Here is a 72089-nt window from a genome sequence, read left to right on the forward strand (position 1 = left end):
ATTCCAAGTCCAGGAAGATGTTAAAATTTCTATCAAGTGCTGGTACCTAGTCATTAAACTCTACTTTGAAAATAAGCAGCATGTTGCATAATTTGTTGGAACAATTCCTTATTCTATTTAACTTGTCATAAATTAGCAGAATAAAAATAGTTCTGCAGCACCATGGGGTATCTGGTATGCAACAAAGATAAAAAGATTCCACCGGTTAGCCCTGAAGTGGTTTAGCATCTCTTTTCCTGCTCAAGCTAAGTACGTTATTACAGAATTCATACCATACTGAAACTAACAAGGGCAAAATGCTACTTCAGACTATTTTTTATAACCCTTTAAAAAACCATTTTTCCTAAATAATTATATTTTAATGATAAAATGCAGCTAGAATTGGATGAATCAAAAGCAGGGAAACATTTAGTTTGGTCAGAGGCTGAGGCAGTATCCAAACAAGAATATAGCACGTTTATTTAGGAGAGTTCAGTTAATCTATTTTAGGCAGGAACTGTGCAGAATGGCAGTAGAGAATTAAAAACAAAAACCAGATGAATGCTGAACACGTCTTTATTATAGCAATATATAAAACAAATACAACTTTAAATGTTCACAACCACATCAGCTACACATTATCATTATGGCTGATGTTATTCAGCTTATTCAAATTTGCGGAATAGCTTCCATACGTCTTGAAATTCACTTATCTTCATAAAAACATGGGATTGAAGTACCGTGTACATGTTTTTGTTAAGAGTATATAAATTCTTAATCTCCTGACTTTATAGTCTCAGCATTTTCATACATTTTCAGTGTGTTAACAAAACTTGAGGCCTTTTATTACTAAGAGAACCAACAGTTATACTTGCCAATGGTAACAATAGCGTTAAGAGTTAATAACTGATAAGTCACCAAGAGTTTTGACCTAGTTCCTTCTTCATTTAGAGCAAAGAACTTTTACCTGAGCATCCAGTCCAATCCCCTCAGGACTGACAGTATCCTTCAAACAACTCCTTTAAAAGCACTCTAAATGGCCATTTCCATTTTAATAGTCGGGTGAGGATTGTACCCTTCAATCTGGAAGTCTTCAGCCTTGAAGTCATCGATTGTCTCAACTTTGCGAAGGATTTTGAGCTTTGGAAAAGGCTTTGGTTTTCGCTGAAGCTAAAAACAATGTAAGACCATTATATTGCCCTATCTGTACAACCTACTTTAATTCTGCTCCCCGTGTCCCTTCATGAAACAAGTACACAGTATTTTATCAACAAAGTATTTTACAGGGGTGTAATACTGTAGATACCTTGTTGCTGGTTATACAATACTGTTGGAGCATAACTGACTGATTCTGTCACACATGTGGAGAAGGAAGGATATTTTGTGGAATCACAGTGTCAGGAGCCCGGTGGCTCACCAAGCTGTTAAGTTTTTATAACTGATTGCTCTTGGTAAATTTGTTAAGGACATGACACAGTCTTTTTCCTTTTGTATCTGTAACTCATAGTAGGCACTCAGAATGGTTACATGAGCCCCATGATCCTTATCCCAACTGTTCCTGACAGAAAGTGCAATTAACACAAAGGGATGCAAGACAGGATTCCTGGGATGAACGGCCAGTAGCAATGAGGACGGCCTCAAATTCTTCTGTCCAGCATGACTGTAGCAGATAGCCAGAGAGAAGCATCTGGATAAGCCCTGACATCACTCTAGTAAAGCAGACAAACTCCATCAAAAGAGAAACTTTCCAAACCTGGGTCTAATCTTGAAGTATTGGTTCAAAATTTTTATGCTTGTGACACAGACACTCTTATATTCTGGGAAGTTCCCATAAGCCCTGTTCTGAATGTGGCTGTCCCTCTGTGGTACTGCTACTTAGTACCCCACAGCACCTGTCATACTGGGTGCCTATGGTTGTTGAAGCACGTGACTCCTTGCCCCTACCCATCAGCGGTCCCTAAAGTGAAGCCCTGCAGTTGGAACAGTTCATCTTCTGTCAAGAATGCTATTATAGGAGGGACGTCCTATAAATCAACCTTTTATCAAGAGAAGGGACCACACTTCAAGTGTAACAGAATTCTCACCTGCATCTTCAGCGGCTCAATGTGGTTCAGGTAAATGTGTGCATCTCCCAAAGTGTGTACAAAGTCACCTGGCTAAATCACAAGAGAGGAAGCAAACCAGTTTTAGTTTCAATCTCTTTAAAAAAAACACATAATTTAAAAACATTATATAAAGTATGTAGACATCTCAGAGCTTTTCAGAAAATAAATTTAAACCAGCATTGGTTTTAAGAAAAGTTAACTCATAAAAGTTAGCTTGTATTGTAAACAAGCTATATAAACCTGTTTATGTAGACCACAAGACCACAAGGATCAGAATTCTCTGCAATTAGCTTTTTCATGTTAAAGAGTCTAAGAGTTCAGAGCTTTCAGGTGGCAACAACCGTCCCTTCCCGAGAGCAGCCCACCTTCAGGCCAGTGATGTGCGCGATCATGTAGGTGAGCAGGGAGTAGCTGGCGATGTTGAAAGGCACCCCCAGGCCCATGTCTGCTGACCTCTGATACAGCTGGCAGGACAGCTCGCCGTTCACCACGTAGAACTGGCAAAGGGCATGGCACGGAGGTAGGGCCATGAGAGGCAGATCTGAGGAGCCAGCACAGAAGAAAATGAGGAGTGGTGGTTTTAAAGAACACAGCTATATAGGCAAAGTACAACGGAGAGACACAGAAGCCAAGTCATCGGGTGGAGATCCTGAGAACGAGCCACGGGCCGCAGTTACCTCCATGACCCACACCTTCCCCTCACAGCAAAGGCAGACCATTCCAGTCCCAGCGGTGGCACAAAGCCGACGGAGAGCTGTCCCCAACAGCAGGCTTCTGTGATGCACGTTTACAACTGAAGCAGCGCTCTCCAACCTGAGCTGAAATTAGTTACCGGTGCTACCTTCATGGCACCAAACTACAAGTACAGGAAGAATTCATTTGCAGGGGCCACAGGAAACTCACGTCTCAGGCACACCTTCCTGGATTCAAAGTCTCTCTTACAGATGCACATGTTCCTCTCTGGGTGTTTACTACACCTTGGTAAGTTTAATTTTTACAATACTTGTTATAAACTATTGTAACAGTGATCTGAAACTTTATCGGCCCCAATTTAAAATGTTAAAATCTTGTATGTATTTTTACAAGCAACGTAAAGCCCTTTTTGGAGTAAGAATAAGTATAAACATACAAAGTAAGATCATCTGGGTCCAATCCCATCCTCTGAAGGTGAAAATGTGGCCAAGTGTGACCTGCCCAGGGTCACCCAACCAGCCACGAGGCTGGGGACAGTTCCCGGGCCCTGCCCCACACTGGAGGCCCCTCCACAAAGGGACGATGCTTCCCTTTGTGCTACAGTTAGGACACGAGAGGATGAGTGGGATGCTTTCAACCTTTTGGATTCCACGCGCACAGGATAATTCTTCTGTCATCAGCGTTAGTTTTGATGGTGTCAATCACCTTTTGCAGTTGGTCTACTCCTTGACCTGAATAATCTGTGGAATTATCAAAAAGAGAGGACACATGTACACATTAATTCCAGAGGCCTTAGAGCTTATCTATCACACTGTTTTCCACGACCCCCTCTGGCCCATGGTTACAAGATATCCAAGGCGCTTCTCAGATCTTGTTGAGTTATGTTGAGATCAACGCCTGGTCTAGGCTCCTAGGTCTGTCCTCTGGAGCCACAACAAAGTCTACTTTCTTTTCTACGTAAGAGTCCTTTAAATAGTCCGTCAATCATGGTGCCACCTCCTCCCCCGCCCCTATCTCAACAACCTGTTTCTTTCAGTGGTCCCCAAAGGACTTAGTCTCTATACCCACCCACCATTCTTGTCATACTTCACTGACATGATCTAGTTTACCCATGTCCCACAGAAAGTACTAGGTCTTACATAGAATATACCATTCCATACATGTTCACGACTAACAGGATTGTGGATTCCTTTCTAGGACCTTGACACGATCTTTCCAACACTCCCACCTAAAATGTCAATTTAGCAGGTAAACGCCTATTGATTTGTAAATATCAGGCAACTTCTATAATTATTACACCACTTGAACTTTTCTCCCGTTCCTGGTCTCTGGACTTTCATTCTTTGCTTTCCTTCTGAAATGGAACTGGAAGCTGAGAAGTGTGGAGCTTCATCTTCTCCTCTGGTTAAACTTTCCACTTATTGGTGTCAGACTGCGTCCTAGTCCAGTACTTCTTAATTTTTTTGGAGGAAAGCCTTATCATAATCAGTTCCCAAAAAAGGTAATATTAAAATTTTTTTTAAAAATTAACTGTGGTGGAACTGTTCTGTATCCTGATTGTGGTGGTTCTATAGCTCTTATACACATGCTCTGAAATTGTGTACACACGCATGCTAATGAATACATGCATAACGGGAGAAATCTGAGTAAGCTCTGTGGATTTTGCCGATGTCAATTTATACAAGTTGTTATCTTTGGGGAAAACAGAGTGAAGGGTAGTGGACCGCTCTACTTTTTTTTTTTTTTTTTTTTGCATTTTCCTGTAAACCTATAATTATCTAAAGATTAAAATTTAAAAACGAACAAAAAACCCTCTCCTATTGAAGTCCAACAGCTGAGCAGTCATACATTAAATTAAGGCCATGACTTAATTAGGCACCTTAGGGAGAACAAATAATTGAACTCTAGGCAGGGTTTAAGGCACAGTCAAGGCAGGGAGTAACCTCACATTCTGGGGATGTCCTAGCACAGGCTGAATACTGACAACCGACAGAACATTTACGTGCAGAAATAGTTTGGACTACCCAGTATTGCTTTAAAGATTACAGTAAAGTTTACATAACATAAAATTTACCATTTTAACCATTTTTAAATGTGCGTGCAGTCAGTGGCGTTAAGTATAGTCCCAGTGTTGTGCAACCATCACCACCATTCATCTCTGGATCTTTTCCATCTTCCTAAACTGGAACTCTGTACCCATTAAACAGCTCCCCAGTGCCCCCCCCCCAGTGCCTGATCCACCGTTCTGCTTTCTGTCCCAAGAATTTGTGCCGATTCCAGGTCTGCACAGCATTTTAAAGCTTAATGAAGTTACCAACATTCCAAAGATCTCAAGATTACACATAACATGCAGACTTTTAGGCGTTTATTGAAGAATTCTGACATTAGGCCCACATCCATCTAGCTGGCTGGAGGTAAAATGTGACTGTGTCCCCTTTAGATGAGACTCATGCTCTCCTGGTCACTAGTCTCTGCCCAGCCATCAAACTGTTACTTCCTGTGTGTGTGCGCTCACGCACACACACAGACACACAAAACCAAGGTACAAATTTGCTTTTATAATCCTTGACCTACAGACAGATGGGACAGGAAGGGTCAAAGGACCAGGGCGGGGCTCTGTGACATTCAGCAAGTGGTGCCACCAAGTGACAGAGGAGGGTGGATATCCAGGAAGGAGATGTTTCATCTTCCTCCATCCAGCCGGGTCAGGGAGGGGAGGACGTGCCATCACAGCAGCAGCACCTACAGTGTGCTGGGTGGCTCGGTCTTAAGAAGGAAAGGGAGAGCAAAACCTTTGCAGGGCAATCCCTGGGCGTCTCATCTCCTAGATGACGTTCCCACCTTATTGCCCAACATAACGCCAGCTGTGTCAGTATGTGCTGATAAAACAAGGCATGGAAAGCGCCAAGCGCCCAATAATGCCAATCACCAAGAGTGTGATCTGACCTCCATGAGGTGTAGTTGTGGCTCCTGAATCTGAAATAGCCTCTCCCAAGGTCAAAGTTATACATCAGCTCCTCAGACACTGCCTTTTTATCCTCCACACTTCTCTTGAAACCATGGAGCAAACTCACTAAGACAGGTGCTAAGGAACATGAGGCAACACTGTTTCCTCACCTGAATCCATATTTTTGTATTCTGCCCCAAAATGCCTCCACTGAAAGCCATAAACTGGGCCTAAATCCCCTTCTTCTCTGTTGGAGAATCCCAGGCTGTCCAGGAAGTCACGGGACCCGTTGGCATCCCAGATTCTCACTCCCTTGGATGACAGTTCTTTAGCATTTGTGGATCCCTAGAAGACATGGGAGAGCAGAGCCGGTGAATTCACTCATCCAGGAGACTTCTGAGTCATTGGGGCTCTACCCCCCACAGCCTCCCCCCACACCAGCCTCTGGAATGTGCTGACACACTGGCGACAGGCACTTAACACGTCCTATCTTTAAGCAGGCTTGTCCCAGCCCAAACTTTGGAGGTCCTCCAGGACAATCTGATCCCTTCTGTGGAACTACCCTCTCAAATCTTTTTTCCTGTTCCCCTCAACTAAATTTTCTGGACTAAACACCTCCAAGCCCTTTAACTATTCCCACACAATCTAGTTTTGTGATTCTTAACCAAACGTGTTCTGTGTCCAAGTGTGATACGCAGAGTGAATATGCCTCACGTGTGATGTTTGGTGTTACTTAGATCTGGTATATAGGATGTTTCTGATTGGCCAAATCAGCACTAGCTCTCTGGCAAATGGATCAGTCACATTATCTCTTATGTGCCACTATTAAGTGATGTTTACCCCAACCTATACTTGCACAGTTAAGGTGTTGTTGGTTTGTTTTTGTTTTGCCACATACAAGCCTTACGTTTACTTCTCATATTTCAACTTATTAGATTTGGCCGTTGTCATTGTAACCTGTATCCTGACTGTGCATCGAGGTCAAGGACAGACCCCCATCGGCCTCTAGAGCCTTCAGGTCTGATGTGACGTAATGGTAACAAGCCAGGCGATGGTGCCACACAACCTGGGCTTTGTGCCTGTCCTCTAACCTCCCTTTTTTACCTTGATAAACCACAGCAACTCCTCCAAAACACCCTTCCAGAATACACGTTTGGTTGTCAACAGAGGAAATTCATCTGAAAAATAGTTTGCCATATAATTTCAAGATGGGAAAACAGAACATGCCGTCCAACTTTCTCTGTGGAAGAAAACTTCCCAGGTTATTAGGTCCTGGAGTGACCACAGGGACAACCGGAAACTCCTGCCACATGGGCAACCTGGATGAGGGAGGAACCCACAAGCCACAGGATAAGTCAGCAACACAATTCAGACTGAAACTACCCTCTCGAGCCCCTCACCCAACGGACACAGGAATTCCACACAGTGGAGGGGGCAGGGGCCAGGCAGGGACACCCACGGGGTCAGGGAAAGAGAGCCCATCAACTACCCTGTTAGTGAACTACACCTCCTTTGCAGAGGTGTGAGGATAACACACAAAGTGCACCCTGCGACAAAGCCTGAAAGCTCCCAGGGCTATTCCACGATTATCCTGCCAGGTAAAACTTGCTCAGGACCTGGGGGTAGATACCACATTAACAAAACTGAAGAATAGTTTTTAAAGATTTGCAAAGCAAATTAACCTCTGTGTTTTAACTGTACCAAAAATAGTAACTGTTTCAACAATTTATATGCATGATCCTATTTAATCCCTGAAACAACCCTCGTTGAGGCTCCTTTACAATCTCCTTTATAGACACCATGAGGGAATACAGAAGTTTGCTTCAAGCAATAGAGAAATATAAATGAAAAAACTTATCTCTAAATCTGGTACCTATTCAGTTGAATAGTTGATATTCATGTCACAAGGATAGATTTTTCAAGCACCTACTTGTATCAGTATTGCCTGAACATTATTTCCTCCATTTTGAGCACATGGGGAGGCTGAAGACTAAAGGGATTAAGTAACGGTCTAAGCAGAAGGGCTGGAGTAAAAACTAGGTCTGTGGCTCACTGGAGGCCTCAGCACTTGGAGCTGCAGGAAGGTGGATCCCTCTCCTCTGCTCAACAAAATTCGCCAGGCTGTCCCAGGCAGTTTACCTGCTGCAGGCGGGTAGTTTCCAGTCTCCAGAAAGGGTGGAGGGTGGAGGCTTTCTCCCCTGAGCACATTTCATCTCCTTCACCAATAGTGGTTCTGACCACTCAAAACCACCCTCCAAACCTGTGTCAAGGATATATGGGATGGGGGACCAAAAAAATGTGTACAAGTGCACACTTTGGCCAATGTTGCTCAAGCAATAGTTTGCCATAATCAGAAGTGTCTGGATGCTGATGGTAACCACTTTGAGCACCTCTTGTAATTGCAGAAGTCAAATGTGACTTGTGTTCACCTTTTGTTATCAGTATATTTTGAGTATTACAATTTTAATAGTTTTTTCTTTTCTTAAAATGTGCATACATTTTCTTGGCACCCTCTGTATGTCTTGTGTCCACCCCTACTCTGCCCCTTTGTCTTCTGAAAGCCTGACGGGAACAACCCCTATGAGACACTTCTTTCCGGGAGCCATCTATCTTAAAAGTAAAAGACGAGAACTTCTACTCGGACTCTCCAGCTCCAGTTTCAAGGTTTAAGAGGAAAGCTTGTTCATGACAGCAGATGTCATGAACCACAAGTTCCCGCCGCTCCCTCTCAGTTCTTTCTCTTCCCGCCGGCATTGCCCCGCCCACATAATATTGCCTCCAATTTTGAAAATAACTGCGAACGAGACCGCGCCAACACGGGCAGGGGAGGGGCGACAACCCGACCTCCGACCAAATGCTCGGTCCAGCCCAGGCAGATCCTCTCCCATTCTCCCTCTCTAATCCCACTCTAGCACGAGGCAAACACTATTGGGTCTTGCCCGCTTTGGGGAAGACAGCATAATGGGGTGATTAAGAGCAGTCCTCAGAGCCAGAAGGACCTGAGTGATTTTACCTCCCAGTTCTGTCACTCTTGTCCGTGTGACCCGAGGCAGATCAGCTCTCTAATCCGAGTCTCAACTTCGGCGTCAGTTAAGTGAGACCAAAGACGCTTCCTCCATCTCTGGGGATTACTGAGGTTAGGGCTAAACGCTAACCGCAGGTCCGCCCTCTCTCCAGCGGCAGCTCGGAGCCCACCTGGGCGCGCGCCCTCCCCTGCCCCTGGCACCGCCGCGGTCACCTCTCAGGCTGTAGCGCGCCTGCATGCCGAACACCGACAGGGTGCCGGTGCCGGTGCGGTCATCCTTCCTGAACCCGCAACGGAGGATGTGCTCGATCTGCCCCAGGTACTGCAGCTCCCCGTGGGGCCGCGGCTCAGCGCCCCACTCCTGCGCTGCGGGCGGCGACGGCAAGCTCGATAACTCGGAGCCGGCGGCAGGCATGGTGCCACCGCGGCAGCAGGAACCAGGACAACGGCGGGAAGACGGTTAAGGACCGTCTCAGTTTGTCTTTCCCGCCACCCCGTGGGCGACTCCGCCTCTTCCTGCTCCGAGACGGCGGGTACGCCGGGAGCCCGCGGGCTCTCGCGCCCCCTCGCGTCCTGGAAACGCACAGAGCCGCGGGGGTAGCGCTCTCTGCTCTGGAAAGAGCGCGCTAGCCTCCTGAGTCCGGCCCCATTTACTCCATTTAAAAAGTTAAGAACCTTTGTTATAGAAAGCAGTCCTAAAGCCTGTATCTTGGTGCATTGGTTAAGAAAGGCCGCTCTAGTTGGAAAGTTTTGGGATCGACTGCGCCATTCACTGATGAAGCAAGCAGAGCCTGGAGCAGTCGCCACATGTTCGTAAAATCTAAAACCAAACAAAACCCTGTTATTTGAGCTACGTTTTCCTGCAGCTGTGGGATGCTTACTAACTAGTAATTTGCCTTTCCATTTTTTCTCCATCCTCACTGAAGGCCGGCAGCTGGAGCAGGTGGAATAAGGCAGCATTTTTAAATGACTGACAAAGACATTTTCAAGTTTTTAAAAGCAAAAATTTCAATTTTAATGAAATGTTTATAATATAAACACTGGTGGGTGGAACTATTTGATAATGAATTTAAAATGTATTAACGTATAGACAAGCAGTCTTTTGAATCAACAACTGTTTATTGAGCACATAGTAGATGCTCAATAAATATTTTGTTGCTACGTCTGGGGTTATGAAGAATAAGATGTGGGCTCTGTCTGAAACATATTAAACATTATTTCTTGCCATTCAATAAAATCAGTTTATTTTCCTTGTTATCTCATGTGTATTCTCTGTTCGAGTTTCTGGATTCATTCTGCTAAAGTGTACCTCTCAAACTCAAGGTTAACATTTTTGTAACAAAAACTGATTCTGGGAGGAGGTAATATCTTTCATCTGCAGCTCTGCCTAATCTGCTCAGCAAAAACAATGTTGCATGCCTTTATATGGCACAAAGCCTATACAAGATAAATGGAATCAAAGACAATTTACAAAATAACTGGCCATTTGGGTTAATTGAAGGGGGGAAAACCCTAAGAACAGACTAAGGAAGTGTTTCAGGGAACATGTCACAAACCTCATAGTTGGAAAGTCCATGTTCTTGCTGTTTGGTTGTATGAGTGCTCACAAATGTACACTGAAGTACATTGGGCTACAGGATAGCAGATATTTTAGATTTAACCCATAACAATATTAGGCTGGTCTTTCCCAGATCAATGTAGATTCACTCTTCCCCACTCCCATGCTAGTGTAATAATAGATTTTAAAAGTCACCTGTATCTCCTTTGGGAATGATGGCCCTCCTGTATTGTGTTGTACTGTTTGGATAAGGTGGGCTGTCTCCAGACACTGAGTCAGAAAACCTGAACTCAAAAAGCAGGCTTTAGACAGGAATGGGGACTTGTGTTTGCAGTAGTTTGAGAGTGCCCCTGGGTGTAAGAAACAAAAATGTCACCTGGAGGGGCAGCTCTGAGTGGGCCAGGAACTGCATAGTTCTTTACTGGGGCGGGGGACAGGAATGGGAAGGGGAGGGAATTGTCCTGCATACTATTTCAATGTTTTAGCATGCCTGCAGGAAAACCAACTAAATGTAGGTATTCCCCCAACTCCACACCTACCAAAAAGTGTCTCCACACATTTCCAACCATGGGAGGATCCCAGGCTGAAAATATCCCATATTATCCATTTACAAGTTACCTTCTGTGTTTATTCTCCTTTTGTTATTTTGAGCTCAATTAAACTGAAGAAGGGTGCTGGAGTCCCAGGTGCTCCTCTTAAAGGAACTACACAGACTTACTCACTGACAGACTCACTCGCTCTCAGTTCCAGCACTGAAGCAGCAGCTGGAAAGGCACCAGGGACATGTGGGGAGGAACAAATTGTCTTCAGGGCGTGGGACAGAGGGGCAGCTTTCTGGCAGATGGAGTAGCTGGTGGAAGCCATTGTTTCTTGGTTGAGCCCCCCTGCTCCCAGTGTCCAAACACAGGTGGTCTCCATGAACCTGACTAACATCGTTTGTTCATGCCACCCTGGTGATTCCCTGAGACACCGCCCCCTCAACTTTTGGGCACACCCAAGCTGCTTCCAATGGCTTTTCCATTCAAACAGCCAGCCTTGGTTCATGCTGCAGACTTTCCTAAAATCTCTCAAAGGTTCACAAAATGAAAACAAGCAGCATCTGGCTTTGGCATGTCCTGTACTTCTGGTTGAGCAGCCCTAAGCCCAGCACTAGCAGGCGCCACCCTTGGTTACCAGCTTAGCCTCTTGAGGCACCTCCAAGCCCAGTGTGAGTGGCAGCCATCTGCAGATTGTATTGTGACTCATGCCAGGTGGTAGTAGGCAGAGCACAGGCTGCAGTTGAACTTGGCCTGTCACAGGACCCCTAACAGGTGTCATCAGTGCTGGTACACCCAGTGGCCAGCTTCAGACTGAGCTGGAGCATCACCAAGCCACCTCCAAGGATGACACACCCAAAGGGCAGAGTGGGCAGGCACCAGAACCTTGCTAAAGTGAATTCTGCTCCGTAGCGTCAGCCTCTGCACCGCAACTCCTTTACTACAGTCACAACGTCTTCACAACCAATCAGCCTGACAGTGAATCCCTCCCATTGACTTGCAAACAGCAACCAAGGCCTAACTACAACAAGAGGGCACACACAACTCACAGAATGAACACACCCAGAGCACCAGCTAAAATGACCAGGGAGACTGTGCCACTGGGCCCCACAGGACACATGCTACATAAGGCCACTCTAAGACTGGGAACTATAGCAGCCCTATTTGATACATAGAAACAAACATAAAGGAGGCGCCAACATGTGGAGACAAGGAAACATTTCCCAAATAAAAGAACAGAACAAAGCTCCAGAAAAAGAACTATACAATATAGAGGCAAGCAATCTACCAGATACAGAGTCCAAAACACTGGTTATAAGGATGCTCCGTGATCTCAGGGAGAACTTCAACAAAGAGATAGGAACCATAATAATGGAGACAGAAAACATAAAGAACCAGTCAGAAATAAAGAGTACAATAACTGAAATGAAGAATACATTAGAGGGAATCAACAGTAGCTTAGATGAAGCAGAGGATCAAAATCAGCAATTCAGAAGATAAGGTACCAAAAAACACCCAATCAGAACAGAAAAAAAAAATTCCATAAAATATGGGGAGAGTTTACAGGGCTTCTGGGACAACATCTAGCATAGCAACATTGCACCACAGGGGGGAGAGAAAGAGAGAGAGAGAGAGAGAGACAGAGAGAGAGAGAGAGAGAGGAATTGAAAACCTATTTGAAGAAATAATGATGGAAAACTTCCCTAACCTAGAGAAGAAAATACATGCACAAGCCCTGGAAGCATAGAGAGCTGCAAAAAGATGAACCCAAATAGGCCTACACCAAGATACATCATAATTAAAATGCCAAAGATTAAAAACAAAGAAAGAATTCTTAGAAGCAGCAAGAGAAAAGCAGTTAGTTACCTACAAGAGAGCTCCCATAAGATTGTCAGCTGATTTCTCAACAGAAACTTTGCAGGCCAGAAGGAGTTGGTAGGAAATATTCCAAGTGATCAAAAGCAAGGACCTACAACTAAGATTACTCTACCCAGCAAAGCTATCATTTAGAATTGAAAGACAGATAAAGAGCTTCCTAGATGAAAAAAAAGCTAAAGGAATTCCTCACCACCAAACCAGTATTACAAGGATTCTTAGAGGGACTTTAAGACAAAAAAATTAAAAAAAAAAAAAAACAAGGTAAAAAATATGAATAACAAAATGGCAATAACTACATATCTATTAATAATTACTTTAAATGTGAATGGATTAAATGCTCCATTTAAAAGATAGGATTGCTGAATAGCTGAGAAAACAAGACCCATACACATGCTGCCAACAAGAGACTCACTTCAGATTAAAAGACACACACATACTGAAAGTAAAGGGGATGGAAAAAGATATTTCATGAAAATGGTAACAAACAATAAAAAAAGCTACAGTAGCAATACATACATCAGACAAAATACACTTTAAAACAAAGGCTATAAAAAGAGACAAAGAAGGACCCAGTAATCTCACTTCTGGGTATTTATCCAAAGAAACCCAAAATGCTACTTCGGGGGGATGTGTGCATCCACTGTAGCATTGTTTACAATGGCCAAGATGTGGAGGCAGCCTGGGTGCCCGTCAGTGGATGAATGGATAGAGTATGTAGTGCACATAAGAAGGTAGGGCAATTAAGTTCGTGAACTTGTTGCAACGATGTTGCTAACCTTTTTTTGATATCAGAGGGATTATTTATTATGAATTTGTACCAACTGGACAAACAGTTAACCAAGTTTAATATTTGGAAATGCTGAAAAGGTTGCGTGAAAAAGTTAAACAACCTGAATTTTTCACCAACAATTCATGGCTTGTGCATCACGGCAATGCAGCAGCTCACACGGCACTGTCTGTGAGGGAGTTTTTAGCCAGTAAACAAATAACTGTATTGGAACACCCTCCCTACTCACCTGATCTGGCCCCCAATGACTTCTAGTTTTTACCCGAAGATAAAGGAAATATTGAAAGGAAGTCATTTGTATGACATTCAGGACATCGAGGGTAATATAATGACATCTCTGATGGCCATTCCAGAAAAAGAGTTCCAAAATTGCTTTGAGGGGTGGACTAGGTGCTGGTGTCGGTACATAGCTTCCCAAGGGAAGTTCTTCAAAGGTGACTGTAGTGATATTTAGCAATGAGGTATGTAGCATTTTTTCTAGGATGAGTTTGTGAACTTAATTGTCTGACCTCGTATGCCATGAAGTATTGCTCAGCCATGGAAGGGAATGGGTTCTTGCCATCTGCAGAGGCATGGATGGATCTGGAGTGTATTGTACGGAGTGGAGAATGTCAGCCAGATGAAGACAGATGCAGTGTGGTTTCACTTATATGTGGAACCTAAAGAACAAAATAAACAGAGCAGAGACAGACTCGTGGATACCAGGAATATTTTGATGGTTGCTGGATAAGAGGGGGTTAAAAGGGTGGGTAAAGGGGGGAAAGGGATTAAGAAGTACAAATTGGTTGTTACAAAGTAGTCTTGGGGATGTGGGGTATAGTACGGGTTATATAGTCAATAGTATTGTAATAACTATGTATGGTGTCAGATGGGTGCTAGATTTATCAGGGTGATAGTTGGGGGGCAGGGTGAAAAACTGAAGAGTTAAGAAGACGAATTGGTAGTTACAAATAATCCTGGGGATGTAAAGTAAAGCATAGGGAATATAGTCAGTAATATGCACTATTTATAGTGCCAGGTGGGTACTAAACTAGCTGGGGGATCACTTCTTAAATTATATAGATGTCTAACCACTATGTTGTACACCTGAAATTAACATAAAATAATGTTGAATGTCAACTGTAATTGAAAAATTTTAAAAGAGGGGGTCAAAAAGGTGAACGGAAATAAGAGATTCAAATTTCCAGGTATAAAACAAATAAGTCATGGAGATGTAATGTACAGCATAGGGAATATAGTCAATAATATTATGATAGTGAGGTACGGTGTTAGATGAGTGCTGGCCTTGTCGTAGTGATCACTCTTTAGGTATATAAATGTTGAGTAACTATGGTGTACACCTGAAACTAATATAATATTCTATGTTAGCTATACTTCAATAAAAATTTTTTTTTAAAAAATGTTCATACAAGTAAGTAAAGGAAAGCAGAAAACTAACATTTTTTGAGAGCCAACTATGAGTCACGAGCTTGATTATAATATTCTTTATATAGTCAAAGCTATCGTTTATTGATGCTTGTTATGAGTTATTAACTGTAGTTCTCAAAACTACTCTAGAAAACAAAAACCACGACTCTTATCACTTTACAGATAAAGACTCTGAGGTTTAGAGAGATTAAGGATCTTGTCTAAAGTCACACACATAGAAACCATAGCAGGTGGGATTAAAACCCAGGTCAGCCTGTATGTAAAGGTTTTTCACTGCACAGCTGCTTTAAGTCTGGTCTCTCCCTTTCCTCTCTTCAGTCTACAAGTTTCTGATAGTTCATTGACTATAAAATAGTCAGTTTCCTTTCACAACTTATTTTCTGGCATCTCCTCTGAAAAATATATCAAGTGTATGTTTGACTAGGCTCTATTCATTTGAGATTTACTGTACATTAAATCCAGGATTCTATCAATAGTATCCTAGTTTTTTATAGCCTTCAGTTATGATAGTAAAGGCCTTATCTTCATTTGGACTTGATTATATTCAATGGGTTGACTCTGAACTCTAACTTTTTCTGACAAGCCTTTCTATCAAACACCTCAAGACTGGGTGACAAATGTTTTGAGTCCACTCTTTAATTATATTCCTTTTTATAATGTAAAAGACTAACCATAAATATCTCCCCAATGTAATCCTTAGTGACAAATATTGGCAAATGACTCTCCTATTGTTGTATTGCACCAAGGTCCAAATTATGAGGTTACATAAGTGTCAGCCAAAAACATCTGTGTTTTCCATAAAATACGTATGGCCTTGTAAAAAGAGAGTGCTATTCTATTAATGTTAAAAAGAAACTATTCAGTATACTCATGTTCAAAGCAGCATTTTTCACAATGGCCAAAATGTGGAAGCACCCGAAGTATCCATTGACAGGTGAATGAATAAACAAAAAATGTGATACATTCAGCCTTTTAAAAAACAGGAATTCTGAAATATATGACTACACGGATGAACCTTGAGGAGATTATGCTAAGTGAAATAAGCCAGTCACAAAAGGACAAATACTGTATGAGTCCACTTACCTAAGGTACAAATAATAGTTAAATTTATAGAGACAGAAAATAGAATGGCAGTTGCAAAGGGCTGGGAGAAGGGAGGAATGGGGAGTTAGAGTTTAATGGATATAGCGTTTCAGTTTGGGAAGATGAAATAGCTCTGGAGATGGATGGTGGTGATGGCTGTACAACACTGTGAGTATACTTAATGCCACTGAACTGTACATTTAAAAATGGTTAAAATAGTAAATTTTGTTATGTTAAAAAAAAATCCTATGCAGGAAGGTGTAAGTCTTTACTAAACAAAGGAATGAATTACAGATATTTTTCAAAAGTCAATTGTTATATACTAAATTTAAAAAGCAAATTGAAAGAAGAATCCTTTATTAATTAGAAAGCGGCATATTTATAATAGAAGTGATAGAACAGACACTTTGGTGATTTAATATTTATTTAATTTATAAATACATAAAGAATTATTAATGTCCTATAGAATATAGTAATATGTACACTTGATTTTTTGAAAAAAAGGAATTTTCATTGTAACTCAATTTGAATAGTTATTAAACTGCCACTCAACATAAGAAAATTAATAGTACTCTATAATACATAACTGACATATATTCCTGCAGCTATGTTTATTGTATTATCCTATGTATTTCAGGATTTTTGGGTCTCAGCTGAAGAGGTAATTCTACTTGCTGGGTATAGGATGTATTGTATCTTCTTACCTTTTTTGAAAAAAGCAGCAAAAAATAAAAATATTAATAAGTTATTTATAGGCTGAGTGTATTTTTTATTGGAATAAAAGTCGAGAATGAGTAATAGAATAAATACTGTTGGCTTTAGAAAAATTAACACATAGCAAAATAATAGAAAAGCCGTATTTATGGATATTTTTAATAGCACTATTTGAAGGGATCTTCACAGTTTCTCTGGTTAGATGAACTTCTATGATAGACCCTGCCTCTGATGGGAAACCAAAGCATTTATTCTGTGCTTTACATATACACAGTGTTTGCTAAATAAACTTTTGTTAAAATGATAGGATTATGGATAACTTTTTGTCTTCTAAATGTTTGGAATTTGTGACTTCGTTACTTTTAGAATTTAAAAACTTAAATTTGTTTCTCCTTATGAATAGTGTGTTTCTCCGAAAATAAGACGTAGTCGGACCATCAGCTCTAAAGAGTTTTTTGGAGCAAAAATTAATATAAGACCGGTATTATATTATATTATATTGTATTATATTATATTATATCGTGTCTTATAGTACAATAAGACCAGCTCTTATATTAATTTTTGCTCCAAAAGACGCATTAGAGCTGATGGTCCAGCTAGGTCTTATTTTCAGAAAAACACCGTAATAACTGAGAATTAAAATGTAATTATTCTTTAGCATTGACCATATTACCAAAGGAGAATATATATAGTTTTAATTGTACCATTAATTGAGAAGATATTTCACCATAATCCACTTAGCCATTCTCTTGTTTTTAGACATTAAGATTGTTTTTTGATATTTTACTACCTTAAATCTTTTTGCAAATAAACTTGTAGAACTTGGGATGGGGGGGATTTTTAATCAAATTTAGATTTATTCCTTAAGATTTATTCCAGGAATTATTTTATCAAAAAGAAATTTTATGGCTCTTGACACACATAATCAAGTAGATTTTCAAAAAGACAAAAACAGTTTATATTCCCACCAATAATATACAAGAATTCCCATTTCATCACACTCCTATCAGAACTTTGTATTTTTTTCTGATTTGCAAATTTGATTGGCAAAAGTGCTATGTTGTCTTAGTTTCCACGTCTTTGATTATTAATGAAGTTGAACATATTTTCCAGATGTTTTAAAACTAGTTTTTGTTGCTTTTTCCTTTTATGAATCATCTACACCTGTCAACAAAGCATTCCTAACTAGGCACTCTGCTTACCAACTTTTAAAACGCTCCTTAAAATACTGTACTGCTTTTGCCAGCATGTAGCTAACGAAGTTAGAACTCTCAGCATTTTCTTCAGGAGGGATCTTGAGTGTGAATTTGGGGGAAGGCAAGATGTTGAAGTCTATTATCGTTTCATCTTGTTTGGAAAAATTTCCATCAAGAACACCTGGGACTACCTAGGAAGGATCATACAGTAAAAGGTTACTAAACCCCAGTGCACACTAAGGATTAATTTAATACCACATTAGTCAAGATAGGTTAGGTTGTACTGCGGTAACAAATTTGCTCCAATATTCCAGTGGTTTCCTACAACAAAAATTTATTTCTTACTCATGTTACATGTCCTTTATGGGCTCCGTACCACCTAGACACTCAGGATCCTTGCTGACAGAGGGACATCATCTCATGGCTGTAGCTTATGGAACACATGGCTTTCTTTGTGCCCTCAGCAGAGAAAGAGCATGGATAACCACATACAGATTCTTCACTATCTCAGCCTAGAAACAACCCTTGTTGTTTTTGTTCACATTTTATTGGCCAGAACTTGCCACATGGCACCACTTAACTGCAAGAGGAGCTGGAAGGTATGAGTGAGCAGATGGAATACTTGGTGAGTGCTACTGCTTATGCCAGACATACTAATGTGACGCACCAAGTTTTACACTGAGTTTTCCTAGGACAGTTACAATTTATGATTGTGTGTGTGATTTTTTTGGTAAAGAAAGAGACAGTTATCTGACAGGCATGTTACTCTTAATGAATTCTCAAGTGCAAATACTTTGATTTTTAATACTTTAAATGAAACTCCTGATGTGAAACTTGATGTAACCTTAAGATAACTCTTTTGAAAATGTTTCAAATAAATTCCCTTATCAAAAAAACTAAAGCAAAATATTAACACAAATAAAAACTGGTGATTTCTCAATTCCTGTTTACAAAGGAATAGCTAACATTCCTTGTCCCCCTTTCATTTTGGTGACTATAACACATATAAAACTGCCTAAAGCATTTATGTCTAGTTTAACAAATAATTATATAGCTAACACCTGTGTAACTACAACCCAAGGAACATAACTTTTACCACCTGCTGGAATTTGTATATTTTTTTACACAAGTTTCCTCTTTAGTACTTGCTGTCATATGGCTTTGCACTTTTCTTTACATGATGAAATAAGAGTTGTTTTGAGAAAAATAACTTTTATAGCCAGTTCAGCAAAGTGGGTAAGCCATTGGTTATGGAGAAATACTGCTTGGGTCTGAATCCCAGTTCTACCATTTAGTAACTGTGTGACCTCAGACAAGTTGTTTAACTTCTCTGTGCCTCATCTGAAAATTTGGGAAAACAATAATACTTGCTTTATAGCATCATGGAGGGTATTAAATGATCTGAGATATGGAAAGTTCTTAGAGAACATTGCCTGATACATAGTAAGTGCTCTTTAGTGTTGATTATTATAAAAATGTATCATTGAAAACCATAATTTTATTTTATATGGAGGTTTTTATACCGAAGTGACTGTGTTATTAATATAAAGAATTTGAGATAAATATGTTAGTGTTACTCAGAGACACTACAATGAAAGCAAATTGAAGCATAGAATGGAAAATACTGACTATGATAAAAACGATTAGATATTAGCTATATCTTTCTAAAGATTAAAAGAATGCTAAAATTTTTCTTAACATATTATTCTTCAAGATAAAGACTTTTCCTCATTAAACTAAAAGTCTGTATTTGTAAAAGTCTGTATTTGTGAGGATGATAAATTATATTGAATTATTTTGCCCTTCTAGGGTGTAATTTAATAGAGTAATAGTATCAGACAGCACAGATTGGAGAAGTGGTTTTCAAAACCTTTTGACTATGGTCTACAGTAGCAAATACATTTCACATCAAGACTCAAAACACACATATGTTAATATTTCCTTTATCTTCAGATAAAGAAAGAAATCTTTGGGGGCCAGATAAGGTGAGTAGGGAGGGTCTTCCAATACACACATATTTATATACACACATTAATGCACACATAATGGAAATGAAAATTCCATGACATATGCATATGATGTTAAATATAATGACCTCTAATATTTTCTCTTGTAGTCTGTCTGAGGGGAGCACAGAAAGCAGTTTCCAGGCTCTCGGCCTCATGTGGGAAGGTGCTGGCTCTGGTAGTAGATAGCCATCAGCTGTTACCGGTTAGCCATTAGCCACTAATATAACTGTGGTGGCTAGGCTAGGGGGTTGGTTGGTTGGTTGGTTGGCAGAGAAGTGGGTAGCGGATTGCCGATCGTGTGCTGCTGTTTCCTGTGTTTTCAGCCCGGCTGCCATCGAGAACATAGTGGTATGACTCCCATATCTATGGCTCTGCTGTTGTTCTGGTTTTGGCCTCCCCATATCCTGTGTTCTGGTGCGGGGAGCGGGAGCTGAAACCCTGCTTGACACATATTTTGTTTATTTGTTTGTTTTGTTTTCATGTGCTGGTTCTGACTCTCTAAACGTATTTGTCAAACCAGGGGCCACAACTTTGCAGTTTGAAACAGGGTGAAAAACTAGGTTACAGAATGTCAGAGGTCAGATTCCCTAGAAGCAGAGCCTGATTCTGACCCAAGTGATTGATTAAGAGTGCCTTCCGGGGAAACTTTTAGGGCATGAGGCAAACAAAATAGAGAAGAGGGAGAAGCCAACTGAGGATGTGGCTTCGGGTGACCTCCAGCTTCAGCCTAATCTTGCTGGGAGCTCTGGAGCATAAGTGGTCCCAAGGACAACCCTTTGGAAAAGATTGAGGGCTGAACAGTTAGCACTAGCACCAGCTGGAGATGGTAATAGGATCCCCAGGGATCGGGGTAGGCTGCCAACATTACATGTTGCCCAAATTATTGCATGTTCAATTGCTCTGCCCAGTGATTTTTGTATTCAGGTCTTTTTAGGAACCCGCCAATACTAACCTCATCAGGAATCATTAGCCTGGAGTATTTGTATATCGATGTAATGTGTGTGGCAGGGGAGGAGGTCAGGAAGGAAATTCAGTCACTGTTTCGTTACACAAAAGGAGCTATTGATTGAATGTGAGAGACATGGTATAAGTTCAACTTAAGATAGCAATATGTTTTTATTGATTAATATACAAATATGTTTAAATCTGAAGGTAAATCAGCTGATTGTGTCAAAAACTATCAAGAGCTATGATTTATAGAGCTCTTGCTTTTTATAAGGAACCTACACTAATTGCTTTACAGATGTACTCGCACACTTTAGAGTAGCTATTATTATTCCCATTTCCCAAGATTAAATGAGGCCTAGAAAGGTTACGGAATTTTCCCAAGCTTACTCAGCTGGTAAGTTTCAGAGTCAGGTTTTGAACTCAAGTTGTTTTACCTGAAATTGTTCTTTCTTAAAAACTACATTGGCCAGGCTTCTTCAAGGTTACCTGTATCAGTTACAGCCCTATAACTAAGCAGAATTAACCATCTCTGGATTAGAAAGTATTTTGTGTTTTAAATTGGTTTTCTTTACAGAGTTTTTTGTTTTTTAAAGACCACTTAATTATTAGGTTGGTGCAAAAGTTTTATTAACTATTAGATTGGTGCAAAAAATTTTAACCTTTTAAATTGTGGTTTAAAAGGTTAAAAATTGCAAAACCCTCAATTACTATTGTACCAACCTAATACATTATAATGAGTCAGCCTGAACACAATCACAATTGGAAATATGAATATCTTCCTACAGCTTGTTTTCAGATTCAGATGTAATTATTAAGTAAATTAACAGACAAACCAGTGTATGTACATGTAATCTCCTTAACTGCTCTTGAGTCTTTCCATTACCTTTATGGAATTGAAGATGTTCTCAGTTCCCAGGGTCTGGTTTGCCAGTTCAGTCACCCAGCCAAATTGCTCTCTCATCTTCTCCATTAAATATGTGGTGTCTTCCAAGTGATGCTGGGTCACCTGGAGAACCTGGACGTATTGCTGATTAGATATGTTGACCAATTTAAGGGCTTCATCTACTTTTGTGTGTAGTTCAGGTACATCAGGACAGTCTAGCAAAAAAGAAAGAAACGTGATAAAGGAAAAGATCTGTGGAATTTGGAGTTGGGTAATGTGGGTTTAAATCCTAGCCGTTAAACTTTCTATTTCCAGCCTTTTGACCTTGAGTGAGTTTTCAACTAGATAAAATGGACGTGAATGAAATAACAGAAAGTGCCTGATCACAAGGTCGGCACACGTTACAGATTTAGCAAGTGTTACTTTTCCTTTTTCTTCCTTTTTCTTCTTTCTATGGTGCCTCTGAAGAGCTACTTACTGATATTTTGATCAGGATACATGGGGGAATCACAATTCCCTGCCATCTTGAAGTTGAGCATGATCTTTTTCAAAGTGATATGTCTCACTTCTGGAGGAAGCTTTTAAGAACAGTTTGGGATTTATCATGCTCCCTTCCCTCTGAGAGTGGAACTAGTTTTACTCCGTGTGGTGGAGGCTCCATCATCCTGAGTGAGGAGATGTGTAGCAGAGTCTTCACTCAAACTGTAACTGACATGTTGTAGAGTGAAAAATAAACCTTTGTGTTTACAAGCCACTAAAATTCTGCAGTTCTTTGTTATTATTGTACAACAGCCCATCAAACTGAAACACGGTTACAGGAACTTACATAGCTGTGCTGACAAGCAGCTTGATGTTGCGTAAAGATTATCTGTACACTATGGAAGTGTCTATGTGTTAGGGCACCCAGGATCATGAGATTGTTGTGGAAAAAGACCACAGACTCTCTAAATTATATCTTTTGCTGTTTACTAAAAAAGCATGCCTTCCGCAAGATAAGGGTGGGAAAGAATCCACCAACAGGAAGCCAGGTGACTACCTCATCTCAGGTCTTAAACATTTTTTGTTGGTTCTTTTTATGTATAGATATAATACAAAGTTCCCTGACACCTCACACTCTTGAAGAAATTGTTTTGGAATCTTCAGGAGAGGGAGACCTTTGTAAACAAATTTGCTATAGTATATGTTTGAAAAGTAATTCAAGAAAACATTTTGAAAACAAAGGGAGTCACAGTTAACAAGATAGAGCATATATTTGAAAGGAGGTACAGATATTCTTTTAAAATGTCGCCATTTGCAACTTCACAGTTGTCAACTTTTAGAATAATGATATAAAGTTGTTTTTGTTTAGTTATGGAGGAAAACGATGGTGATTTCCTCATGATCTTAGGCAAGAAGAATTCTACAAGGGATACTCATTTACTCTTGAGAGTGCCATCCAGGAAAAAGATTTCCCTAGAACAAAGGTAAAACATCATGCAAAACACAACCATATGGGAAAGGAAAAACTATACTATGTCTATTCACAGATGACATGATATTGTATATAGAAAGTCTTAAGGAGTACATATACACACAAAAAATTTTAAAACGAATAAACAGTTCAGCAGGGTTGCAGAACACATGATTGATATATAAAAATGAATCAAATGTAGTATTTCTATATACAACAATGAGCAAACCAAAAATAAAATTAAGAAAACAATTCCATTCACAATAGCAGCAAAAAGAAAAAAATGCGTATGAACAATTTTTTTAAAAGAAGTGCCAGACTTGTACACTGAAAACTAAACTTTGAAAAGAAACTAATGATGAGTTAAATAAATGGAAAAACACCTATGTTCATGGGTTGGAAGACTTAATATTGTTAAGATGGCAATACTTTACAAATTGATCTATAGATTTAATCTCTAATAAAATCTCAAATGCTTTTTATGCAGAAATCAGCCAGCTGATCCCAAAATTCATGGAGGTGCAGGGGACCCAGAATAACCTAAACAATCTTGAATACAAAGAACAAAGTTGGAGCACTCACACGTCCCAATTTCAAAACTTATTAAAAAGTACAACAATCAAGCAGTCTGGTATTGACATAGGACAGACATATAGATCAATGGAATAGAATTGAGAGTCCAAAAATAAGCCCTTACATTTGCTGTCAATGATTTTCAACATGAGTGGCAAGAAAATTCTATGAGAGAAAAAACTAGTCTTCAATAAGTAGAACTAAGACAACTAGATAGATAATTGCAAAATAAAGACTTTGGACCCCTACTTCACACCATATACAAAAACTAATGCGAGATGTATCAGAATTAGATGACATAGAAATGGCAGCGTGAGTTCAGCCTCTTGAAATCTCCCCTGGAATTTACAACAAATTGAACAACTGTAATTCCACAAAGGACTCCCTGTGCAGCAGACAGGCAAGACTAGGAGACATGCAACTGAAATCATCTAATGGTGGGCAAATTGGGCAAGTGGGGGAGGAAGGAAGCAGGAAATGAGGAGACACAGGCTCTGAGCTCTGAGCTCTCTGCATTCCAGTGCTACCACAGCTGTGAGAGAGGGAAGAATTCAGATTGCTAATGCTCTGCTTATGGCCCACAGTCCCGCCTGAGGGAGCAGCAGAAAATACAGCTGAACCCAATGCTCACGGTAGAGACCTCAGAGCAAAGACTGAGGGAAGAAGCGTGAAAACAGCAGTTTAAGCCCTCACTGCCAAGCAGAGGATGGGAGGCATAGGCCTGGAGACTAGCTGCCCCCTCCCCACCCTCTCAGAGCTCGCCCCACCCCCACCTGCTCAGTGCTAAAAGCAGAAGAGTAGCAGTGTCACATTAAAGAACAGAATATTTGCAATTCTGAGAGCTGCAGCCCACAGCCACAGACTTGCAGCCCAACTAGTTCTGGCAAAGGGGAGAGAGCCCTGGGTGCAGGACTGGCAGTGGTTGTTGTCACTGCCATTGCTCACAGCAACCTCTCACAACCCACCGGGCCCCTACCCCTGTCCCCACCTATCTGGGCGGATCCCTGCAGGGGTAAACAGAGCCACTGAAACACACAGGCCCTGAATGTGGTGCAGGAAGAGCTTCAGAACTTCAGAAGCTTTCCACATCCCCCAACAGAGGCAGTGCCCTGTGACCCAGGAAACCTGTTCACAGAGGAGAAGCCCGCCTTCCAGGGAATCTACCCATTGTGTGAGAAGCAAATACAGTACACAGAAAATATAATATTACAGCATGAGAGAGAATTAAAGGCTGCAGACGGAAAGAAAATAAAGCATTCTACCGACACCTACTGGAGAGCAAAGGAAAGACCATTTCTTACCAACCTATTGCAGAACCCACTCCTGTAGATGCGTAGGAAGAGAAATAACAACTCACTAATTGCCATGAATAACCAAGGTAACAAGACAGCTCAGAAAGAAAATGAAAAGTCTCCAGAAAATGAACTAAAAGACATGGAGATATGTGACTTAGATGACAGAGAACTAAAGATTGCAGTTCTGAAAATACTCAACAAGATGCAAGAAAACGCAGGAAGTTTAATGAACTCAGAAACACAATCAAAGAACAAAAATGAACATTTTACCAAAGAATTGAAATTTTAAAAAAGAACCAAATAGAATTTCTGGAGATTAAGAACACATTAGAAGAAATGAAGAATGAAATAGCCAGCTTAGGTAATAGAGCTGACCAGATGGAGAAAAGAATCAGTGACATCGAAGATAGAAATGTGGAAATGACACAGCTCAAAGAAGAGAGAGACTTGAGACTTAAAAGAAATAAAAGAACTCTACAAGAACTTTCTGACTCCATCAGCAAGAGTAATATAAGGAAAATGGGCATACCAGAAGGAAAAGAAAAGGAGAAGGAAACAGAGAGTATATTCAAACAAATAGTCGACAAGAACTTCCCAAACTTGTAGAAAGAACTGGATCCTCAAATCCAAGAAGTAAATAGAACACCTAATTACCTTAACCCCAACAGGCCTTCTCCAAGGCACATTGTATTGAAGCTGTCAAAAATTAACGACAAAGAAGCCAGGGAAAAGAAGATGGTAACCTACAAAGGAAAGCCTATTAGGTTATCATCAGATTTTTCAGCAGAAACTCTACAAGCCAAGAGGGAGTGGAATCAAATAGTCAAACTATTGAAAGAGAGATATTATGAGTCAAGAATAATATATCCAGCAAAAATATCCTTTACATATGAAGGAAAAATAAAGACCTTTCCAGACATACAGAAGCTGAGGGAATTTTCTAACACAAGACCTGCACTACAAGAAATACTGAAGGCGCCTATTCAACCTGAAACAAAAAAGCAAAAGAATACAAAACCACGCGTAGTATTACGAACAGACAAACAGAAGCAGGAATTGGCAACCTTACACCAAATAAGACACTATACACTTAAACATAACGTACAGAATAAAGAAGAAGAAAAAGAAAAACACTTAAAGGAAAAGAGCAGCCCAGGAATCAACTCACAGCATAAATAGGGATAATTTGCAACAACAAAAACATAAAAGGGGGAAGAGTAAAGGTCTGAACTGGTATAAGGGAATGGAGAAAGTAAGCATGCTGAAGAAAATGGAATACTCTAAATATGAAACTTTCTTTTACATAAACTTAATGGTAACCACTCAAAAAAAAAAAATCCAGAACTGAAATATATAACATAATAAAAGAAGAAATAGAGAGAAAAATCATAGAATACCATCATGCTGAAATAATAGACAGCAACAAAAAGGCAAAGAAATGATGGAGACACAGCCTTACCAGAAAACTAAAGACAGAATGATAGGAAATCCTCACATATTAATAATAACCCTAAACGTAAATGGACTGAACTCACCAATAAAAAGGAACAGAGTAGCAGATTGGATAAAAAAACTAAACCCAACCATATGCTGCCTCCAAGAGACACATCTCAGCTACAAGGACAAATATAGACTCAAAGTAAAAGGGTAGAAATTGATACTCCAAGCAAATGGTATCCAGAGAAAAACAGATGTAGCCATGATGATATCAGATGAAACAGATTTCAGGATAAAAAAGGTAACAAGAGACAAAGATGGACATTTTATAATGATAAAGGGGACTATACAACAAGAAGACATAACAGTCATCAATATTTATGCCCCAATCAGGGAGCACCAAAATATACCAAGACACTACTAACAGAATTAAAGGGAGAAATTGACCAAAACACAATTATAGTAGGGGACCTAAATACATCATTGACAGCTATGGATAGATCATCCAAACAGAAAATAAATAATGAAATAGCAGCCCTAAATGACACATTAGATGAAAGGGACATAATTGACATTTATAGAGCACTTCATCCTAGACATCAGACTATACATTCTTTTCTAGTGTACATGGAACATTCTCAAGGATAAACCACATATTAGGACATAAAACTAGCCTCAACAAATATAAGAAGAGTGAAATCATCCCAAGCACATACTCTGATTACAAGACTTTGAAATCGAATATCAACTGCAAAAAGAAAGCAGGAAAAACCACAAATATGTGGAGATAAACAACATACTTTTAAAGAATGACTGGGTCAAAGAAGAAATAAGAGGAAAGATAAAAAGATACATAGAAACATTGAGAATGAAAATACATCCTACCAAAATTTTTGGGATGCAGCAAAAGCAGTTTTAAGAAGGAAATTTATATCATTACAGGTCTATCTCAAGAAACAAGAAAAATCTCAGAAAAATAACCTCACATTACACCTTAAAAAACTAGAAAAAGAAGAACAAATGAAACCCAAAGTCAGCAGAAGGAAGGGAATAATAAAAATCAGAGAAAAACTATATGAAATAAAAAAAGAAAAACCAATAGAAAAAATTAATGTGACAAAGAGCTAGTTCTTTGAAAAGATTTTAAAAGTTGACAAACCCTTGGCTAGATTCACTAAGATAAAAAGGGAAAAGACACAAATAAGCAAAATCAGAAATGAAAGAGGGGAAGTTATCACGGATGCCACAGAAATACAAAGGATCATCCAAAAATACTATGAAGGACTATATGCCACCAAATTCAATAACCTAGAAGAAATGGACAAGTTCTTAGAAACATATAGCCTTCCTAGGCTGAACCATGAAGAACTGGAAAATCTAAACAGACCGATCACCAGTAACGAAATTGAATCAGTCATCCAAAACCTTTCCAAAAGAAAAGTCTAGGACAAGATGGCTTCACTAGTGAATTCAACCAAACATTCAAAGAGGATCTAATACCTGTCCTACTCAAACTCTCCCAAAAAATTGAAGAAGGGACAATACTCCCTAACTCATTTTATGAGGCCAATATTCTCTGATACCAAAACATGGTAAATATAACACAAAAAAAGAAAACTACAGACCAATATCTCTGATGAATACAGATGCAAAAATCCAAAACGAAATTCTAGCAAATCGAATGCAACAATGCAGTAAAAAGATTATACATCACGACCAAGCGGGGTTTATCCCACGAGCACAAGGATGGTTCAACATACGCAAATCCATCAATGTGATACACCACATAGAAAAAATAAAGGACAAAAATCATATGATTATATCAATTGATGCAGAAAAAGCGTTTGACAAGATACAACATCCATTAATGATTAAAAGCTTAATAAAACGGGAATAGAAGGAAAATACCTTAACATAATAAAGGCCATATATGACAAACCCTCAGCTAATATCATAATTAAAGGTTAAAAAATAAAGCCCTTTGCTCTACGTTCAGGAACACGACAGGGCTGTCCCCTATCACCTCTGCTTTTCAACATGGTATTGGAAGTCCTAGCCAGAGCAATCAGGCAAGGGAAAGAAATAAAAGGCATCCAAATTGTGAATGAAGAAGTCAAATTTCACTTTTTGCAGATGACATGATGCTATATATAGAAAATCCTAAAGACTCTACCAAAAAGCTATTAGAAACAATAAACGAATACAGTAAAGTTGCCAGCTACAAAGTCAACATACAAATGTCCATTGCATTCCTATATACTAACAATGAAATCTCAGAAAAAGAAATAAAAACTCCCAATTCCTTTTGCAATTGCAACAAAAAGAATAAAATACCTAGGAATAAACTTAACCAAGGATGTGAAAGACCTATGTACTGAAAACTATAAAACATTTTTAAAAGAAATTGAAGAAGACACAAAGAAATGGAAAGACATTCCATGCTCATGGATTGGAAGAATCAACATAATTAAAATGGCCATATTACCCAAAGCAATATAGAGATTTAATGCAATCCCGATCAAAATCCCAATGGCACTTTTTAAAGAAATAGAACAAAAAATCATCAGATTTGTATGGAACCACAAAAGACCCTGAATAGCCAAAGTACTCCTAAGAAAAAAGAATAGAGCTGGAGGTGTCACACTCCCTGACTTCAGCATGTACTACAGGGCAACAATATTCAAAACAGTATAGTAGTTGCAGAATAACAGACACAGAGACCAATGGAATAGAATTGAGAACCCAGAAATAAACCCACATAAATATGGACAGATTATTTTTGACAAAGAAGCCAAAAATATACAACGGAGAAAAGACAGCCTCTTCAATAAATGGTGCTGGGAGAATTGGAAAGCCATGTGCAAAAGAATGAAACTGGACTGCTATCTGTCACCCTGTCCCCAAATTAACTCAAAATGGATCAAAGACCTAAACATAAGACCTGAAAGAATAAACTGCATAGAAGAAAACAAAGGTACTAAACTTATGGACCTTGGGTTCAAAGAGCACTTTATGAATTTGACTACAAAGGCAAGGGAAGTAAAGGCTAAAATAAATCAATTGGATTATGTCAAACTAAAAAGCGTCTGTACAGCAAAGAAACCATTGACAAAATAAAGAGGCAACCAACTGAATGGGAGAAGATTTTTGCAAACAGTGCCTCCGATAAGGGGCTAATATCCAAAATATATAAGGAACTCATGAAACTCAACAACAAAAAAACAAATAACCCAATTGAAAAATGGGCAGAGGACCTGAAGAGACATTTCTCCAAAGAGGACATACAAATGGCAAATAGACATATGAAAAATGCTCAACATCACTAATTGTCTGAGAAATGCAAGTAAAACCCACAATGAGATATCACCTTACACCAGTTAGAATGGCTGTCATTAACAAGACAAATAGTAACAAGTGTTGGAGAGGCTGTGGAGAAAAAGGAACCCTCATACGCTGTTGGTGGGGATGCAGATTGGTGCAGCCACTATGGAAGGCAATGTGGAGGTTCCTCAAAAAATGAGAAATAGAATTACCATATGACCCAGCAATCCCTCTCCCAAGTATTTACCCAAAAAATCTGAAAACATTTATCCATAAAGATATATGTGCTCCAATGTTCAATGCAGCTTTATTTACGGTGGCCAAGACATGGAAACAACCAACGTGTCCTTTGATAGATGAATGGATAAAAAAGTAGTGGTACATATGCAGAATGGAATACTATTCTGCCATAAGAAAAGATGAAATAATACCATTTGCGACAACATGGATGGATCTTGAGGTTATAATGCTAAGCGAAATAAGTCAGAAAAAGTCGAGAAACATGATTTCACTGATGTGTGGTATATAAAACTGAAAACAACAAAAGAACAAGACAAACAAATGAAGAAACAAAAACTCATAGACACAGACAATAGTTTAGTGGTTACCAGAGAGTAAGGGGGGAGGGGGTTAGTAGATGAGGGTAAAGGGGATCAAATATATGGTGATGGAAGAACTGACTCTGGGTGGTGAACACATAATGTGAGACACAGATAATGTATTACAGAATTGTACACCTGAAATCTATGTAACTTTACTAACAATTGTCACCCCCATAAACTTTAATTAAAAAAAAAAGGATGTGTCAGACCTAAATGTAAAAACTAAATCTATTAAACTCTTAGAAGAAAATAGAGGCATAAAGCTGTGTGGTTGCCAGAGGCTGGCTAGGACAAGGGGTTGGGGGGAAGGGTTAGTGATAGCTAATGATTATGGAGTTTCTTTTGGGGTGAAAATATTCTGGAATGTGATAGTTGTGATGGTTATACAACTTTGTGAAGACATTAAAAATCACTGAATTGTATACTTTAAAAGGGTGAGCTTTATGGTATATCAAACCTATTTCAATAAAGTCTGTTATTTTTCAAAATACACTCATATGTTCAGTGGGACCCACAGCACCTTAAGGCATTTTTTAGGCACCACATAGATGTACAAATGAGTGTGTCAAGAGAAGAAAGAAAACTCACATTTAGCAGGTGTCTCTTATGAAGTGTGACAATATGTATCCATTAGCTGTTGCTGCATAATAAACAAATATTTATTATTTCTCATGTTTCTGTGCATTGGTTGGACTATTTTTATTTCTGAGCCAGCTCCATTAGGGCTGGATGGTCTACGATGGCCTCTTTCAGATTTGGGGGCCTCAGCTGGGATTGCTGAGGCCTCTCGTCTTCCAGAAGCCTAGCCTGGGCTTTCTGACAGCAAGAGAAGACAAGCCTTGATTTATAAGCACATTTCAAAGCTCCACTTTGGTCACATTTGCCAATATCTCATTGGCTAAGGCCAGACCCACAGCCAAGCCCAGATTCAGTACAGAAAAAACAGACTCCACCTCTTGATGGGAGGAGCTCCAAAATATTGTGGTCATTTTGTTTTTAATCTTCTGTGCATATGTCCCCTTCTGCTTGTGTGAGCTACCCATTTATGCCTGTTGTTCTCAAGTAATTATAAATGTTGCCTACATCACTTTCATAAGTGATCCAGTTCAATTGATAATTACATGGTCTTATATAACAGAAACTGGACCAGAGACAGAAATTCCTCAGAGTAAATCCCATGTGCCTACCACCTATATTAAAAAATAAAATATTACCCAAACAGATGAAGCCCCCACTTTGCCCCTTCCACATCACAATGCTTTTACCCCCTCACAAAACCCCTACTATTTTGAATTTGGGTATATATAGCCAGGACCAGTAATTGGTATAGGAAAAGAGGAAAAGAGCCACTTATATTGAATCCACTCAAAACGGGGTTCAAAAATGTATGGTAAATAATGAAAAAAATGATTTATAATGTTTTGGAAAATATTTCATTTACCTTATATTTACCAAATATAAGATTATAATAATTAATAATGGGCTTAGTCTTAAAACAAAAAAGGAATCAGATGTTTATATGAAGAGGCAAAATCATTGCTTGACGAAATGTATGGGAGTTGTTTGTAATAGCAAAACATTGGAAGCAACACATACTTCAGCAGAAGAATGCATAAATAAATTGTAATATGCTTACATAGCTAACATATGACAGTAAATTAAGGAATTACAACAACAGGTATTCACATGATTAAATTTCACAAACTGTACTGCATAAAAAGCCAAGTTGCAGACAATTCATAAGCACTAACATTTATGTTGCTAAGAAAAACTATCCAAAACTTGGAAATAAGGCAAAAGAATGGCTGTGTGTGCTTGCAATGTCTTACAAAGCATTGGCTAAGAGGTCCACCCCAAAATTACTTAATTCCCTAAGGAAATGATCCTTTTTGGATTCACTATTTACTGTTGATTAGGACCAGACTTTATGCAGTTCGATGTAAATTATAGATTAGAAAGTTGCAAATGAGTTTTGCCCAGTGGAGATGTAAATTATTTTGGTCTGATGGAAAACATAACTGCAAAAGTTACAGTTTTATTACCCTTTAGTACATTAACTAATTTTGCATCTAATTTTGCAATCACACTTCAACATTCTGTCTATCTTTGGCTATAAATACTTTGGTCTCTCCTATACTCTTCTGAAACATCTTGAACACTTTGCTGGTTCCCTCATTAATTGGATAAATTAATCTTAATATGTGCTCATTTTATATTTGTATGAGTCATATTTTTAAGCTTAAACATTATACTTTGACAATATAAAAATAAAAAGTGTAAAACACTGCTATGTATGGCATGTGCTGTATGTAAACATACATGATAAAAAGATTACAAAATGCAAGGAAATAAACACCAAATTCAAAACAGCAGTTTCCTTTTAGAGATAAAGAGTGTCACGTGGAAGGGATGCAGTGGGGACTCCATCTGTTATGGTAATATTTTTATTTTTTAATCTAGGCAGTAGGCACATGGTTTTTAAAATTATTTTATTCTTTACATGTTCACAAGAAAATGCATTTTATAATAAAAGTTTTAAATTGTATGGGAGCATATTAGGACATCTTTTCCTTTAGGTTTTACTTTTGCAGCAATTTACATTGCATGAATACTGTGCTATCTGCCATATACTGTATCTGATGCATTATCTGATGCCTATTGATTATACTGTATTATGTGATTTTATTTCTGTATTATCTTTTTCCAGTTTTATTTGGAAATAATTTACATACATCACTGTATAAGTTTAAGGTGTACAGCATGATAGCTTAATTTGCATATATTGTGAAATGATTCCCACAATAAGTGTAGTTAACATTCATCATCTCATATAGATACAATAAAAAGAAAAAAAAATTTTCTTTGTGATGAGAACTCTTAGGATTTACTCTCTTAACACCTTTCATATATACCATATAGCAATGTGAACTATAATTACCATGCTGTACTAATGTATCCCTAGTACGTATTTATCTAATAACTGGAAGTTTGTAACTTTTGACCACCTTCCTCTGATTCCCTCTCCCTCATCTCCTGTATTATGACAATCAATGAGAGATTATTCATCAAAGCTTCTCACGGGATGAAAGGAAGTTAATGATGAGATGTTTGAGTGGGACTATTTTTTAACAATTTTATTATTTTTCAATTACAGTTGACATTAGTTTCAGATCTATAACATGGTGATTAAACATTCCTATACATTACAAAGTAATCATCCTGATTTATCTAGTACCCATTTGACACCATTCATTCTTATTACAATATTATTGACTATATTCCCTATGCAGTGCTTAACATCTCATGATTGCTTTTATAACTGGCAATTTATACATCTTAATCCCTTCCCCTTTCTCACTCACCTCCCCAACCCCCTACTATCTGACAACCATCAAAATGTTCTCTGTATCTATGAATTTGTTTCTGTTTTGTTTGTTCGTTTCTTTTGTTTTTTAGATTCTAAGTGGGACTATTTTTACAAGTGGTTGTTACAATAATGTATATTTTTCTCTTATAAAAGCTTCTGTTTTTGTATGCAATCTTACAACTGTGACTTAAAAGACAAATATTTGAATAATGAGAATCAATGCTTCAGACATTTCATTTAGTCTCCAGGACACCTATAGAAGTAGACATATTAACCCCATTTTTGAAATAATGAAACTGGTGCAGTGAGCCAAGTAGCTAACCATTCAGTAGACATAAGACCCCCTTCCACTCTAACAAAAAGGTCCAGTTTATATTGGACCTCCTACTCCAAGCCCTTAGCCACACTTTTTATAATTTTCTTTCCTTAGGGCACCAAAATTAACAGCTCTTCCTGGCTTTTGTAAGAAAATGTGCTTTCAGGCCCTAGCGGGTGGAAGAAATAACTTTAGTTATGGGAAGATGAGGGGAGGGAGCTAGAAAAGGGGTAAGAGATTGGTGGAGAGAAAAGATTTCTCACCTGGGAAAAGAACAGAGAGGCCGCTCTTGGTCAGATCTGGGAGAACAAAGTCTGCTTGGAGCTTGCAACAGGAAGCTACTTTTCCTATTTAAATACCGGTTAGTAATTAACCCACCAACTGGAAAGTGTTACTGCCATTTAAAAAAACAACAACAACAAAAAAGCTCGGCTAAAAATTTGCTTACACAATAGGAAGATTGCCTTCATTGGTGGGTTTTCTTTTTCTTCGCAGTAAGAAGAGTTACCCTAGTTTGTTCATGGTTCTCTTTTGCACACGTTAGTGTTTGTTTGGCCTTTAACCATAACAAATTCACAGGAACAAGGAGGGAATTTTAAAGAAAGGGAAAGTGAGTTCACCTGCTTTTAAATAATAAAAGTTTCTAAACCTACACTGAGTACCCCCAGATGGAAGTAAGCTCGCAATAAAAGTGCTTGAAGGGAAGCAAATGAATCCACAATGCTTGTAATTTTTGACCTCTGACCAGAATACTACTGAAGCCCTGAAAAACTAATAATTATTTACCTTCCCACAGGTAATTCTGACAGGCTTGGCATCTTGAATGAAATTGGAAACATTCCGAGAAATTCGGGCCAAGTTCTCCGCTCAGTCCTTTGTCCTGCACAGGCATCATCTTTGAACTCGAGCCTCCAAGGTTAGCGTCTGCGTAACACAGATTTACATATCAATGCCATTAAGCCTGCACTTTAAAGGAGTGGATACAATGTCATTTCTTTTTCCTTATGCTGCCGTTTCTATTGATTCTTTTTTGCTTCCTTTTTCTACTTTTAAGAAATCTTGTGATTACATCGGGCCCACCTAATAACCCAGAATAATCTCTCGATTTTAAGGTCAGCTCATTAGCAACCTCAATTCCATCTATAACCTTACTTTCCCCTTGCTGTGTAACCTAACATAGGCACAGGTTCTGGAGATTAGGATGTGGACTTCTTTGGGACGCTATCATGCTGCCTACCGCAAGAGGCAAAGCTCAAAATGTCTGCTCATTAGGTGGATTTTCTAGAGGCAGTAGGTTTATTCCTCACCTACCACCTGTACAGAAAAAGTAATGGAAACCGCATGCAAATATCCTCCAGCCCCTGCCTGCCTATTTTTGATAAATAGTCCTTATCTGCTTATCTGGGAAGAGAAATTCTCCTCTGTTGAGCTTCCTGCATACTTTTTTGTTTGTTGGTTTGTTTTTAATTTTTGCAGTTATCGGGGACCATGCATGTCCAAGTCACCACCAAGGTGAAGGTGGTGAGAGGACAGGGAGAGGGGGACCATGATCCAGCTGAGAGCAGGGGCTGGTTCTGGGCTGTGTGAATGGGGAGGACCCTCAGGCATACTGATGAAAACATGCATTCTGAGTTGGTAGTGTCGGGGGAGTTGCATTGGTTGGGAAATTGTTTAGATTTCAACTGTCTGAATCACTAATACTCCTGTGCACATTTGAACGTGTAAGATTGCTACACATTGAGAAAGATAGGGTGGGAGGAGGCATAATTTTGTTTTAATGAACATGTTCTGAATATTATTCCAAGACTTTGATATCTGTTTAAAGCATCAGGCAAAGATTATTCAACATCATTCCAGCATTGATATATTTAGTCTACTGCCTTGATGTTTTTCCTCAATATTTGGTGAATTTGAAATCTCAGAACTGAATACCAGACAAAACACCTGACTTACAAGAAAAGTCCACCGGACCCTGAAATAGAACCTAACGACAATTCCAGTAATGATGATGGCTGTTCTGCTCATGGAACAATGGGACGGGAAGGATGTAATGCATTGTTTCCTGGCTTCGTTTTCTGATAACGCAAAGTAAGCCCCTCCTATATAAAGGCCCGTTATGCAATGTTGTGACAATTTTGAGAATTTGATTCAGATGTTGCCAACTAGAGCTGGTATAATTCGAAAATAGTCAGCTAGAAGAAGTCTTTCTTTTTTTCCTACATACAAAAATCTGTATATAATTAGTATATAAAACTTGATGACTCAGGCAATAAGTATACACCTATGAACTCATCCTCACAATCTATACCATAAAACTATCATCACCTCCAAAAATGTCCTAGTGCCATTATTATTATTATTATTATTATTATTATTGTTGTTGATAAGAACTTTAACATGAGACCTACCCTCTTAGCAAACTTTTAAGTATCTAATATAGTATTGTTAACTCTGAGCACTGTGCTATACAGTAGATTTCTAGGACTTATTCATCTTGTATAACCGAAACTCTATACCTTTTGACCAATACCTCCCCATTTACCCCTCTCCTCTGTACCTGGCAACCACCATTCCACTCTCTGCTTCTATGAGTCTGACTAGTTTAGATTCCTCATATAAGTGTAGTATTTGTCCTTCTGTGACTGGCTTATTTCACTTGGCACAATGCCCTCCAGGTTCATCCATGTCACAAATGACAGGATTTTAGAAGGAGCCCATTTTACTTTTCATGTCAGAGGGGAGCAGTCTTTTACTGGCCTAGTGGACAATAAGAAATAAGTCCAAGGAAACACAGATCCTAGAGTTGACCCACATGGCCACTCATTTCTGCGATGCTGTGTCCCAACCACTCCACAGAAGCCTGAAGAAGGTTTCTCCTTCTGCTTTAAAACATGAAGCAGCATAGGCATGAGTGATATTGGTAGAAGGCAATTCTTATGCTTTATAGAAATTCCTGTTTCTATAGTTTTGTGTTTGCCTATGAGTATTTTGTATGGTTTTGGGCATAAACGTTATAATTTAAGGAATTACAGTGATGCCGTGAGAGGAGGCCGTGAAGGGCACTGTGACCTGGTTCTACGTGACACTAGGCTTCTTCCCAAACTGGGAGCTGAGGTCTGAAACTTTGATTATCCATAAATTGTCATTCTCGGAAGCATCGTACAATGACTTGGAAATGTCTACCATTCCCAGAGCTAAATAAAACTTGACTTTAGTGTAGACATCTAAGTAAAAATAATCTTTTAATACTTGCCTTTGTCTTGTTTTGGTAAATCCTCCATTGCATTCAGCGTCTCAGTAATTGTTGCACTGACACTTTGATAAATTGAGAGACTGAAATTACAAAACAGCTGGAAGAAGCTGGGAATGTCCCAACTTTGCACAAGATCTACGTTTTTTGTTGGCTCTTTGAATAAAGCTGGAAAAAAATAAGGCTCTAGTAAGTCTGTATCTGACATGAAATATGACTGAAAAGCCTTGTCAAATTCTTGTTGCATCTGTTTGAAGATGTTAAAACTCCTGTTAAAGAGAAATGCCACATCCACAGTCAGCTGTCTGAACACATGCTCTACTTGGGTCAGTTGTGCATCTTCTTCCATGACCTTTTCTCCGACGGGGAGACCTTTTTCATTATCTTCATGGAAAGGAAACAGAAATTGATATATCTTCCTAAAAAACTGTTCAATCTGTGGAGTGGGGGACAGAAATGGAGTAAAAAATTTGTTTTCTGTCTGGACTATTTTATTGTTAATTTTCAAGTCAATTTACAGTAGTCATTCTAAATCAAGAACAATTCTGGGCAAACTAAGAAAAGGTGATTCAATTTAAGATAATTTATTAACACTCTTCTACTGGCTTTGACACTGACTATGGAAATAGGATCTGAAATTCCTCCTGGAGTATGTTTGCCTATCAAAGGCCTAAAAAAGCCAAATTTCCAATATTGTTGACAAGCCACAGCCTGATTTACTGGTGGTGGTTGACATGCCATAGTCTAAAGGGCACTGTGTAGATTGCCTGAAAAGGGTAAGTAAGGCTCTTGTCTACCACCTCTGTCTGAGTGTCTTAGTTCTTCTCTTGTTTTCCTTCAGTGGAATGTAATTAGTGTCTTTATGCTCTCCTCTTTGTCATCTCATCAACATTTTCACACTGAACTATAGATGCCTAATACAGCTAAAGAGGCTACTTATTTGCAGTAATCAAAACCCTCCTTGGCTTTAGTGAAAGGAATGAAGCTGTAATTATAGAATTCCCCACTCATTTGGGAGAAAGTTTTACAGCACTCACACCATGCTCTATTTCATCTATGTGACACTGAATTTTGTGCCAGAACGTAATTATCGTTATATAATAGGGGTATGCCCATGTTGTGTGGTAAGAAACATAACTACTGAACATCACTGCTGTAGCATCCCCCTACTGTTCAAAGAATTCAGTAGGAATTTTTAGAGGACTCATGCCTTTCTCCAAAAGTAATCTGGGTGGACTGTCTGCCTCTCCCCATGACAGCTTATGTTTACCTGATTCCATTTACAAAAACAAAACTTTAAAGCCCCAAGATATTTTCATAAGGCCACAAAACTGGCACAGATAGGAGTTGTCTCCAAATCTCCTGAATTCCAGCCAGTGCTTATTCCACCATGTACTTGTGTATTAAAGAGTGACAGTGGCTATAAAAATAGAGCAGATGCAATTAACAGTGGAGGCAAATTAACTTGGCGTACGAATCATCCTAAGGGTTGGTCCCTCTGTAATTGGGTATGGCACTGCCAAGCCAGGAGCACACTCTAATTAGTGTGTGCTCTAATGTGGAGAGGAAATTTTCACTCCATTTCATTCTCAGTTCACTTCTAGAAGGGGAAGGGAAATTCAGGCCAATAGAGTAGGAGACTTTTATAGGGCAGAGCGCATCCTATTCAGGTCACCTCTCTTTGTGATTCCTTCCACCCAGAAGATAGCCAAAGGGGGCAAAAAAGAAAACATGCTAGTCCTACAGGACATGCATGGGTAGGGCTAAAGGGGACATGAGTGTGTGTGTGCATGCTGCCATAAGAGGGCAAGCCTGCTGAAGGAGAGATTCAGGAGGCAGAGAATGTCTTCAAATGTTTGGCTTCCAGAGAAAAAAGTTAAAGCATGTTGAAATCAGAGACTATAATACTATTATTCAGACTGCAATTCAACAAATATTTATTGGATATCTACAATGCTTTAATGAAGATAAATAAGATATGGTCCTTGCCTTCAAAGAGCTTACAATCTAGTGGGAACGTGTTCACAAGTAACAAATACGAGGCAGAAAGAGTCAGAGTGTTTATAAGAGAGATACATATAGCATCATTAAAAGGAGGGACAAACACTGAATGGCTCTTCTAACTTATAAATTGTATATATACAGATGAATCATACATAAGCAAGAACGAATGTTAGATTCTAGATTGCCAAAGGCCAATATCAGACCAGGCACCTCTGTTCTAACTATTAATATAAACTAATTTTTTAAAAAGTAAGCTGAAGTGGGTACCTTAAGAACTCTGAAATCTTGAGCTCTATTTTCCCCTTACCGTGTTTTTTATAGAGGACTGACCAGGTCGGCAGGTTACATAAAATCTCACGCAGTCACTTTCAAGGCAAGACTTGCGTTCATCCCAGGAATCTGTCAAAGACTCCTGGCATAGCCTTTCTTCCTCTTCCAGATGTCCTTGAACTTCATTCATAAGTTTCAGGGCTTCCTAATTAAAAAATAGAAAAAAAATCCTATTTTCATTCTATGCGTCTATGTGTACCTTAGTTGATTTCACTCTTTAAAAAATACATATATTCTAAACAACTTCTTCATTGCCTTTTTAGGCCTCTAGCAGCTGATAGATCTACCCCAAAGCTTTCTCATATTAAGAAAAGAGTACTGATTGATCCCTATTGAAGACTGTGCAAATCTTCTCCATCCGTTCATTTATTCATTCACTAGGTATTTATTGAGTGCTTGCTATGGGACAGACATTATACTAGACGTGGGTGAACCAACAATGCAGAGGCAGTCCCTACTCTGGAAAACGACTGTAATTAACCTGTTTACTTGTCTGTCCTGTTTACATCTAGGCCTGGAGGGATGTGGAAAGTAGTTTTAAGGCTTAGAAAGTTGACACATTTGTTTTTTTTATTAAGCTGACTTTAATTTTTGAATGTTTTTAACATTGCAAGAAAGTGCAGTTCTTGTATATGAAATCAGATCTTCCCATTGGGTTAGTTCTAATTACAGAGATGCTGTATTTTTGAGCATCTTCATTATTCGTGTCCATATTCTAAGCACTCCCCCTTGTGGTGCCTTGCTGTACTTGGCCAGGTCCCACTCCCATCTGTGGTAAGGAGCACCACAGAAGTGACACCCATCCCTAAACCCTGTCACCTGAGCACCTGGCTGGAACCCCTGCCTAGACCCTTGTCCTCCCTACAAGTGTGGACTTCTGAAGACAGGCTCCCTTCATGCCTGAAATGTAGTTCGGGGGATCTACAAGGTATAATGGACCCAGACATAGGACAGCCTCAGAGCTAATGGCCACTCCCTTAAGTGAAAACCACACAAGGGATCAAAGTTTCTCTGAAAACAATTTAGTGTACATTTCCACCTAGTGAAAAAGAAACATAATTCACCCTTTTTGTCATATTAAGCCCAAAGAAACACCTGGGCACTGACAGTCTTCTGTATTTCCTTTTCTGGGTTTGCATTGCTCAGCTGCCTTCATGGCAGGATCCAGGTGGCATTTGCTATGACCCACGTGAGAAAACTGGCAGGGCCCGAGCCTACCAAATGCACTTCGTGACCCAGACGGAATGTTCTTGTCTCTTTAGGTTTTGCACAACAATTCTGGAATCCTACAACTTCTCAAGAAAGTTTGCCTCACTTTGGCAGGCAACGATACCACCCAGGTTTTCTCAAGTCTCAGTTTTAAATATTCTGCTCATTGTTAAACCTAAATCCCAATATTTCCAATTCCAAACTACACTCACTGTGTACCCTTGGGCAAATTACTAACATCTCTTTGCCTCCTTAGCAGATAGGAATAACAATAGAATCTACCTTTTAAGGTTTTGTATTAAATAAGGTAAGCAAGCAAGGCACCTAACATTATTATTAGTTTCTCCGATTTCCTTCCCCTGGCCTCCAGACCATAACAAAACACATTACCAAATCAAGCGTCCCAAGTTTGGTAGTGAAATGTTGCCAAGGAGGAAGTAGGTCTCCAGTTTAGGAATGCTTTGTCCATTCCTTCCAGTTCCCCCTAAATGTCCCACCCACTGACAGCCGTCCACATCTATTCCTGTAGTTTACATGTTATCAAAGTGCCATATAGACCTGAACTGGGAGCAAGTCACTTTAAGCCATTCTTGGGTTTCCCATTTAAGAAAGTTGCAGATGCTTTCACTAAATATTAATAGGGACGGCTCAGGAGGGTAACAATGATGACATCAGGTCAACTGAGGATGGGAGGTGCTCCGTACTGGGAGATTGGGGGTGCCAACCCTGTATTTGCCACTTTATAATTTGTCTAAAGTATCCTTTATTCTAGGTTTAAAGGAATTTTAGGGAGGGAGACTTAGGTTTTTCTTTTTTTTTAATTAACTTTTTAATTGAATGTCCAGGCCTTAAGAGTATGATTCAATGAATTTTTATACAATAAGTAGGTTTTTAAGGAAAATAAAAATTTTACAGTCCTAGGATTCTTCAGGGCCGGAGCTGAAACCAACACTTGCTTACTTAACCCACCCCTAACTGGAGCCTTCTTTTCATAGTACTACACCTGGGCCTTGGTAGGTAGCTGGGGAAGGGGAGGAAAACAGAGTCACTGGGTCCCACAGGCATCACACCAGCTGACTCTCCCCCTGGTCATTCATTACAGAGTTGGTTGGGTTAACATGTTAGTTAGCATCTTGAGCCTCAGTTTTCTTAGCTGTAAATGAAAGTAATGGTTTACCCAGATGTTGGAAGGATTACATGTGATAATGTGTTTTATAAAGGGCCTGTAAATGATATTTGTTGTCATTATTCCCAGTGGCCAGGCTGACAAGCCCATCAGGGAAGAATCCAGTTCAAGGCCTTCCACATTTTCCCCATGAGGCTTATTTTTAATTTCCTGAAATTCTTTCAATTGCTCCCAAAGGGAGGAGGGCTTTCAGCTGCTGCTCAGGCAACCCCGTCTCCTTGCTAGGGACACTGCATCATGAGGAGCGTAGGTGTGATTGTAACATCGACCAGTCTGGTGACAGGCTGACTACAGCTTTGTGGTGAGCCTGTCACACAGCTCTGCTCCAATTGCTTACTGGATGCCCAGAGGCCACAGGACTCAGAAGTGAAGAGAATTCCAGTACCTTTTTGGAACTCAGTGGCCCCCAACTTTATAGGTATAGGGAGGAAATATTAGAACTTCTATTTGTATTTTTTAATTTAAAAATTGACTGTGGGGAGGAGAAATTGGAAGTTGTTTAATGCGTATAGAGTTTCAGTTTTGTAAGATGGAAAGAATTCTGGAGATTGGTTGCCCAATAATGCGAACGTACTTAAAACACTAGTGAACTGTACACATAAAAATGATTAACATGGTAAATTTTAAGTGTATTTTACCACAACTAAAACATTTTTAAATGAAAATAAATTTTAAAAATAATTTACTCTCAATGTTAAAATTTAAAGTATTTTCCAAGTTATTTTTGTTACAGTTTTATTTCCTCTTTAAGGGTAAAACTGGAAAATAATTTTTAAAAATTTTAATTGTTTTGAGTGTTATGTTAATGGTTAATGCTGTTAAACTATGAGCCATGAAATGTCTGTAATTTTGAAATGTAGTGAGCTTTATAATTGTAACACATAAACAATTTTTAACATCTTCCATGGACATTTGAATATACTGTGTATTCTCCATTGGTAAGATACATAGTTTGAATTACAGCTATCAAGTAAAGGTATTTGAATTAAAAAAATAAGTGATTAGGCTGATGTACTATTCCCTATACACTGGTGCTCTATTGTGCTTGTGTCAGATCATTGCACATGGCCAATGGCACGTGGGGACCCTGGGGGAAGGGCCCTCCACATTCCACAAGCATCGACACTGGCTGCCTCTCTTTCTCTGTTCACTTACAGCTGATTGCAACGAATTGCCACTTAAGAGGACTGCGTTAGGTGATTGCTTTTATTATCTAGTTTTAACTAAACTAGCCTTCACCAAATAGGAGGATAAAAAGATTCTTGGGAAAAAACCCCAGCAAATTAGAAAAATATGAATAATTTCAGCTCAGAAAGACAAGAAGCAAACAGCAGAGCTAGGTTATTCTGAGCTCTTTATTGGCCAGGTGACAGAGTAAAAATATGATGATCTAATCAGATCTGGCAAGTTGGCTAAAAAAATTTCAAAATACCTAGATGATTTGAAATATAGACTTACATCCACCCTCGCTAACCACGAACCTCACCCTAAGTGCATTTTGTGCCTTGCGCTATTAGGGGTAGAATTCATGTTTCCAGTTTATAAATAAATCAATATGCATACATTTAGGAGTGAATAGTAATAAATATTTTAGTAATAGGGATAGGAGATCAAAAAGCTTTGGAGACCACTGATCTAGCCCAAAACTCCCCGAACACTTTAAACTCAATATCCTAACTCAGAAGAGACTAAGGATACACTATTTTTAAGAAAGAAGCACTTCCCAAACAGAAATGAATCCCTGAAATTCCTGGGTTTGGAGTCCTGCAAAGGCCTATTCTACAAGGAATATGTTCTTTGAAAAAATTTTAAATTTCCTTCAAATTTTCCTTCCAATGAGGGCTGCTCTCCAGAAAATCTAGTGTTAGGGAAAATAAATAATTCATCAATTGCCTTAACAAGTACAATACTTATGGATCAGATATGTTTAAGAACAGATATTATTTTCAATTACTGTACCTGCTTTTCTTCTCTGCATTTCTTCAGGGTTTTCATTAGATTTGTATGTTCCTCCTCTCTCCTTCCCATCATGATTTTCATCTGCTTCATACCAATTAAAGCCGCCTTCACCTCTTCATCTATATCTATCTCCCCAGTCTTGGAAAAACCTAAAAGATATGTTGCAGTTTTTGTCTTTGAGATCTGATCAGATTACAATGTATCTGCATCTGCATCAGAAGACAACGAATTCACCGATTTTTCATGTCTACTAACTAGAGGCTTAATTGTTCTTTTATAGCATCAAACTCTGAAACCAGATCTTAATGAATTAGCTGTCAGCTGTGACATGGACCCAGCTGCCACAAGGACGATACCTTCTGTTCCTCACTGCTGAGCTCCTAGACAAGTTAGAGTTCATTTGACCTCATTCTTGCCATTTTCCTCAAGGCCTGTTTTCATTTATCTAATTTTAAGTGTGTTTATGTTAGAGAAAATTTGGAATTTTCTTCACAATTTATGTTAAATGCCCAACTGAGAACATCAAACACAGCGAACAATTTTCCTTTCTTTCAGCTTTAATATCTTCCCAGGAGGCATCAAACCTAAAAAGAATCTCATACAATGCAAGATTCTTTAATAACCTACTGGACATCTCTTACACACCTTTAATTTACACACCTTTAGTGAGTATAAAATGTATTGTCATTCTCTCTTCACAGTAGCCAGTGTGTCTTCCTAAGGAGCTTATTCTTGCCTCCAAATTTAATTACAGACCCTCAAAAAGCAACATTTTAACTAACTTATTTTTCTAAGTATTTTTCTAAGTATTAAGTACCCAAAGTATATACTATCAAGCAAAGGTCAGCAGTTAATGAGCACAGACCAACCAGATTCAATGTCATTATAACCTATTCTTTCACTATCTCAAGAAACTGCACAGATTACTTTAATTGTTTAAATTTTTCAAATGCTAGAAAAGAATTTCACTGTTCATTAAAATTGTGCTTAGAGGACACCAAACATCTGGATGATACAAGAAATGCAGTGAAAAAGTTGGCAAGTTTTATCTGTGTGATAGCAAACATCTGGATATGCGAACATTCTCAGATACTCGATTGGAATTTTCTATTTTTACCCAGATGTTTGGCGTCACGTCTACTTGGTTTAAGTGCCTAGAGAATGTCTCACCGTGAAACAAGAGGGCCATAATGAATGTGGTTATCTCTCAACTGTAAATCACGGTAAATGCCAGCAGGACATGCAAACATGCAAACAGGACATGGCACAGATAAAGAAACTAAACATACCCTTCAGATTTCCGTGGATAGCAGTTTTGTCTTTCCAAGTAGGTGCACAATGACAATCTTTCAACCATAGCAGATACACAATAAACACCAAGAGTGGCAGCTTCATGTTCCCGCTGTTACTGAAAAGGAAAAATAAACCTGCATCAAATGCCTGCCATTAGGTTAGTTTCTGTTGGCACCAATTGAAAACACATGGTGATCCCAAGCATTTTTCTGTCAATTTTTCTTTATGACTTTCAACAATTCATGTTAATAGGCCTGAGACATAAGGAAACCTGGAACACAATTTTTTTTAAAAAAGACAACCCAAGTCTCTATTTTGTTTACATTCTTTATGACAGTTAAATAAGGTCATCAGCTGAAGTACTTGAAATCTGAGTTAACAAATAGTGTGGCTCATAACCCCCTAGAATCCAAACTTCATTTTATTTCCTTGTCAACAGTAAAATCCCTCAACACAGAATTAGTTAAAATATATCAAGAGGGATATTTTCCCCTCCAATTCTGAATCCTTAAGTGACTTTTCACCTAGATGGTTAACTACTTATATTTTTACAACTTATTTTTTTATGAGAACAAACAACCTCACACGCTTTTCTCCCATCAAGATATATGAATAATGAACCATTAAATTTTTTCCTCTCAGATAACGAATTTCCTTTTAAATTTAATTTGATATATATTAGCTATAAACATTCCAAATGAAAATGTTTAAAACTTTACTAAGAAAAGTCAAATGAATTAAAACAACTGTATGCTTTAATAAAATTAAATCTATAAAATGTTAGATTATCTTAACTCCTCCCAAAGAGCATATTTATGTACTTTATGTAATTTGCTATCTTGGGGGGGGGGGGATTCCATTATTTAATCAACATTTGGAATGTCTTTTTAATATAATAAAATAACATTGGCACTAGTAGATACAAAGTTATCACATTTTACATACGTCTATCATTTGAGCTAACTCCTCTCTTTTCACTAAGACGCTATTTCCCAAGTGAAACTTTTTAATATATTTACCACTAGCTTCGCAGTATGTCTCCAGTGAGGTCACCAGCAGCTTCCGAAAGGACCTTCACTTTTCTCTGATTTACTTTTCATCGGTGTCAGGGAATTAGCCTTGTTCTGTTAATTTGATGACACAGTTCTTAATCCTATTAACCTCCTAACATTTTGAGATTAAGAGTGTGGTTTAGAATTGACAGTGTTTCGAAAGAAACACTAGAGGGCGGGCTGTGCACATGATCAGGAACAAGGACCTCGAATTACTTTATTTTATGGAAATATGTTTTGATAGGACTCATTACAGCCTTAAAATATTTTTTTAATCTGAAATGTATGATATGTATATTCCTATATAGGCAAAAATTTCTTTGATTGGAAACATAAGCAACAATATGAAATAGAATATGTAAACTCTTAGATAAAACATTTTGAAGACTACATAGTTTGACATTGTAGTTTTACTATATGCAAACACATTTTCACTAGATAAAGTGATAAAATTTAGCATATAGAAATGCAATAGATGAATATTTCAGGCTCACTAAAATTTGATAATTTATTAGTTGAACTGAAAATGTGGCCACCCAATGATTCGTTTAAAAACAACTTAGCTGGAAACTGAATAATATTGTATGTCAACTATAATTTAATATATATATAGTCACAGGATATGGAGTACAGCATAAGGAATAGAGTCAATGGAATTGTAATATATATATTATATATATATATAATATATATATATGTAACATATATATATATATGATGCCAGAGGGGTAGTAGATTGGGGGAAGGGGTTTATCACTTTATGAGGGGTGAAATGTCTAATTATTACATTGTATTATACACCTGAAACTATAAAAGCAAAAACAACAACAACAAAAAAGCAACTTAGCTAGGAGTCACCATAGCCAGGATAGCATCCACAGTGATGGTTCTCTCTGGCTACTGAAATCTGAAGACCATCTTGGGCCCCTTTGAAGGTTTTGAAAGACTAGCCAGTCAATACTTAGTATGTGCTCAGTACTTCCGAAGCAAGTCAGATTGACAGCTCTGAACTGGTCCACCTGCTTTTCAAGGGCCTTTAGAAGTTGGTCCTTGTGTTTGAGCAACCAGTAGTCTGGAGCTTATGTCTGCTCCATTTGGGCACTGGGATGGGCAATTACAGGACATGTTAAAGTCTAGCCCACACCCCATTTCAGCTTTCTTGATTCCCCACTAATTCTGTTTTAGTTGGAATCCACTTGGTGCTGTTGGAAAACAGATCAGCTCAAAGCAAAACTTGATCTATTATTAAGTAGCCTTCCGTCACTTCTGAGCAACTACTATCCACACTTATAAACAGTAAGTCCTATACTGAGAAGTGACGAGATGGCCAAAGGAGGAAGCAGCATTTTAGGTATTTTTCTCAGGAGGAGAGAACACTGTTCTGAAAAAGTCAGTCGTAGGAAATTGTCCAGCATTTCTCTGATCCTGACAACCCTTGCTAAGTAGTTGGCTGGTGTCCAAGTTTGGGCCCATTTGAGGTCATTCATGCTGACATCTGCACGCTGTTTTTCAACAAACCCAAATGTCATTGAAAGTGGAACCAGTTGTTTAGGAAGTCCAGTGGTTCATCTTCTAGTGGCAGGATGATTTCTTCTGTACCCCATGTTTACCCTTTAAGTGTAATTTCTGAGAACAGAACTTTATTGCTAACTAGTACTAATTACTTTAAAAATATCTTGAGGCTTCCAAAAAGAAATAATTTTTTCCTTTAATTATTTCATCTATTTTCACAGCTGCCATTTTGTTCTTAAGATTAAGCAATACTTCATAAAAATCCAGTTACTTTCATAATTGTGACATCATTATGTTCAAGATTTAAGTGGATTATAAAATATCATAAATATCTAGTTGGTAACTAAGGAGACCAAGAAGCAAAGTCATCTTAGTTAAGAAAGGCAGCAAGAAGATGCATTCGGTATCAATTGAGAAGTAGAGGAGTCAGGCAAATGGACTTCAAAATGTCAGGTTAAGTTGTTAAGTTCAGTTTTGACCAGACTTTCTTAGATGTGTAGCATAATGGACTTGGAATAAGTCATCCCTGATTCCCTTCCACCGCCTACCCCTTCTACCACTGGCCTAGCCAGACAATCTCTGGGCTTCCCATTGGAACACTTGCGTGGCAGAGAGCAGACCAGGACGCCTGTACCATTTGTGCTGTTTCCTACATGGAGCCCAACTCCAGGATAATGTCAATGGTCCCTGGGAATTGTACAGCCCAGGAGCCCTGCGTATGTCCTGTAGACAAGTTGGGATTTGCTATCTTGCACCAGTAAGGTCAGAGAAGGAAGGAAAGAGAGAAAATCCCTAATAAATTCTCCACAACAGTTGAGATCCATGGACTAATGGATTCTCCCATGAGTCGAATAACTTACTGCTGCTTGGGAGGGTGAGAGACAGGAGTGCTACCTTGGCAGAAGTCCCTCCACAGTATGAGGTGGCATCCCCACCCCAAAATATAAAAAACAAAAATCAAGGAGGGAACACATAAGAGAAGTAAAATGAAAGACAAAAGCTTAAAGACTCCAACAAATTATTCATGTAGATTATAATAGTAATTCATTTTGTTAGATCTCCTTCCCTTCCATCTTTCCTTCCCTCCTTCCTTCCTTTATTCTTTATTTTCATCCATTCAGCCATTCGTTTAACAAATTTAAAGGACATGATTCACCTTAAAAAGTAAAATTTTAGAAGTGGAATGTTAATTCTCTTATAAAAATTGTCCCCTTTGTAGGCCAAAGTTGGCTAACTCACTGATAGAAAGAGGACCAATGGTGAAATATAAAGATTACTAATTTAAGAGATCAGGTTCCATAAAAATCCCTGCCATGCTGTGCACTCTGCTACTGTGCCCTCATTTAAAAATGAGAAATAATTGGAAGAAATAATCTCAACTGTTACTCCCAGCACTAAAGTTCTGTGATTATCATTTGCTTATTCTCACCAAGTTTCATCATAGTTTAAGTATAGTAGTAAATGAGTTGAATTGATCTGTAAAATAAAATATTACAGATACTTTATCTCTTTTATAGAGTTGCTGAACAGGTCAGTTTAGTTAATACAAATGAAAATGTTTTATTGAGCCACAGAGCATAATGTAATTGGAAGGTAGACCAACAACCTCTTTTAAAAATTCAGACTAAACTAAAATTATTATTTTAGGCTCATATAACATAGGCAGCAAAAGTAGGCATTGAAGTCAGACTTCAGAATTTTTCACGAAAAAGATGTGGCTTGAATACAATATGAAGAAATTATATCCTACTTAACCTCATCCATGAAATCAGAATTTATCTATATAGACCAGCATCACATAAATTTAATTATTGATCAGAATGCATATAAATACCAAATAGATACTAAAATTTTCATTACACCCAAACACTACTTCTCTTGCTTCCAATAGCTTATTCAGTGAATGTATATTGGGCACCTATTATGTTCCACACACTGAGGATGTGGCAGGAACCAAACAGATACTTGCACTCTGCTCTTTGGGAGCTCTTGTTGCATTCCAGTGGGAGGGAGGTAATTTGGAAGGGGAGGGTTTTCTTTGGAAGGTTGGGTGGCCAAGGAAGCCCTCTCTGAACAGGAGATCTCTAGCTAACACTACACCTGAAAGCAGATCTGGCTACATAATTTGCAGGGCCCAGTGCAAAAGGAAATGGCAGAGCCCCTTGTTCAAAAATTTTTAAGGCTTTCAAGATGACAAGCACAGAGCATTAAATCAATCATAAAGTCCTTTAAAGCATGGGGCGTATGTCACACATGCATGAAGCTGGCCCTGCCTGAGAGACAGAATAGCAAGTGCAAGGGTAGGAACAAACTATTCTATTCTAAGGAACAGAATAGAGGCCAATGTGGTAGAGTGCAATGAGAGGAAGGAAAAGTATATTAGGTGAAGAGGCAGAAAACTACAGATCATGCAGTATGACAGAGTAAGAAACTAATAATTTTTTAAACAGCAGATGGGATCATTGTGGAGGATTTTACAAAGGACAAGAATATGATGTACTTGCCAGACACTAGACACCTGCTCAATCCTTGTCCTGACCCCTTGTCCCCAGCCCCACCCTCAGATGTTTATATTCCCCAGGGTTTTATTCTCGGGGGACAATGCCAAGGCACCCTCCTTGGCTGATGTGACCTAGAACCACGGACGTGCATAGCCAGCCTTCTACTGACTATCTCTCTGAGCACATGGCCCACAGCGCTTTCAGATTCAACAGTTCCTAATCCAGCTTTTTCTCCTCAGGCTCACCCTGCCATGGTCTCCCTGTCACCATACCCAGATATTTGGGAATCATCCCAGGCTTTGCTCTCTCTTTCAATCCAGTGGCCAACCCAAGCAGACTGCTGGATGATGTATGGTATCTGGGCCCAGGGAATGTAAAGGCCCATGAGAGTTAATGGCTTTAGAAGTGCTGAGCTTTGTTATTGAGTAAGCTAAAGCATGTGGAAATCAGTAGACCATCAGAGCAAACAAGTAAAATGATACATAATTAAAAATCAAGTTTCCCTTTAAATTCTAGCTACATTATTATGATCCTGGCAAATGTGTTTCAATTTGGTTCTCCATCTCCATGGCAACAGGATGGAGAAAATACCCTAAGTATTTGATGATAATTGTAACCTATTCCAATGACCTGTGGAGGAATAAATCATTCTATCAGTTGTACTGTAATATTTCATTCAATAATTCTTTGTGGAAATGAACTATAATATTAGGGTATACACTACATTTAACTTAATATTTGTAGAAAGATGGGCAGGAAGGCAAAAAACTGTTTACTCTCTTTGGTCCATTTTTATTCACTTTGACACAATTTTTAAAATACATTTCTCGATATCATATACAACTTAGATGACAACAGCACAGCCTGGGCAGAATCCACTGTAAAGATTAATTTTGGTCATCTTTCTTTGCTAAATTCAGTCTCATAGCTTCAAAGGCAACATGAACGTGAAAATAAAAGTATCCATGTGAGGCTATCAGCAAAAGATACAAAGCATGAGAACCACAAAATATTTCCATTAATGATACTTGTCTACCACTTGTACATCATCGTCTCCAGATCCTGGCACCCATAAGGCAAGGGTTAACAGCTTGTTGACTGTCTAGAGTCTGGCAAGCCAGGTAGATATTTGAGGCATGAAGTAATCCAGGTACTACGTCTAATGATACAGATGAGGCCAACTGTCATAGTTTGCCTGGGACTGTTCTGGTTTTAGACATGAATATCCCTCAGCCTGAGAAATAGTCAGTTGGTTACCCTACAATTAGGGTCATTTTAAAAATATAGATTTTGATTCCTCAAGATACAGCTTCATTAAGAGGTATTATTCAAAGATGTGTAAGCTATTAGAGCTCTTTGGCTGGTATATTGAGTTTTGTAAAACTTACAATGTTATCTAACTGGGACCTGGTGACTTCACTGATTAAACAAGTAAGACGGCCTAAAAAAAACCCTTCACTACCAATCCTTACCTCCAATCCTTATAAAATGACTTGATCTAATTAATTCCTCAGGTGTAAAATCAAAATGTACTCTAGCATATTTATAGAAATAAGCTTTTATTTCCACTGATTTCTTCAGGTTTCTAGATAGTTCCAAGCCCTTTGCTAAGCTTCTCTTCTGTAAACTGCACATCCTTTGTTCTAATATTCTACAAGAGGAAAATACACACGTAACTTTTGTACCAGTGGCCATTTCTAATCTTTGTACAGTAGTTTCCCCTTATCTATAGTTTTCCCCGCCCCCACAGGTTTAATTATCTGCCGTCAACCACAGACCAAAAATATTTGATGGAAAATTTCAGAAATAAACATAAGTTTTAACTTACATGCCATTCTGAGTAGTGTGATGAAATCTCATAGTATCTTGCTCTGTCATCCTGTCCTGGATGTGAATCATCCCTCTGTCCACCGTGTCCACGCTGTAGACGCCTGCTGCCTATTTGTCATGTAGTAGCCATCATCTTGGCTATCAGATCAACTATCAGTATTGCAGAGCTTGTGTTCAACTAACCCTTATTTTACTTAATAATGACCCCAAAGTGCAAGAGTAGTGATGCTGGCAATTTGGATATGCCAAGGAGAAGCCATAAAGTGCTTCCTTTAAGTGAAAGGGTGAAAGTTCTCAACTTAATAAGGAAAGAAAAATATCATGCTGAGTGTGCTAAGCTCTCTGGTAAGAACGAATCTTCTATCCATGAAATTGTGAAGAAGGAAAAAGAAATCCATGCTAGTTTTACTATCATACCTCAGACTTCAAAAATTGTGGTCATAGTGTGTGATAAGTGCTTAGTTAAGATGGAAAAGGCATTAAATTTGTGGGTGGAAGACATGAACAGAAAATGTGTTCTTATTGATGACAATGTGTTGTCAGAAAGCACTGAGCCTACACGGACACTTCAGTACAGGATCCCCTGAAAAGAGTGACACCACGTCATTTACGGCAAGTAAGGGATTGTTACACAGATTTAAGGAATAAGTTTGGACCAAACAATACAAAAATTACTGAAGAGGCTGTGTCTGTCACATTTCCAGCAGAGTTGAAGCAGTTGATTAAGGAGAAAGGATACCATCCAAAGCAAGTCTTCAACTGCGATGAAACGAGGCTCTTCTGGAAGAAGATGTCCAATAGAACTTAAATTCATAAAAGAACAAAGGAGGCACTAGGGCATAAAACATGGAAGGATAGACTAAATCTGATAGTATGTGGCAAAGCTGCAAGGCATGTGATAAAGCTAAGCTTGGTGTACAGAGCAAAGTACCCAACACTCTCAAAATAAAAACAAAAATTAACTGCCTGGGTTCTGGTAACATAATCAGTAAACATGGGTAACAGCCATCTTTTCTACAGAATCATTCCACCAGTGCATCACAAGAAGAAAGGTGAGTACACTACAATAAGATATTTTGAAAGAGAGAGAAAGAGAGAGACCACATTCATATAACTTTTATTACAGTATATTATTATAATTATTCTATTTTTCAGTTATTGTTAATCTCTTATTGTACCGCATTTATAAACTAAACTTTATCATAGGTACGTATGTATAGGAAAAACCATAGTGTATATAGGGTTCAGGTATCCCCCGGGGGTCTGGAATGTATCCCCCGTGGATGCGGGTGGGTGGGCTACTGTGCATGCTAAGTGAGAAAATTGTTGAGAACAATTTAAAACCTTTTGCAGCAAACCTTTATCCTCAAACTTTTGGCTGAACTATAGAAACTTGATATGCAGTAAAACTGCCTGGTTCTTGAACCAGATAAACTCTGTTTTTGGTGAGAAGCATCATATAGGTACTGATTTATGTGTCCTTTATGTAAGTACAGGAAATATTTAGCCAGTCTATAGTATTTATAATTTACGAGAGACTTTAGGAAAAAATGGCAAATGGATTGCTTTGAATCTCGATAGGAAAGGCTAATGCTACTGAAGCAAATTAAAAAACAATCCAACAACATGCAAATGATGACAGGCCAAACAACAGTTTGCATATAAGAGGAATGGATAAACAAGTCACCAAAATTAAGATTTGCCTATGTGATGTGATATTAAGGGAAATAATTTAATTAACACTTATGATTAAAATCATTATTTCTTTAATTGTTTTATTTTTCAATTATTGACATAAATATTATACAGTTTTAAGTGTACAACATAATGATTAGACATTTATATAACTTACTAAGTGATCACCCAGATAAGTCTAGTACCCATCTGACACTGTATGTTGTTGTTACAACAGTATTGACTATATTTCCTATGCTATACTTTACATCTCTGTGATTGTTTTTGTGACTGGCAATTTTTGTACCGTAATCCCTTCCCCTTTTCCACCCTTCCCCCAAACCCCTTTCCATCTAGCAACCATCAATTTGTTCTTCGTTTCTATGAGAAATCATTAACTTCTATGATTACGGTAGTCAGTGATATTTTTGGTGTTAAATATAAATCATTTAAATAATTGGAAAAATCGACTATTTTTAAAGTTTTAAAAATTTTACCTAAGCCTCTAAGTCACCACCACTTTCTCTACAGTTACCATTTGTAGAGAAAACTATAAATAATGAGGGCTATCTTTATTGAGCGTCAGGCGTCAGGCACCCTGTTAGACATTTTACATAGCATTGAATCCTTTCAACCCGCAATATGAGTATTATCCATTTTAAAGATAAATAAAACGAGGGTCAGAGAAGCTAAATAATTTGCCCAGTGTCACAAAACTGTTAGGGTAGAGAACCAGAATTCTATCTAACCCAGATCTCTTTGTTCTTTTCAATACCTCACATAATTACCCTAAACACAAAAACAAAATCACTTAAAGATAAGTAAAAATAGTATTCTGGTAACTGTATTATTTTGCTTCTTTCTATATAAATTTGTTGTATTTTGCTACTTAAAAGTAAAGTTAAATAAGAAACCTTATATAGCATTGTAAGATCTTTAATGATGTTTTCTGTGTACTGTAGAGGTATTTGTACCTTTAGTGCTTACTGAATGGTACTTGTTAATGTTATTCACTTTTCTAATTTGGTCATATATTTCAATTTCTGAAAAAGTTGCCAAAAACTGTTAAAAGGGAACAATGGGCATATTTTTAAAGTTTAGTAAATCAAACCAACATGGGCACATGCTAAAGATTAATTTGAGATCATTTACATATATGGCATTCTAAAAAAAAAAGAGGTGCTTTTTTTTTTTTAAGTGCAGAGAAAGGAATGCAACCTATTTCTTGCAAGGGCATATGAGTGAATCTCATATCCTCACACATGGCTTTGTTTTCAAATTCTTGAAAGTGCAGAAATTCTTTTAATTTAAAGGTGAGCCCATGGAAAATCTGGAACAGCTGTAGAAAACCAGAGAGGAACACAATGCCATAGCCACTTTTTTAGTTTGTGACACCACCCCAGGGAGATCTGACCCTCTGCTCACTACTGCTCTAAATTATCGAAGAGAGTCACCTCTGTCCCCGTTGCTGCAAATGAGATGCTTCCATGGAATTAATTGTCTCATTAGCTGATCCTGCCTAAAAAATGGCAACTCTTTGGACTCAAGGCTCCAGGCTGTCCAAGAAAGAATGCTCAGAAAGGGTCTAAATTCAGCTCACTTGATAGTAAGACTTGGGAAACACGCTATCTGAAGGACCTGGCAATACGTATCACGATGACTTTCTTCAAGGTCATGCAAAGTTTAAGTGATTTTTACTATCCCACATTCCAACATGTCCTTCTCTATCGATTCATTTCCCCTGGTAGTTCATCATTCTATATTTATGGCATTTTTATTAGGTAACAACATCTCATCTCTTCTCAGTAATTGTGCTGCTGCATATTTTTGGAAACTTCCTCTGGTCACTGTCAGGGACTGAGGGGCTTCATCAATGTTGAGGGAGGAGTTTGAAAATCATGTTCTCAAATGAGACAGGTAAAAAATAGTCTTATTAGGATTTCTGTTTTCAATGTCCAGGGATAAATTCCAAGGGGAGCAAAAGCGATAACAGCATTGTGCTGTCTACCTGTGCAATGAAAAGTAGGCTAAGCTAGAGTAATCAGCTTAATCTAGCCATAAATAGTGTGCGCAGCTCTTTGTTTCATTAACAACATTTCACTAGGGCCCATCAGGATCATGGATTCAAATCGATGGGCTCCTCCACAGTTTCCTCCAATGCTGAACTTAGCAAGTTGTGCTGAGAATGCCATGAACTGCCCAAACATTAATACACACATATCAGAATGATTATTTTTTTTGCCTGTTTTTTTTTGTTGTTTGTTGTTTTTATTTCCCAGTCCTTTCGTAAGAATGAGTTGTCTTCTTGCATCTACCTCTTTCTCCTGGCTCTTTTGAAAAAGAGGAGAAATGGATTGGAAAAGATGTGGCGGTCGCCTGAGTTTTGATGGCAGCCTCTGAAGTAGTCACCAGTGTTTCCACCTTCCTGGACAAGAACAGAGAATGGCTTTGTTCTGTCCACACCAGAGAGACTGAACATCCACAGAGTTCACCCTGTGGGAGTGGATTTTTCCGGCTCTCTGGAGATGTGGGCAGGACAGTCAGCTGAGACATATCTTCAATTTAAAGGATGTTGTCCCTCACCTGTCACTCATACGTGCCCAAATGCTGCCCTCTGGAGGCACCTATGCCACTAGCTGGAGGTCAGGCCTGTTAGCACAGAGCATTAGTCCCCCACCTGTGATGGGAAACCTAACAGGCTTTCTGGGGCTTGCAGAGAACCAGGGTGTCCATGTCTGAAGGGAGCAGTAGTCATTCGGCTTCAGCTAAAAGTGATTATTGTCAGAAAGGAATGTGGGCCTACTGTGGAAAGAACATCCAGTTTTCCAAAAAGAAGCTAGAAATATATATTCCTGTGTGAAATTCCTGACTTTTCAAACCTGGCAACCTAACTCAGTTAAAAAAGAAAAAACAAACAAAACATTGTGATGGTGGACCATGGGTAATATAGGCAATGCCCTGTGCAATTTAGAAAAAACGCATCCCTCTGGGCAGATAAAGCAGGGGGAAAAGACCAAGTAAAAGGTACCTCTGAGCATTTGCTCCCTGTGCGGAGCACTGGGCTAATGAATGAGTCCTGTCTGGATTTCATCCTCGACTTTCTCTCTGGCTGGGCGCTTCATGGAGGGACACCCCGCACAGCTGCAGGCAGCCCTCATGTAGCCACCAAGTGAGTCATGTAGCTGCCAATCTAGAAGCCAAATTCTGTCCCTGGGCCTCAGGTTCACAAACTCTGGATGATGAAAGAAGTAACTAGAGAGCGAAAAGCCTACACAAATTGCAAGTCTACCCTTGTTAAGGGGCCACAACATTTAAAAAGTATTCCCACCTGTACCTCCCCAAACCCTCTCTCAGTAGTGCCAGATGGTGAATATTGCATCAGTAGACAAGTTTATTTTAGACAATATTTTTCTGAGGTTATTTCAATTTATATGTGAGAAGGATGTACTTATTTATCTACTTTATCTTTTTGGGGGTTGTGGGGACAGAGCCCCAGAGAGCAGTTTCCAGGCTCTCGGCCTCATGTAGAAAGGTGCTGGCTTGGGCAGTAGATGTCCGTCAGCTGTGGCTGGTTGGCCGTCAGCTGTAACCATTGAGCCATTGGCCACTAATAGAACTGCCGGGGCTACGGAGGGAAGTCGAGGAGAGAGGAGGAGACTGAAGGAGAGTGGGGGAGAGTCGGTCGGTTGGCAGCAAAGCGGACAGCAGGTCGCACGTCGTGTAAACCCAGCCTCCAGTTGAGACCATAGTGGTATGACTCCCCTACCTATGGCTCCGTGGGTGTTCCTTTTTGCCCTAGCCATATCCTGCGTTCTTGTGTGGGGAGGGGGACCAGAGACCCCGCATGACACATGGCGCAGCGAGCAGGGTCTCCTGCAGGTCGTCCCGCACGACAGGAGTATACTTCATTTATTATTTTTTAAATAGTTTACTGTTATTGGCATACTGTGTGTCAGATCACTTTATATAAATTGTTTCTAATTCTGACAACATACAGACAAGGGAACATAATTCCCCTTATTTCACAGATAAAGATTCTAAGACTCAGAGAAGTAATTTCCCCCAAGCCAGCTAGGTAATGGCTCTCTGCTGACCTTCAAACCTAGGTCTGTCTCACTAGGAAGCTATTGCTGCCCTAAGATGATATGATGACACCGTTACTTCTACCTGAGATGGCAAAGGCTTTGTCTTTTCTCCTTAACATCAACCTATATTATCAAGAACGTAATGCATGGAAATATCCTATTTGGTGTCTTCTCCTTCCCCTTTTTTATTTCTTAAATGCAAGAACAGTTCTTTTACAAAACAAAGGATGCACCTGTGCAGGGTATAACTTTGAAAATCACATCACCCGATGTACACATCCCAATGAGTGTTGTTTCTTTAAAATACTGGGTTGCCTTGTTGATTAGAGACTTATTCCAACAATGCTGTCGTCAGTCACTACCTTTCTAGAACTTCTCTTTTGGAAATAACTTCATAGCCAATTTACAAATCATTCAAAGAAGTTAGGCGTATTATTTCAGAGACATTTATTGTTTTAATCCTCAAATGATAACATCCAGCTCTCCAGCTGTTCTGTTGATCAGATTTGAGTACAAATAACTTGAAGCTATATTTCCAAAAATTAAGCCCAGTTCCAATGCAGTTAGATTTACCTCTTGAAAATGTTCAGAAGAGTATGCTGGAGGTTTTCAGATTGTCTACAAAACAGGAGTTCCAAAAATCTTCTGAGCCCAGCAGCATTACTGGTTAATTGTGTGACCTTTGAAGGGGACACTTGTATTGGACTGAGCCAGTCTTCACAAGTTAGTTGATAGACCTAAATAATTAGAGTTAGGGTAGTACATAGGGTACTAAGTTTTGAGTCTGGACTCAAGAGCCAGATAGATCGGGCCCAAATCTTCCCTTTACCACTTACTAGCTATGTAACTGTGCACAAATTACTTCATCTCGCCATACTCAGTTTCCTCTTTTATAAATGATAATTGAATACATAGAAGCTCCTATAACAGTCGATGGTATGAAATAAATGCTATTTAAGTGTTGGCTTAAAATCACACATATCACTTTATAGTGTCACCTTTGATTATAAACACATTAGGCAAGATCAATAACAAGGCGACATATTTTCTGTAAGTGGTCATCATCAACTGCAGTAATAAAATGTTCTTATGTAGGAAAAGTAATTTTGTTTGGTTGTTAAAATAAAAATGAAATCTGTGAGTCTAAAGGTTCTCTATCTAAATACATTTCATTTTATTTTACATCCAAGAAACCCATGTGAAAAGGGAGATTCCTGGTGTGGCATCCCAACATCAATAGCCTGAAATACCTGTGGCATCTTGGCAAAATAGTCATCCGTTCCATACCTCTGCACCTTCATGGCAGAAACATAATCCTTAGGCAGCGCCGTCCATTTTTGGGTAGGTTGGGTTGTTGAAAAATCTTTCTGATACTAAGATGAACGCTCTCTCCGTTACCATTCCCTCTCACTGAAACCCCTCGAAGCCCTATGGAACAAGTCCTATTTTTCTGGAGGTCATAAGACTCCAGAGTATTTTGTTTTCAGGGGAAACAGCCTGAGTTCTTTTAAACCACTTCTCTTAGGATGTGGGTTTGTATTCCCTCATCCTCTTTATCTCACTGCTCTCATCTGGCCTCAGTTTCTTCAATTCGTTTTACTATGTGTAAAACCCAGAAGTAAGCACAGTCCCCCAGATCATAGAAATGGGTCTCCCTCCTCATTCAGTGAATTGCACTTTTATGAATGTAGCCTGGGAGCACATTTATTTTTATTTTAGTTTAGTTCCTGTGTTGACAGCATATTGCACACTTACTAAAGTATCAAAAGGAAAGGACTGTTAACCCAGTTTCCTATCTCCAGTGAAGATATCCTTCAGGAATGAGGAGGAAAATGAAGTCACTTTCAGAGGAAAAAAATTAAGAGAATTTGTCACTAGCAGATCTACACTAAAACAATGCCTGGGGATTTTCTCAAGCAAAGAAGGAACGAGAGAACATCAAGAAAGAAGAAAGAATATGGTAAACAAGAGTATGGGTAAACACAATAAGCTTTCCTTCTCTTCTTGAGTTTTCTAAATTATTTGGTGGCTAAAGCAAGACCTATAATACTGATATGATTCTAAGTGTATGTAGAAGAAATATTCAAGACAATTATATTGCAAAGGGAATAAAGTAAAGAGATGTAAAGGAATAAAATTTTCTATACTTCACTTGAACTGGTAAAATGATGACACCAGTATACTGTGAAAAGTTATGTATACATAATATAACACTTACAGCAACCATTAAAAAGCTATGCAAAGACATATATTAGGTTAGTGCAAAAGTAATTGTGGTTTAAAAGGTTAAAAATAATTGCAAAAACTGCAATTACTTTTGCACAAACCTAATACTTTGAAACACTATAGATAAACCAAAATAGAATGATAAACATTTTCCTGTAGGTAATATGAAACCAGGGGAAAGAAAACTGAGAAACAAAAAAATGGAGAGAACAAAGAGAAAACAAAAAATAATAGTAGATTTAGGCCTTTACATATCAATATTTATATTAAATACAAATGGCCTAAATCCACTAGTTAAAAAACAGATATTGACAGCATGGACTGAAATAACCAATTACATGCTGTCTGCAAGAGATTCAATGCAAATATAATGATATAGACAAGTTGAAAGTAAAAAGATTGAAAATGATGTATCATGCAAACATTAATCAAAGGGAGAAGAAGTGCTATATTTGTATCATAAAACATTGACTCAGAGCAAATAAAATTGCCAGAGACCAAGAGAAACATGATAGAATAATAAAAGGATCAATCCATGAAGAAATAAGAGCAATCCTACATGTCTGTGCACCAAACAACAGAGCTGCAAAATATGTGAAGCAAAAACTAGTAGAACTAAAAGGAGAAAATCCACATAAACAAATCCACAATTACAATTAGAAACTTCAACATCCCTCTCTGAACAATTGATAGAATAATTAGACAGAAAATCTTCAGGGTTATTGAAAAACTCAACATCCCAACAGACAACTGGTTCCAATCATTTAAATAATACATATGATAAGAGTGTTAATGAAAAAAGTGAATAATATGAAACAACAGATATGTATGTGAGCAAAGAGATGGAAACTGTAGGAAAGAATCTAGAGGAAATGCTAGAAATAAAAAACACTGGAACAGAAGTGAAGGATGCCTTTGATGGTATCATTAATAGACTGGATATAGCCAAGGAAAAAATCAACGAGCTTGAAAATATATCAATAGAAACTTCCAGAACTGAAATGTAAAGAGAAAAAAGAATGCAAAAGATAGAGAAGAGAATGTGTAAGAACTGTGAAACAATTACAAAAGTTATACAATACACATAACAGGAATACCAGAAAGAAAAGAAAGTAACAGAAGAAATAGTAAAAGTAATAATGGCTAAGAATTTTCCAAAATTAATGACAGAAACAAGCCACCGATCCGGGAAACTCTGACAACACCAAAAATCTATACATAATTATATTCAAATTGCATAAAATCAAAAGCAAAAAGAAATTTTGGAAAGAAATTCAGAGTCAGGAAAAAACACCATACTTATAGAGAAATAGGGATGAGAATTACACTGACTTCAGAAACTATGCAAGCAAGAAGAAATGAAGTGAAATATTTAATGTTTAAAGGAAAACCCATTAACCTGTATTTCTGGATTCAGTGAAACTATCATTCAAGAGTGAAGGAGGAATAAGGACTGTCTCAGATAAGCAAAAATTGAGGGAATTAGTAGACCTGTCTTGTAAGAAAGAAGTTCTTCAAGAGAGAAGGAAAATAATTTAGGCAGAACCTCAGATCTACATAAAGAAGAGAAGACCATTAGAGAAAGAATAAATGAAAATAAAATAAAATATTTTATTTTTATTATTTTTAATTGATCTATCAGATAATAATTTATTCAAAATAGTAATAGCAACAATGTATTCAGTAGTTTTAGCTTATGGATAAAGAACTGTTATGGATGACAGAAATGCTATAAGGGCAGAGAGAAATGAATTGGGAATAAGCACTAGCTGTGAAGCAGTATAGTGCTATTTGAAAGTTGTCTTGAATTAGTTGTAAATGTATATTGCAAAGTCTACGGCAATCACTAAATTTTTTAAAAAAAATAAGTATAATTGATATGCTAAAGCAGAAGAGAAAATGGAACCATATAAAATTCTCAATTAAAACCAGAAAAATCAGAAAAATAATGGAAGAAAGAACAAGAGCAATGACTAGAAAATAGTAGCAAATATGGTAGCTATTAATCCAACTATACAGATAATTACTTTAAAAGTGAGTGGTCTAAATACACCAATTAAAAGACAGACTGACAGCATAGATAGAAAAACAATATGCAATTATATGTTGTATATAATAAATCCTACTTTAAATATAAAGACACAGCTGTAGTAAAAATAAGGGAACTTACAAAGATAAACCATGCTAACTCTAATCAAAAGAAAACAGCAGTAGTGATATTAATTTCAGAGAAGGCAGACTTCAGAGCAAGGAGAATTATCAGGGGTAAAGAGGGGCATTACATAATCACAAAAGGGTCAATTCTCCAGGAATATATACAAATTCTTAACATGTATGCATCTAAAAATACGTGAAGCAGAAACTGAAAGCACTATAAGGAGAAGTACGAGTATATGAATCCACTAGTGTAGTTGGAGATTTCAGCAGCCGTCTATCAGAAACAGACAGATCCAGCAGGCAGAAAATCACTAAGGACATAGTTGAATTCAATAACATCATCAACCTACTGAATATAACCGACATCATTATACTTCATCTAACAATAGCAGATTACACATTCTTCTCAAACTCACGCAGAATATTCACCAAGATAGACTACAGTATGGGCCATAAAACACACCTTAACACATTTAAAAGAATAGATTGCATATAAAGTATGTTCTCATACCATAGGGAATTAAATTAGAAAAAATAGAAGAATAGCTAAAAAAATTGCAAATATTTAAGATTAAGCAATATACTTCTAAATAGCACATGGGTCAAAGAAGTTTCAAGAAACATTAAGACATACTTGGAACTAAATAAAAATGCAAACACAACCTATCCAAACTTGTGGGATACATCAAAAGCAGTGCTTAGAGGGAAATTTATAGTGTTAAATACATATATTAGAAAAGAAGAAAGATCTAAAATAAATAATGTAATCTGCCACCTTAGGAAACTAGAAAAAGAAGTATATCTGGGATCAGGCACAAGCATGGCCACAGCGCCCACATAAGCTGCATAAGGAGGATGTCCCCCATGTCATCCAAGATGTTGCACCAGAGTTCCTCCCTCAGTTCATACCTATGACGACATGGGGTACTTAGTTCCTTATGACCAGTTGTTGGAGGAGTAAAAAGGCTCAGCGTGGTTCAAGGATAGGTCAACTTGGTATGATGGACTACTGACGTTGACCCAAAAGATAGCAGGGAAAGGGGAAATCCTCCCAGCAGGGCAGAATTTCTGGTAGTGTACTGGGACATCCACTTTGTGTGGAAAGAGAAGTGGCCTGGGATTACATTATATGTAGACTCAGACAGTGGTGACTAATTATTTGGCTGATTGTTCAGGACCATGGAAAAGGAAACATTAGGGATAAAAAGGTCTGGAGAAAAGGCACATAGATGGATTTATAGCAATGGGTAGGAACTGTAAGGATCTTTGTAATTCATATTAACACCTATCGGAGAGTGCCTATCACAGAAGAGACACCAAACAACCAAGAAGACAGAATGATTTGGCCAGTTGACATCACTCTACCTCTGTCATTGGCCACCCCAGTGCTGGCACCACAGGCACATGAATGGAGTGGTCCTTGTGACAGAGATGGAGGTTATGCATGAGCCCAAAGCTCCCAGTCATCAAGGATAATATGGCTACTGCTGCTGCTAAATGCAGAACAGGACTGACCCTCGAGACGAACTGGCCTCTTGGTGTCAAGTAGTCCAATTGGATCTCTTCTCTCCTGGAAAGACAAGTAATTCATTTTCATTGGCCTTGGCACATACTTTGGTCATGGGCTTTTGCCTTTCCTGCTTGCAGAGCTTCATTCAGCACCATATCTGAGTATTTATTCTACTGACATAGGATCCCACATAATATTATGTTGGGCTGAGGGACCCACTTTACAGGAAAGGTAGTGCAGCAGTGGGCATATGGCCACTGAATCTCTGGGTTCTATAATATACAGAAGCTTTCAGCATGATGGAGCAATGGAAAAACCTGTTGAAGATGCCTCTGAGGGGCCAGCTTGGATATGATAACCAGTGCAGATGTGGTGCCATCCTCCAGGATGCAACATACACTCTAAATCAATTACCATTATATGGTATGGTTTCTCTTAGTCAGAACACATGAGTCCAGCAAGGGTGGAAGTAGTTCTTACCTTAATTCTCAGTCATCTGCTCTTTAATTTTTGCTTCTCACCCCCACAACTTCAAACTCTGTGTATTTAGAGATCTTGGTTCCCAGAGAGTCAGTGCTCCTACCAATGGGCACAGCAAGCGAGCCATTGAATTTCAAACTAATGTGTATCACCCAATCACAGTGAGTTCCTTATGCTGAGAGAACAACAGTCAAGGAAAGGAATCTTCCATGAATAACTGATTGTGGTCATCAGGAGGAAGGAGAGCTGCAGAAAGAATATGGAAAAGTATGTTTGGCACCAGGTAATAAACCTGAGTGTCTCTCGATGCTCTTTCACTCAATTTTAAAGTAAATGGATAAGTACAGCAGCCAAAGACTGACAAGGACAGGTGATTTTGGGGGGCGGCGGGGAGGGTTGGTACTCAGACTTCTCAAGGATGAAGACCTGGGTCATCCCACCAGCTAAGTCCCCTACATCAGCAGAGGTGCTGGGGGTGTGGGGCATTGAGATTGTATAGTGGAGAGAGATGAATACAATTTGTGGTCTTGAGACCAGCTGCTGTAGCAGGGGCTGTAGTTTGTCCCTCTAATATTCCTTTTATAAACTTCTCTCATGAATAGAGTCCATCAGAATCCTGAATTAGCTTCTCACAGAATTTATACAAAGATCTAAGTGATAAAAGGATGGGCTATAGTGGAAGCTGTAGGGCACTGCCCAGATCTCCCTTCTGGCCCTGCACTTCAGAATTGAAGTCTTCATCCCCCCAGGTGCTGGGACTGTTGACAGCTAACAGTTTACAAATGAATTTTCCCTCCCAGTCATTACCCTTGGCTGAGGAGGGCCACTTTGCTCAAAGTCATATCCCCTTCCTGGGAATGGCTCACATCCAGTGATTGTTAACCAGTGAAAAATTTTAAAGGCCCAACTTGGGATATCTCTGTAGGGTTGTCCTTGCTCCAGAGCTGAGCTGAGGCCTTTGTCATGACTGCATGACAGCCCAACTTCATCTGCTCAGTCCTAATTTCTTCCCTCCTTCACCCATGTGATCTGCACACAAAACCTCTGAATCAAGAGTCTGCTTCCCATGGAAACCAACCTGCAGTAATCTAAAGAGTTGGGCCTATCCCTTCCTATATCTTCTTAGAATATAACTAAGATGTCTTTAAGGAAAAGATTCCCTTTGCTGTCCTGGTCATTTGCGGCATTCATTTTCTTGATAGAATATACAACCTTGATGCTGTCATATTTTCATCCTTTGTCTTATACTCTGCTTTTCATCTATTACATTTGTCATTAGAAAACAAGGAATTATCTGTGCGATCCCTACTCACATGCATTTCTTTGGTATGCTTCCTGCTTCTTTATTGGGACCATTTATAACAGTCCAGTGAAACTTGCTTTCTAGGGCCGGCCCGGTGACTCAGGCGGTTAGAGCTCCATGCTCCTTAACTCCGAAGGCTGCCGGTTCGATTCCCACATGGGCCAGTGGGCTCTCAATCACGAGTCTGCCCCCTGCAACTAATTTTGAACACGGCACCTTGAGCTGAGCTGCCGTTGAGCTCCCGGATGGCTCAGTTGGTTGGAGTACGTCCTCTCAACCACAAGGTTGTCGGTTCGACTCCCGCAAGGGATGGTGGGCTGCGCCCCCTGCAACTAGCAACGGCAACTGGACCTGGAGCTGAGCTGCGCCCTCCACAACTAAGATTGAAAGGACAACAACTTGACTTGGAAAAAAAAAATTGCTTTCTAGTTTGTCCCAAACTTTATAGCTGTTTCTTCATCTGCAAATAGATGTCTATAAATTTCCTTTGAATCTTTTGTGTTCTTTTGTAAAGACGAGGCTACATGTCTGACTCAGCCAGACATGTATGATTAACTTCTCTTAAAATTCAAATGTCTAGGCCTGCTACTAGTTGTCTCCCCTCCCCCCTTTACCATCTGTCCCTCAGAGTATGAGCCAACTGAGAGGCAAGGCTAATAGTGTATCGAGAGGTTCTTCCTTAGCTGTGGTGGGATTCAGAAATATTCTGGAGCCCTCTTCCTTTGTGGGGGATGGATTGCACCCTGCGGGCAACTCTTTTAAGTACTATACTGCCACCTCCACGATTGACCCCAGGGTGTTTGAGCAGCCTGACTGCTGGGCTTCAGGCTGGACTCCTGGTCTTCACTTCTACCCTCTGATGGGCCAGGAACCAGTCCAGCCCAATTGGCTGAGGCTCTTTCCCTTTCTCCTAGTTTCTGCCAACTTTATTTGTTTCTGGTATTTCTACCTTGATCCATATGTAGATCTTTGGTCAAGACTGGTCAACAGGATGCTAGAAACTCTGCGTCCAAGAATAACATACTCCTCTTGCTCTCAGATCAGGCCCTTCACACTGATGCTGGCCCAAGTTGCAGCTGAATTCTCTATGATTGCACCTGAGTCCACATTAAGACCTTGAACCTGAACTGTTAGCATTTACAGCCTGGGTGAGTTCCCTGCCTGGTCCCAGCCATCTCAGCAAAATCCTTTGTCCCAGCGAATGCCCACATACCCATCCTTTCAGCTAGTATTGCTGCTTTGACAAATTAGTCTCTGTTAATGAGAACTAAGCCCAGAGCAGTAGTTCCCCTGCTTACATCCACCACCCTCTGAAAGATAAAACTGTTGGCAAAGCAAGTGGCAAACTTCCCAGAATTTCAGCATTTATCTTAATGGGACTTTGTATGAAGATTTAATTTAGGTTTAGTTGTGACCAAAATAGCTTGCCTGTTTAATAGCTTTGTTGCACATTATCAAAAATTAGTTTAGGCCTCCATCTCAGCAGATAGATTATCTTCTTATGATTATAATATTTAAATTTTTCCTAACTTCAGATTTGTAGATATTCAAAAGGGTATGTATCTTTTTCCAAAGCAAGAAAGGCTTAATTATTAACAGAAAACAAGTCATATTAACACATACACAAGCCACAGTGAAATAAGTTTCCTGGGATTATAAAATAGAGAACGATTTATATGCCAGACACTCTGGCATCGACTATGTATCAGAAGGGCAAAGATATCAAGTATCAAGAACCAAGATGTTCTAAGAATTATCAGGTAGATAGTAGCTTGTAATATAATAGTAATTAAATGAATGTGGTTATGTTATAGTAGTCTAATAACTAAAACACTTGATCTTTCCAGGGACAAATAAACAGTTTAAAATGTATTATATTTTTTAGAATTTCCTAAACTAAGATCTTACATTTATAAATACTTAGTCAAAATCATTAGTTAACTTACTCTCTTAAGCAAATTATACTTATCTTGGGCCAATATTATTTCATTTTTATTCTGTAGCCCAAATATACATTCTGGCCCTGAATAATTCATAGTAGATGATTTACACACAAATGAAGAACCATTTGCATGTAATGAAGTCAGAGAACAGTCAAATTGCACAATTTAGCACCACCCAAAGGCAAGCCTATACTTTAGAACAGTATCTTTCCTGAGCTCAAGTAAATAGCTTCACTGCTTTTCTTCAAACCAGTATTCAGTTAGGTGAGAAGCAATAGGTAGGATACCTGCTGGTATCTACCTCATCATACTAGAACAATGCACTGCTGTTTGTCCCAAGAAATCATCCTGCATTTCAGTTTAATGGATGTCCACCAATGAAAGGCAAATGATGGGCCAGTTGAAGCTTTTCCGGGCCCCCCTTTTTTATTCAACCTAAAGTACTCTGGGTCTGCTCTTGAGAATTAAAGAATAAAACTTACGTTAAAAACATCTTTAAAATTCTATATTTGAGCTAGAGATTTGGAAATAGAAGGATCTAGACAAATTGGGGAGTAAGAGTTGGGATGGAGCTGTTCTCTAACTCAGGGTTTCACAAAGCAGAAGCTGGGAACCCAGCACGTCACTCCACTTCTCTACACACGCTGGCGGGAGAAACTGACTTTAATAGAGGTTAGTCTTTTTCATGATGCGAAGAAATTCTTCCTGATTCACTTCGCCATCTCCATCGCGATCGGCTTCGTCAATCATTTCCTGCAGCTCCTCGTCAGTGAGGTTTTCTCCCAACTCATTGGCCACACGCTTTAGGTTTTTGAAAGAGATCTTCCCAGTCTCATCATCATCAAAGAGCCTGAAAGCCTTCAGAATTTCTTCTTTGGTGTCCTTCTCGGCCATCTTCTGAGTCATCACTGCCAAGAAGTCATTGAAGCTGATCTTCCCCGTACCTTCCTTGTCCACCTCTGAGATCATCTTCTTCATCTCTTCCTTCCTGGGTTCAAAGCCCAGTGCTCTCATGGCCACCTTCAGCTCCTTCACGTCGATGGTCCCACTTCCATCGGCATCGAAGAGATCAAATGCTTCACGAACTTCTTGCTTCTGATCTTCGGTGAGTTCAGGCTTAGGATCCACCTTTCTTTTCTGGCTGGCAGAGGCCACGTTTGGCTTCTTAAAGCTGGAAGCCATCTTCCCGCGGCGGTTATTACCTTTCCCGGTGCCTCAGCGGTTGCCAGGCTCGCTCCAGAACCCCTCCCCCTCCCCCCTCCCCCACCTGAAAGACAGCTCAGGGCCTCCCCTCATTCATTCCCAAACCCTTCCCTTGCACTCTCCTAGTGAGGCTCAGCTCACCAGGCCCACCATGTCTGCGAGATCTTATTTCGTTATAATCCACAGCTCCCTCGGTGATTACCCAGTTTCCATGAGCTGAGACCTGCTCTGGCAAGAACTGCCCGCAGCCACAGTTGTCTTCTATAATGCATTGGCACTTACTAGTCTTTCCAGGCCATTTGTCAGAAACTATGGGACCAGCTTTATAGGGTTATTTAGAGGTTCTTCGTCTCTCATTTTCCATACTAAATAATAATAATAAAAAAAAAAACCCTCTTAGTCTGAGGTTACCTAGGGTAAATTTAGGATAATCAAGATTGAGTTTGATCCTTTGGCATTAAATGTGGGGAAGAAGGAGAGGATATTAAAAGTCACACCATGTGTTCAAATTGACATAAATGGAAAACAGATAAAATGGAAAAAGTTATGTATAAAATTTGTAGAAGTTTGTCTCCTGACATTACACTCAACAATAATAAAACTTCACTAGCTTACTTGGCATACACTGAAATATGAAATGTAATATCCAAATGTATGATTTACTCTCAGTGTTTCCATTTTACATACTCAGTATAATTGCACTTGAATAACAGTCATAATTTCATTCACTAGGCTTTTGATTTGGAGAAAGGGGGGTTGAAATACTGCATTCTGGTATTCTGGCATTAAAAAGGAAAAAAAAAAAAACTCTAGCAGCATATTACTCTCACTGTTTATCATCCAATCAGGGCTGTACTGAAATCCACACTCTGATTGCCCTGCTTTGGCAGTGGACATCGGCAGATGATGCAGAACATGTTGGGACACAAAATTGCCTCCTGAGAACGGAGGGGCGAGAGCAAATGGAAGCTTTTCAAAGTGAAAAGAAAGAAAAAAATTCACTAAGTAAGCCCATGAAGGAATTACCTTTAGAATTGCTCTATATTTCTTAAATTTTTCAACAGTTAAAAAACAAAAAGCTGACATTTTTTAGCATTCTTTAGGGAAAAAAAAATCTCTATCACTACTCAATCTGTCACAAGAGAGGCCATTTTAAAGAGTTTTGTTTTGAAGAGTTTTTTTATCTCCAGCATCTAGAACAGTGCCTGACACATAGTAAGTAGATTAGTAAATATTTGTTGAATAAATGAATGACGATTAATGTTGGTCTTAAAAAACTTCTGAATCATCAAAATAAAACAAAGAAAACCTCCCAAAGATTAAATTATGCTAGGAGTGTTTTATAAATTTTGTTTTTTTAAATTGGTGATCAGATATTGTTTACATGACATGTTTAATTAGCCAGATCTCACTACCTGCCCCAGTCCATATGTGACATAACGGACAAAGGGCCTGATCACAGAGTTTCTGAAGGTCAAGGAAACTTACTTGTCAAGTTATCAAGCACTTGTCACAGAGAATGCCAATGCAAAGTAGACTGGCAAGTAGACACTGCCGCTGCCAGTTTTCCAACACTGCATCCTCCTGCTTTCATAACCAGGTCAAAAAACCTGGGATCTTACCCCAAGCCCATGCCTTATTATGTCTGCGACCTTGAGAAAGTCACTTATCCTCCCAGACGCAGTTGAAGCATCTGCAAAGTAGGCGTAATGATACAGCTTCTTAAGAGAGATCCTGTTCAATGTGCTACTCCTGTTCCCTAATGGGGCCGTACATATTTGGGTAATTGTTTGTTGAATGTGAATTCCTCCCAGACATTGTGCATTTCTTTTGACACTCACTCCTCTGCCCAAATTCAAGCCAAGCTATGATGTGTTGGGAAAACTGAAGTATAGAAGCTGCCTTATATAGAACTACATTTGGGCCAAGCTGAGCTCAAAGCACAACGGTTGTCATAGTTTCCAGATGTGTGCAATCAACAGTCACAACTAAGGGCCACCAAGAGCTCCCTTCGTAGAAAACAGTGCCCTCAGCCAGAGTCAGTTCTTGGTCAGTAGTTACTTTATGTTCATAATCTGTAATCTGATTTGAAAAGGGAAGGGAAACTTACACTAATTGTGTGCCTAGGATTGAACTTGTCTCCTTGCATTTGTTATCTTATTTAATCCTTGTTATCATTTCCCATTTTGCAGATGAAAAAAAAAAATGGCCCAGGAGAGGACTGTAACATAGCCAGGGGTACACAGCCAATAAATGGTGGCTCTGGGATTTAAATCCTGGCCTGTCTGAGTCCAGTGCTGAGACTTTGTTTACACTGTGCTTCCTTCTCCGAAAGTTGATATTATCACCAAAAAGTAGCATCACTGGGAAGATATGATACTCATTTTCTCCCCTAAACCTAACAATAATTAAGTATCTTGCTTAGAAAGAGTTAACAAGATTTTATAGGATCTCAGGCAGGGTCCCCTTCTGAGGCAAGTCACTGAGAGAAAGAGTAATATGCTTGGTATTTACATTCATTCTTCTTTAATTCTGCTTTACTCCATCCTCTACTTTCAGCTCCGGGTACAAGTTAGTGGGAAGCAGTCTGGGCAAAGTGCTTTAACTGGCATTAGTGAGAGTCTATATAGTGCTTGTGAAAATCACTTTCATTGCTTTAATGTCACTTTTCAAGTTCTATTAAGACTGACATAAAGTAAATGAGATGTCCTGGAAAATCAGTGGGTATGAGCAGTTTTGTTTTTACACTTAAAATTCTTTGTACCAGAATGTCCCAGGTAATATACTAAATCAGTTGTCGATTATCTGAGAGGAGGAGAGGAGATGGTTGTTTAAATCTGGTCATGGAAGCTTAACAGCTGGAGGAGGGGTGAGAGAGGTGCTGGAATTCCACAACAGGGTCTGGGGTCAGTTGAGACCAAGAGAAAGGACCCAGCAGCAGCTCGCTTACTCTAGTTATTTGGTTTTCCATTTGACTTGCATGGCATAAAAAGGTGAGCCTCGGGAGCCTTTTAAAATTTAAGTTGCACTCAGCAAATTCAGTAAATTCCAGGTACCACCCAAGGGCAGAAAACATGCATAATAAAGTTTCTTTATTGCTGCCTATTTACTTTCCAACACATGCAGAATAGAGAAAATACAAATGCTTGACAATTCTACATAAGCAGAACAACTGTGCCAGAGGGGTGACCCCCAAACCAACAATAACAGAACTAAACTATTTATTTTTGAATATGTGGAACCATTTACAAG

General features: G+C 38.8%; 3 protein-coding genes across 3 annotated transcripts; all 3 read right to left on the bottom strand.

The window, feature by feature from the left end:
* Nucleotides 1-537: 537 nt before the first annotated feature.
* Nucleotides 538-9248, bottom strand: TYMS (thymidylate synthetase). The gene is made up of 7 exons (XM_033135558.1): nt 8963-9248; nt 6829-6902; nt 5895-6069; nt 3416-3517; nt 2450-2625; nt 2064-2135; nt 538-1149 (listed from the first exon to the last, which is right to left on the bottom strand). The coding sequence occupies exons 1-7, from the start codon at nt 9162-9164 to the stop codon at nt 1012-1014; spliced, it is 939 nt and encodes a 312-aa protein (XP_032991449.1). The 5' UTR covers nt 9165-9248; the 3' UTR covers nt 538-1011.
* Nucleotides 9249-16624: 7376 nt separating this feature from the next.
* CLUL1 (clusterin like 1) lies at nt 16625-45488 on the bottom strand. Its single transcript, XM_033135596.1, is given in 8 exon segments — nt 16625-16723; nt 17920-18120; nt 21770-21984; nt 34917-35060; nt 37393-37816; nt 39692-39859; nt 44069-44217; nt 45358-45488. Coding segments are annotated over 8 exon segments (1506 nt in total). The 5' UTR covers nt 45464-45488.
* A 22809-nt stretch (nt 45489-68297) lies between these two features.
* On the bottom strand, nt 68298-68818 carry CETN1 (centrin 1). Its single transcript, XM_033087698.1, has one exon. It carries the CDS (start codon nt 68814-68816, stop codon nt 68298-68300), a length of 519 nt encoding a protein of 172 aa, XP_032943589.1. The 5' UTR covers nt 68817-68818.
* Between the last annotated feature and the right edge of the window lie 3271 nt (nt 68819-72089).

This window comes from Rhinolophus ferrumequinum, chromosome 19 (genome assembly GCF_004115265.2).
Source record: "Rhinolophus ferrumequinum isolate MPI-CBG mRhiFer1 chromosome 19, mRhiFer1_v1.p, whole genome shotgun sequence".
Lineage (NCBI taxonomy): Eukaryota > Metazoa > Chordata > Mammalia > Chiroptera > Rhinolophidae > Rhinolophus > Rhinolophus ferrumequinum.

Coding starts and splice junctions, on each gene's coding strand:
- TYMS (XM_033135558.1), bottom strand. CDS start 9,164: ATGCCTGCCGCCGGCTCCGAGTTATCGAGCTTGCCGTCGCCGCCCGCA. Junction 3,518..5,894: donor ATACAAAAATATGGATTCAG/GTGAGGAAACAG, acceptor ATAATTCCACAG/ATTATTCAGGTCAAGGAGTA. Junction 2,136..2,449: donor CGCACATCACTGGCCTGAAG/GTGGGCTGCTCT, acceptor CTTGTGATTTAG/CCAGGTGACTTTGTACACAC.
- CETN1 (XM_033087698.1), bottom strand. CDS start 68,816: ATGGCTTCCAGCTTTAAGAAGCCAAACGTGGCCTCTGCCAGCCAGAAA.